The sequence below is a fragment of the Fundulus heteroclitus genome, unplaced genomic scaffold (genome assembly GCF_011125445.2).
Source record: "Fundulus heteroclitus isolate FHET01 unplaced genomic scaffold, MU-UCD_Fhet_4.1 scaffold_44, whole genome shotgun sequence".
NCBI classification, from domain to species: Eukaryota; Metazoa; Chordata; class Actinopteri; order Cyprinodontiformes; family Fundulidae; genus Fundulus; species Fundulus heteroclitus.
The window spans coordinates 2,095,075-2,165,497 of NW_023396857.1; the positions used below are offsets into that span (position 1 = coordinate 2,095,075).

The following is a 70,423-nucleotide window of genomic DNA, read 5'->3' on the forward strand; positions in this document are numbered from 1 at the left end:
ATGACTAAATCAGACTAAATCAGAATTAAGGGACTGTGTTCCCAAAGCGCTGCAGAGTCAAAGAAAACCCAGCAGGGTGGCAACAACTAAAGCATCTAAGGAATGATTACATGATGCTAAATTTAATTTAAACCAAAGAATCTTTCTTCTGAGAAGCAAAATAAGAAAAATGTTGGAATACTCCACATTGCACAGGTAGGGGCAATAACATTGACACTGATCAATTAAGTTAGAGTTTTTTAAATTTACAATTTAGAAAGAATTTTAGTTTTTTTAGGCAATTTACGAACTCTGTGTGAGGGATGTGAATGAAGCAGAAAATATTTGCATTAATAGACATCCGTGAATCTCTAATAAAACTATATGTCAGGAAACTACATGTTTGACCACTAGGTGGTGCCGGTCCAACATGACAAAGGCTGATCGTACAAATATTCGTCCAACCTTTAAGAAACTGAGAGCTACTTTTAGCGTTGTGTCATACCAATGGCTACCAGTACTGATCTTTGAACTACAACAGTCAGATTTCTTCTTAACTTTCTGTAAAAATAACATATTTTTCATGCTTTGTTATAGATATTGTTGTTTTTTAATCTATATAAATGCAGGTGTTAATAAACAGGAAGAGTAACATAATAAAATAAAGTTTTAGATGCAGCTTACTGGAGGTTCTGTGTTTTTAGGACAGGCTCGTCGGCCCCACATGTGGTCCTGGGGGGCCACCTGGTGCCCGCGGGCCACATGTTGGTGACCCCTGGTGCAGAAGTTTTATCAGAAAACACAGCAGAACCAAAGATGTGTTGTATCTGTTGTATCTGCAGGATTTATCAGGTTTGTTTTCATGGCTGTCAGCTGTGCTAACATTGGGTTAGCATGCTAGCCGTGTGCGCAGCCTGTTTGTTGAGTCACTGCAGGGGATGCTCGCTAGCAGCCCAGCTCTAATCCTGCACCTGCATCCATAACCTTAATGCTCGCTCTGTTTGTGGAGATCCAGGCCTGTAAGCCACTTTGAATTATAGGCCAATCCCTGCGCTCACACCCTGGGCAGCTTTAAGAGGATTACTCAGGTCCAGCCTGTGCGAGGCTGAACCTGTGAGCCAGCAGAATATCAGCTTTCACTTTCGTGGAACAAGCAGCGCTGCTTAAATCTCGGCACACATCCCAGCAAACACGCAACGCTTCACCGTTCCTCCAATAAGTCTTTTTGGCTCCAAAACTGTTGTATGAAGAAAAGAAGTATCGATCCATGTGTTATAAGACGAGTGATGTCCTTCTGTTCACAGTTAAAAACTGGTTCTGAGATTCCTGGAGTCGAACGCTGAAAAGATCCGATCAACGAAACATTTGATGAAACGACGCAGGTGTAGAGAGAGAACCCACACATTCCCCGGGGTGCAAACTGCATGCAGAACCAAGGGTTTGAACCCAGGACCTTCTTGCTGCAAGGCAGCAGTGCCACTGGCAGCTGTGCAGCCCCAGCATGGACGATAAAAAGCAGAAAAACGAGTCCACAGTCAGTTAGAATCCATATTAGAAACTGGTCTAGAAAGTCTTTAAGCATCATGTTGTCAGGTTGGATTTGTTGACATGAGCCAGAACCCAGAGGGAACCCAGTATTTAGGATTCTTTTTCTTAAAGGAACGGTGTGACTATGAGGTGAAACATGATGCTTCCAAGCAGTTTTAGTCAGAGGAGGCAAGATTAAAAAAAAACATTTTACTAAAGAGCAGCACTACTTCAACATGCTTACTCAGGTAAAAGTAAAATGTAGTCAGCACTTTTTTACTCTTACTTGAGTAACTTCTTACTCAAATCAGAGTAAAAACGTATTCAGTAAGAAGGCGACTCAAGTACTGCGTAACTAATCATAACAGCTGATGAAGTAATATTTAAAAATTATGAAATCAGACGGACAAAAACATAAGGTTATGTGCAAATTCTGGTATATTCAGGACAAAAACATTTTCTAACCCCTTTTTTTCAACATTAAACTTCAAAGCAAAACTTCCAGCAATTAATGTATATCCAGTATGTTAGAACTGTGCAAAGTAACAATATCTACTGTTTACTGAACGTTCATCTAAACTCCAGATGTCTCAATAATCTCAGCCGATAGAAAATAACATTAAAATAACATCCATCCATCCATCCATCCATCCATCCATCCATCCATTCATCCATCCATCCATTCATCCATTCATCCATCCATCCATCCATTAAAGTCTAAAGACTAATGTGTTCATCCTCTCCACCCACCAGGCCACCACTCCCACAACGACGGCCTGCTTTAGGGAAATGCTCTAAATCAGGTTCAACACTAACATGTTTCCAAATCTTTTAAGAAAACAGGGTTCCAGCAGCGGGCCCCTGAGACTGAGCCTGGTTCTGCTGCAGGTTTCTTCCCACTGTCGCCACATGTGAGGGATTGCTGCAAAGTCAAGCATCTGGGTTTCCTGCACAGAATCAGCGTAATAAGATGAAACTGACTGCAGGGTTTGATGAGTAGAACCAATCTGGAATAGAAGACGTTTAGTTTGAATCTATATGATTAGATTAATTTAATTTTTATATTTTTTGTTTGCGTCACAATAAACAAATTCACAGCTTCAAAGTTTTAGAAATGTTCTGTAAATCAAATGGTGCTAAATGTCTACCGCTTCATTTAATTCCAGGTTGGGAGGAAAACAAAACATGAAACATAGCAGGGGCTGAATAGTTTTGCAGGCCACCGTCTCTTTGAGCTCTAAGTGTTTAAGGTTGGAAGCCCTCCTGACCATCACCCTAATCTGTAGCTGCTCCCACAGATTCTCTGGCTGGGCCGCTCCAGAACTTCCTGTTTGGAGAAGATGTTCAGCAGATGAGTTTAGACCTAAATCTGCCGGGGGGTGAATAGTTCTGGCCTGCAGGGTTCTGATCAGTTTGGACCTGTTCTGGTTAACCTCCAGGTGATGCGGCTCCATCTCACCAAGAACCTGTGATGTTCTGAAGTACCAGGCTGTCTTGACGGTCCAAACTGCTTGGTTCTGGTGTCACTTCATGTTTTCATTGATTAGAACGGTTCTTCTCACCTAAACGTTCTGTTTGCAGGTTCATCGGCACCGATCCAGTGACCTGTGCAGGTAACATTTCTCTGATCCTCCACAGAAACTGGACCAGATGGTACCGAAGGACTCCAAGCTGGTTCTCTCGCTGTGGACAACAGAACCCGTCCTGGACTCACTAGAACCTTTTCAGTGCAAAAACAGTTATTTTGTTACGATGACTGACCGAACATATGTTGTTCTGTACAGAACTTTGGTTCTTAGCGGTATTTCCTGCAAACCCAAAGCCGGTTCCAACAGGACTGGGAGCAGAACCTTTGGGCCGTGGCAGCGATGGAAGATAAGCCCTGCGGGGATCTGGGTGAGGGTGAGCTGACGGACAGGGCTGACTCAGAACCCACTGACCCAGTTCTGGTGAAGATGAGTGGGTCAGGTGAGCAGCAGCTGCCGGGATCACAGTCGGATCTGCGGGTCCAGGACAGCTCCCTTCATCCCAGGATATTTTTGCTTAGATTAATCTGCGGCTCAGAGTTTAATTCAAACCCAGGAAGCAAAACAAACGTGTAGACATCTTCTTGGAGCGTCTCAGACATTTTCACCTTTTTTATATCACCTCCAGAACCGCAGCGGATCTAAACCGACCTCAGGGTTAGAACCTGGACCGCTCTGAGCTGAGGGACGGATGTTTGTGTTCTAATTAGGAAACAGTTTGGTTCCTTTTATAATTATCTTCAAGCTTCTTCTTTAAAGCTAAAGTAATTTCAAAATTATTTCCAAAATACATTAAATAATAGGCCAGTAAACGATGATGTAATTCCAAAAAAATCAACAATGTGGTTTAAGAATGGATTGAATGAAGCTGATTGGACTAAATGTTTTTCTACAGATGATTTAGATGTGATGTGAGATATCTGGGGAATTTGTTAATTTAATACTCAGCGGTTAGTCCAATGTTCAAAGCTGGCAGCTGGTGGTGAGGTGAGAGATGTTCTTGTTGTGTTGGCTGGATAAAAGGTGAGCATAGTTTCTGTTTGGTAATCTGGCATAAACAAAAAACTGCTGGTCCTGCTTGTTGAACTTGAAATCTAAATCCAGGTTTCCACCAAGATTTATTACCTGTTGCTTAACACCTGGTCCCAGATTAATTATTTATTTACCCGTGTTTGAAACTTGTGGTGATTTTCTCCTTATCTTTGATTTAATATTAATCAGTTTCAGCTCTTTTTTGATATATAATAGATGAGTAAGTCGTGACAAACTGTCTAATTCATGGGGGCACAGGTAGCTGCTGCTGACGTCCTGTAAGCCGGGCAGCAAACAGGTTCTGAGGGTCAGCAGTTCTGGGTTTAACGGGTTCTCTCAGGTGTTTTGGGCTCTGCTGGCTGAGTTTCAGAGGAAGCTGTGGGAACCAGGACGATCTGCCGCTCCAGCAGGGCCCAGGTGTGCAGCTCTTATGAAACAGCAGATGTAGGTGAGACAGATCTGAGCTGCCCGTCCGTCTGAGCCAAAGATTAAGAGCGACTGTTTGTTTCTCTCCTGCAGCACAAAGCGCAGCCTCAGCAGTTCACACCGGGTCACCGTCCAGAGAACCGGCACAACTCTGGTGCTCAGCTGGTTCTGGTGGGTGGTGGCCTCTGGGAGCCGAGGCCTGAGACGGGTCCTTCCTGTGATCCTGAGTAACGGCAGTTTTACTTTCACAGATAAAACATTTAATTTAAATAAAACTCTTAGATCCAGGTCCGTTCTTCTCCTTCCTGAAGGAAACGTCTCTCTGCAGCTCACAGGCGACCCGTCTTCAGGTCCTCTGCTCTGGTTCATGGATGAATCTGGGTCAGACCAAACATCAACACAGACAATTAAAGGTCTGCTGAACTAGGAGCAGCTGAGATCAAAGCTGAGATGCTCTTCAGTCAGGCTGACCTCACAGAGAAGCTGGAGTCCAGAACTAAACCTGTTCAATACCCACAATATTCTGGTTCTGCTCAGCCCGTCCATCCACTAATCACTGCAATGCTCCAGGGTGAACACTAGAGGGCAGACTGAACCGGTCCATGTCTGGTTCCGACTGGATTTAAACTGGGCCGAACTGGACCTGACCCGGAAGTAACGGGTTTAGATTTAGACTTCTTGTTCTGTGCAAAAATTCTCCAAATTTACAAGCATTCCAAAATGATGTAAAAAACTTTCATGCTTCGATCAAATTACTGGAATATAACAAAGCCGTAAAGTTTTCAGATTTGATAACAGTATACTTTAGCTAAACCCCTGTGTTATTTTTTTATTTTTATTTTTTAACTTTAATGTGACTGTTTAAGTTTATATAATTTTTTTGTCTTTTAAAGAAAATCTGTTATGGTTGGCATATGTTTAATTGTACTTCTCTGCTATTTTGAAAATTGTATTTTGAATTTGCTTGAATAAAAAAACAAACAGAACAAAAAAACGTATTATTCTGTGCAGGTGATGCATCAACTTCCTGCTTCATGACAGAATAACTCAAATATTAAACAAGGTAACTTTCAGGTAATTAAAAGTAGATTCTATATTCATGTAATAAAATGTCATTAAAATATAACTATGCACATTTTTACTTTTTATGCCTAATCACTTTTAGTTTTAATTATTTTCTCATCGCCTGTGTATCTAAGCCCTCCTCAGATTAATCCTACATTTATTTAATTTATTAGAGAGAAAAGCCAGACTTTGATCAAAGTTTCTGCGTCCAGGCTGATTTGGTTTTTAAATATTCAAACTGTAATTCTGAATATTTTTGTCTAAATGCAGCTGACTGGTCATCTGTGTCTTCACAGCTGCTTCAGGTTCGGCCGTTAATGTCTCATTTTGCCCTCACAGGTTCATTTTTAGATGTTCGTTCCAAAGATTCTCATCCTGAAGACCAGAAACGGGACGGAGCTCCAGGCGGCCGTGGCCTACATCTGTCACCGTCCCAATCAATAGAGATGATCGCAGAAGAAGTCAATCCCCCTGCTTCTGGGCTCCGATTGGCCGAGGCTGCAGGCCCCGCCCCGCTGTCGCCTCCTGTGTGATGAGAGGACCAGCAGATAAATAACAGTCCAGGCTCCAGGGAGCTGCACATGTGTCTGTGGACGCTGCAGAGATCTGGACCAGGCTCAGGATGGAGCTGACCGACTTTGGTCTGAGGAACGACTATCACTTCCTCAGTCCTCGACGGTGAGTTAGACTCTCATCTGGAGCTTTTACGGGTTGAAGCTTTGACGATTTAAACAGCTCAGACTCAGAGCATCAGGCCGTCTGGACCAGCGTCGCTGTGGCCTGCAGCCAGCAGGGAAACTTAGAGATTTCACAGAGATTCTTTTGATTTTGCTCTTTTTCACACGGTGATGACGACTGCAGGTCAGTTTGTTGTGCCGCTCTGACAGAAACACAACCATAAAATAATGATTGTAATTAAACGATAACCACAAATGCTGATCTTCCTGTATTTATGGCAAACGATCCAAAAACAAAAACAGTTGGTTAAAGTCAGAAAACACCTGACATGTTATCAGATCAGTAAATCTAAAAATGCAATAAGAGTCAAGATAAAATGTGTGAAATAAAAAGATGGAAATATAAATGTATGCGGTTGTAAATATCTACACAAAAAGGCAAAAAGGACATTGGTGATTGGTTTATCTTTTGTAATTTTTATTTTTTAATTTTTGTCAAGTATTTTCCTTTGTTTTTATTGGTTCTGACGATCTTCTCCTTAACAGAAATAAAATAAAATAATGAAAAGAAATGGATAAGAAAAGTTATGTTTAAAAATGCACAACCATGTGATTATAAGGGCAGGTAAACACAGAAGGAGAAATGTATAAACATGCGGCCTCCTGTTTTTTGGCCCTCCTGGGCTTCCGTACCGGCAGCAGCTGAACCCTAATCAGCTGGAATTAAAAAACTTTCTGACTCAGACAGGAAATCCAAATAGATTCATGTTTTTATTATTTTCTTCTCCTCTCACACTTCCTGTTTCATCCCTAACTTTCCTCCTCAGCCTCCTGCACTCTTCCTCATCCTCCTCCTCCTCCTCTTCCTCTCCGGCTGATGAAGCTCAGTCTCCCTCCTCCTTCTTCCAGTGCTCCCCCCTCAGTCCCTCCTTCTCCCTGGACGCCGCTCCGCTCAGCCCCTCACAGCAGGCCTTCCTCCTGTCCAGCCCAGCCTCCTCCTCCTCCTCCTCCTCCTCCAGCCTCCTCTGTGGAGACCCGGCTCCTTGCTCTCCAGGAGGATGCAGCTCCAGGAGAGGAGGCGCCGTGGCGGCGGACAGCTCGCTGGCTTTCTCAGACTCCCAGTCTGGCTCCTTTTCAGCAAAGGTAAAATCTTCCTCCTGTCGCTCCACTTTGTGTTCCACCGTCTCCAGTTTCCTGTCTGGTCCACTTTCCTTTGATTTTCACCGTCATGGCGAGCAAACATCTCACATCGGCTCAGGTGGCGCCCTAACGAGCTCCGAGGTTTAAGATCCAGGTTGCTTTCAGCAGATCTGAAGAATAGAACCTCATGTTCTGGAATTGTGTGAGGAGCTGCTTCCAGGGTTTGGGTTGATGTTGGCTCCATCCTCTGCTCCTCAGGTGGACTCCATCCTCCGAGGCGACTACCGGAGCCCGATGGGCGGCGTGGGGCCCAAACGTCTGTGTCTGGTCTGCGGAGACTTTGCGTCTGGTTTCCACTACGGCGTGGCGTCCTGCGAGGCCTGCAAGGCCTTCTTCAAGAGGACCATCCAAGGTGATCATCTTCATCACTAAGTTCATATAAGTTCAGTCCGTTTACCGTTTCTCCAGACAGGAACTAAAGCAGGAAGATACTAAACGTTTAGAGTCATTAGACACATTGTTTTCTAATTATCTATAGCGACAAGAGCAACAAAAAGAGATTAGCCCAAATTAATCTCAGGTTTAAATTCAATAAAATCTTTTTGAAATTTTTATTTACAAGAGTTTATTTTATTTTCGTTGTTTATGGGCAAAAAGGGAGAAAAAGCTGAAATATAAGCACAATTACAAGCTTGAAAAATGTAAATGCTTTATATTTTTGTGGTTGTTTCAATATATGTATGGCTATATTATTATTATTTTTTAATTTAGCAGCACTTCTGTTATCCCAGAAATTTGGAGATTTTGGAGAAAAAAACAAGAACACTGCAAAAATTGATCTAGAAATAAGTAAAATGTTCTTAAAATGAGTGTTTTTGTCCTAGATTTGAGCAGGTAAATAAGAATATCTGCCGATGGAATGAGTATTCTGACCCCTAAAATAAGATAATTAGACATCTTGCACTTTAAATAAGATGATTGAGATGAATTGTTCCTATTTTAAGTGCAAAAATCTCATTCTATTGGCAGATAATCTTATTTACCTGCTCGTTTTAAGAAATATTACTTAATTTTAGTTTCCGTTTTTGCAGTGTGAAACAGAAACATTGGTAGATTCAGATAAATTTTTCTCTCTTTCTTTAGCTGATTAATCACTTCATCTGTGTAAAAAGTGACAGAAAACCAACATTCCTCATTAAAACAAAAAAATTAAACAGTACTTCAAATCCTCTCTGTTCTGAATAAAGGCAGAATTCAACTTTTTCAGAAATATATTGATGGATGTTAGAAATTAATAAAAAAAATTAGCTTTAAAGCATTTAAATAAAATCCTTCTATCAGATAAATGTAGTAAAACTCTGGCAGAACCAAAGCCTGTGGTTCCCTGTGAAACCATCAGGGAGGTAAAGGCCATTTATCATTATTATTATTATTATATTATTATTATTAAAACGGACGGTCCTGGTCCAATCAGACGCCGCCCTCAGGAGGCAGACCAATCAATACGGCGGCGCTCTGAGCATCGATCGGTGTGTGAAGCCTTCAGCTCCGCCATCAGCTGCTGGCTGCCGTCCTCCCGCCACGCCTCGCCAGCCTGGACCGGATCAATACCGTCTGATCCGCATCTGGTGTGAAGACTCCAGATCGGACCCAGAACCGCAGCGGCAGGACTTACATGGTGCTGAGAGACGGTCTGACGTGTTTCCTGTTTATTTCCTGTTTTCTGGTTAAGGCAACATAGAGTACAGCTGCCCGGTGACCAACGACTGCGAGATCACCAAGCGGAGGAGGAAGGCCTGCCAGGCCTGCCGCTTCCAGAAGTGTCTGCAGGCGGGAATGATGCGGGAAGGTACGATGAAGCCCGGCTCGGTCCGTGTTGGTCCAGAAGCATCAGAACCAAGGCTGGACGATAATCCGATAACGATAAATATCGACCGATACACGTATATCAATGGTAGAATAAAGGGTCAATTAATAGATCAATAGAATAACAGTTTCCCTTTATTTTGCATTCTAACCATGCAGGTTAATATTACATCATTACATTCTCCCAGCCAATCACAACGCAGACCCAGGAACCAAGCTCCGCCCCCATCAGAGAGTTAATTTTTGAAAACTTGCAGTTTTGGTAAAAAGTTGGTTGAACAAAGGTTTGAGTTTGAATTCAGTGTTTGCGTCTGTGTCTAAAAATAGGTTGCTAAGCAACAGCATAAAATGGTCAGAAATGCACTTAAGATATATATTTAGAATTTGTTAATAATTATCGATTATGATCAATATGATTTCTATTTTATCGATACACTTTTTTCCTGTATGGTCCAGCCCTAATCAGAACCCTTTCAGAGACGTACTGGTCCGGTCCAAATGTCTTCAGGTTCTGTTGCAGGAGCAGCTTTTAGGGATGGAAACATTTATTCTGCACCTCGGCAGAAAAACACATCAAAAAAAAAAAAAAAAATTATCAGAAAAAGCTGCTCAGAGCTGTTCTGCATGAAGTGCAGCAGCTTTTGACCACAGTTAGCAGAGAGGTGAAGGTATCAGTCAGGAGAAGCCAGAGAACATCTACACCAGGAGGCCCGACTCCGGTCCTCCAGAACCACCGTCCTGCAGCTGGACCTCCTGCTGGCGGGTCAGCCGCCTGATCCGGGCGGGCTGGTGGGCGATGGGACACGAGGCTGCAGGACAACGGGCCTGGAGACGGTTACCTGTGGTCAGGGAGGCCTAGAACAGCACCGGAGAAGCTGCAGGAAGAACCGGCGGGTTCTGGTTGTGTTCTGCGTGACAACCTCCTGGATTCCCCACACCTTTAAAGTGGAGAAAGAACTAAAACATCCAGGCCAGAACCTGCCAGAACCAGGTGGGCTTAGTGTGTTCTGGAGCCCCAGAATAAAACCAGCCAGAGCACCGTGGAGACGCACGGTGGTGGCAGCACCATGCTGGGGGACTGCTCCTCTCTGGAGGGAGCTGAGGAGGAGGTTAGTGTGCAGGTCCAGAGAACCAGACCCCAGCCGGTTCTGACCCAAAACACTGAGGATGAAGAGCAGGTTTATACTTCAGCACCAACCAGAGATCCAAGACTGCATGAGGGGAAAAAGGTCCAGAACTAAATGTGCTGGTGGTCTGGAGAAGGTTGAACACAACCTCAGTCTGGGAGCTTTGGAAAACGTTTGCAGAACAGATTTAACCGTTGGCATGGCAACAGGCTCGGCCCGGAGAAACCTGGACCTGAGACAAGGTCCGACCTGCAGATAAACGTCCCCTTAGAGACGAGAAAGGATTTTATTTCCAGCAGCTGAAGCACCAGAGCCGCTGATCTCTTTGAAATGCTCACTGTGTGTTTTCAGGGGTGCGTTTGGACCGGGTCAGAGGGGGCCGGCAGAAATACAAGAGGCGGGCGGAGACGGGAGGCAAGGCTCTGTACAGCCTGCCGCTCAGCTCCAGTGAGTCCCCCCCCCCCCCCCCCCCAGGTTCCACCCCCAGGTTCCCACTCCGGCCACACTTCCTGGTTCTGACGGCCCGCCTGTCCGTTTCAGGGAACAAGCTGATCTCCCATTTGCTGCTGACAGAGCCCGCCCCCCTGGCAGCCAATCAGGACGACTCAACCGAGGACAGCAGCCTGCAGACGCTCCTGACCCTCTTTGACCTTCTGAACCGGGAGCTGCTGGTTCTGATCGGCTGGGCCAAGCAGATCCCAGGTAGGCCCGTATTTATCTAAAGTGAGTAAGTGACCTACATGAGGCAGCTGCAGAAAACGCTTATGGGAAAAAAGATGGCAGCAAGTGGAGGTGATTTAACTGGAGAAAGTCTAGATGTCATGAGCAGAACTTTAAGTCCTCCACACTCAGAGGCTGAACTGACCGCTAATTAACGAGCTGAGCAGAGCCTCTCCTACCTGTCCAGGTTTCTCTGAGCTCTCCCTGCTGGACCAGATGTCGCTGCTGCAGAGCGGCTGGATGGAGGCGCTGCTGGTGGGCGTGGCCTGGCGCTCGCAGGCCAGGGCGGGGGAGGAGCTTGTTTTTGCCGGGAACCTGCGCCTGGACGCGGCTCAGTGCCGGGCCGCCGGATTGGCTGACGTGTACGAGGAGGTGCGCCACCTGGCGGCCAGGTACCGGGCGATGAACATGAGCCCCGAGGAGGCGGTGACCCTGAAGGCCGTGGCGCTGGCCAACTCAGGTACGAACGCGCCTCCTGATTGGCTGATTGCCTGGTGTGTCCCTCTTCCCTCCAGCAGGTGGCAGCAGCGGCTCTATGTAGCTTTAAGCTGATCTCTATTTATTGCCTGGATGCTGATTGGCCGTTGGTAGAACACGTCACCGTGAAGCCACCAGCCGCCATATTGGTACTCCCTATTTCCCCCCAGTAACTAGGGAATATATGCACTACAGCATCGAATAACGAGGATTTTCTCATGTTCAGGGGGGCTTAAGACTTTTAAAATGTCAGATGCTATTTACTTTTATGCTGTCTGTGCATTAATCTTTAAATCTGACAGATTTACAATAGAGCTAAATTAATGAACCAATTAAACTCCACAGAGCTTCAGTTTCTACAGAAAAATCACAGAAATCTGCAAAATACACACTGCAGTGTACATATATAACTATACATTACATACAGAGTGTGTATGCACACACATTTCTGCATTATTATAATACTAATAATAATAAAAGTAATAAAAGTAACAGTAAACAAATGACCAAAAATATAATCAATGATGTAATGATATACAGAGTTGGGAGAGTTGAGAATTTGCCTTTACTATACATACAAGTATGTATGCAGATATCATACTAGCACCCATTGAACCTTCTTACATCTGTGCAGCATCACTGTGTGGAAATCTGCAATCAACCAAATCAATATATATAATAAACATGCAAAATATTTCAGCACATGACTTTCTCAGTACTTCATACTGTTAGTAAATCCACTAACAGTGAATAAATCCAGTGAATAAATAGAGATCAGTGTTCAACATGAAATGTATTGATTTAAATGCAGACAGAGGGAACGCTGTGAGTCTGCCTGCATCGATCAGAGGCTGGGAGCTGCAGCAGAGGAACCCACAGCTCTATTGATTAACCCGTCTGACTGCTTTATATCGTAATTAGTGCGGGACACAGGCTCTGAGCCTCGGATCAATAAACTCACTGATTAGCGGCGGCCAGCGGTGCTTTTGGGGGTTTCCCATCAATGCAGCCACAGAAGACGGTGGATCTTCTGTTTCTGACCTTAATCTGCTGCTTCATTTCATCTCTGCACCCCAGTAACCCCCTCTGTGTCTCCACCACCAGATGCCGACCCGCTGGACTGTCCCGACTCCCTGCAGAGGTTCCAGGACGGGCTCCACGAGGCCCTGCAGGACTACGAGTCCTCCCGCGGGGAGCAGCACCGGGCGGGCCGCCTGCTGATGAGCCTCCCGCTGCTCAGACAGACGGCTGGGCGGGCCGTGCAGGCCTTCCTGCGGCTGCACCGGCAGCGCCGCGTCCCCGTCCACAAGCTGCTGCTGGAGATGCTGGAGGCCAAAGCCTGAGGAGCAATTCCTCTGCCTTCACTGCTGCAGCCGCTTTCCTCAGGGACACGGACAGAACACAGCTTTCCAAAAAAAAAAACAGGAAACATCTGGGATCAGGAGATCATACATGAACCAAACTTTTATGTTCCACGCCTGAAGAGTCCTGCTGTTCTCCAGGTCAGAGAAACGGGCCAATGAGAGGAAAAATGGCCGAATATCTGTGACCCAGCAGGAGGAAATCCACTGGAGCATCAACGGCAGACGGTCCCAACCAGGAGTTCTAGTTGAAACTGAGGAGGGAGTGTCATCATGTGTTTTAGTTTTTATCTATTTTTCTAACAGATATTTTTGTGTAAAGTTTTTCTAAGCAGGCGCGACTGAACCGGAGACCTCAGCTGCTCGTCAGGAGACGGTTTCATTTTCTCAGGGTGAAATAAATCCAAACCTTTTACAACAAAGAGTCTGTTCAGTGTTTTAATGGGAACCGCTTCACAGTTAGGAGGAAAGAAAATCCTGATTTCAGCTTGGCTAAAGGAACCAAAGCGAAAAGCAGAAAGTTTCAAACAGACACAAAAATGATGCGTTTAGAGGTTTAAGGAAACGGGAGGAGAGAAAACATTCAAGCTGATAATGTCTGATCTTCCATAGAGAAAACCGCCACTCTGGGGTTTAATGTACGTAAAGAGCCTGAAAATGACTTGTTGTGTTTTAAATGAAGGAAACAGACTTGGCTTCATCACATCTGGGGAGAAAAACATATTTTTAACAGTTCTTTAAACTTTCTTTTGAAGCTTCACCAGACTTCATACAACACTAATTCCTTTTCTTTAGCAGTCAGACACGCAGCTCTGGCTGAAATTATCTGTATCACTGGTTCTCTGAAAGGTTTTCTATGATTTTAACACCTGAACCCCAATAAAGAAGCAGAAGATGAACAAATCAGAGAAATTTACAGAAATAGACGGTTTGGCTGAGCCATTTAAATGCAGCTTACAGCCAAACCACCAGGTGGCAGCAAAGGCAACACATTGAGCTTTTAATGAAAGCATGGGAGGAAGAAGGGACCAAGGAAGAATTATTTTAAATTTACTTCATCATTTTTAAATAAAAAACTGCAAAATAAAGTTAATAAACATAATCAACGTTAACCAGACCAACTTCGTGACGCCTAGTTTTACTGGAAACCTGAAGTCCAAGCAGCTGTTCCAGCGGTTTACCACCTGCTGAAACAGGAAGGCACTACCATATATGGAGCTGACCCACATGCGCTGCTCTTACAGTCATTTTCCTTTTAGAGGAATAAACTGAATGAGGGCGTTCAGAAAACGAACAAAGTGAGCACTCGCCACAAAGATCCTCTCTGCAGGAACTGCTGGCGGCTCGGTTGAAGCACGGCAGATGTTTCCTAGTCCTACAAAAACAGTTTGTCGTTTGGGGACGCAAGTGTTTATGGGGAAGGAAAGACCGAAACCTGAGCGAAGAAGAACCAGCATGGTCCACCGCTAGCAGAGGCTAGCAGAGGCTAACAGCAGCTAGCCGCAACTAACAGCAGCAGCTAGCTGTTCTTAGCTGCAGCTAACAGCAGCTTGTAGCAGCGGATAACTGCAGCTAGTTGAAGCTAACAGCGGATAGCTGAAGCGAGCTGAAGCTAACAGCGGCTAATAGTAGCTAGCAGTGGCTAGCTCAAGCTGACAGCCAGCTGGCAACAATCAAGGGGACAGCGTGTGTTTGTGAGCACAAAGTTTAACAGTTCAGTGCTTTCTTTAACTGATACGTAGCAGGACTATCATGATTTTTTCCTGTGTCTGAACCAAATGAAGGAGAGTAACGGCAGCGGCTAGCTGAAGCTAGCAGCGGCTAACCAGGTATTCTGACTTCCTCTCCATCACCTTGTTTAGCATTAGCTGCTCCTCGTTTTTTTTCAAACAAGGTCTTTCTCCACAGTAGCAAGTCACCGGCAGACTGGGAGCTCCTCCAACTCTTCCATACGGTGCTAGTTTGTTAGATCTCCAAAGTACTGCTGTTAAGCAGCTTGTCTAACGGCCTCCAAAGCAACATCTTCCCTGTTTGGCATCATAATTTCCGTTCTCTGTTGCATTTTACTCACTTCCTTTCTCTCCTGGTTCTTTCCCATTCCTTTATAAACACAGTTCTTGATTTCAGACGTGGAAAGGAATGATGCATCTGACCTACAAGCCATAATTGAAAAGAAATTATCTATAAAACGACGACAAACATGTTTTCTGGATCCATCCACAGCGCCAAACAACAAAGCCTTTCACATGATCCTGTTGATTAATCAGTTATTGGACTAAACTGAGAGCATTTAGATAAATATACCAGAGGGAGGTTAAAACGGCAGGAAAACAAAGATTTAGTCTGTATAAAGACCGTAGAACCTGGAGGTCCTTCACATAAACTGCAGACAGAACAAACATTCAAATCAAGATAAGATTTAGCTTTGTAGAAAACTTTAACAATAAATACTTTGATGTTTAAACGATGTTAAATTAGTTTCCCCAGGAAGTTCTCAGGGAACTGACGACGGGACCCGGTGCTGCCCCCTTCAGGTTCTAAATAAAACTCCAGATAGAAAAGATAAAAATAAATCTTCTGTTCTGTAGAAATCAGAGCGGATCAGAAACGATCCTGAAACGTCGGATAGAAACGTTAGAAAAACAAACCGAACACAGCAGCCTCAGTCCGCTCCGGTTCTGGTTTAACGCAGAGAACTGTCCAGCTGCTTAGTGTTTATTCTCGGCTCTCTGGCGCCACCAGCTGGAAGTCTGGAGAAACGCAGCAGTTCACCCAGAGGCTGACGCTGGGCCCCGGCAGCCAATCAGAAGCCAGTTTGGGCCGCTCCGTCAGAAGCTGGTCTCGTTCATGTGCGGTTTGGGGCTGGGTGGCGTCCCGGCACCATCCGGACTCGACGGACCCTCTGGCGACGCCGGGGGGTCAGCGGGCGACGCCGCGGCGCCACGGTGAGGCGACACAGGTGTCAACGGGCGGTTTGGACTGGGGGTGGTGGAGGCGGGGCTTGTCGGCGAGGTGGGCGTGGCCCTGCGCTGGGATGAGGATAGCGGCGAGGAGGACATGGAGGAAGGCGTTCCGGGCGGGTGCCGGGGTCCGGGGGACACGGTGAAGCTGGTGGGGGTCCTGAGGTTGAACCTGGCCTCCAGCTCGCTGCAGACCGCCACGCTTCGCCGCACGCCCTCCGACCAGGGCGGCATCCCGAAAGCTGAGCTGGCGGCGCCGTCGGGGCCCTTGGCGAGCTCCTGGCAGCGCTCCACGAAGCTGCCCCTGCGCACCGCCTCCCTGTCCCGGTCCGGGTGGTGCCGGGGAGGATGGGGGCTCTGATTGCGGGCGGGACCGTAGAACCCCTGGAAGCCGGCGGAGAGCGCGGCCTCCCGTGGCGTTCTGGTCAGGGCGCCCGGGGGCGGAGCCTGCCGAGGGAGGCTGCCGCACAGCGAGGCCGAGGAACCCGACGCCCCGGCCGGCCCTCGCCCTCCGGCCGGGTGGAGCCGCTCCGCCCGGAGACCGTCGCTGAGCTGAGAGTGTAGGCTGCAGGGACAGGAAGTGACATCAGCGCCCGCCCTGACGGGTTCTGTGAGGTTCTGTGAGGCTCTGAGCGTGGCGTACCTGCAGGTGGACGCCCGCGGCGTGCTGTCAGGCGTCCGCGTCAGAGCCAGGTCGCACTGGTCCAGCAGCTCCAGCAGCTCCTCCTCCGTCGGCCCGCCCAGCGCTGCGGGAGCAAAAACCCACCAGGTTACCCACCGACCAATCACAGAGCTCCCATCAGCCAGGGCGCCGCTGACCTCTGATGTCCACCTTCCCGGCGATCTCCATGGCCGTGGTCAGGTCCCACATCTGGATGCTGCCGTTGGCGTGGCCGCTGAACAGGTAGCGGCGCGGCCGCGAGCCGATGCGGCTCGATCCCTCGCACTCGTGGACCATGAAGGCGGTGATGGCGGTGCCGTCCACCGAGCGCACCTCGCACACCCTGGAAGGCACGATCAGTCACCACGGCGACCATGACAGGAAATTATCATTTTATTCTGATGACTTAATAATCATTATCACAGGCAGTATTCAGTATTTACAGTCCGCTTTTAGTGTAGCTCAAACACGTTTAAGTTGGTTTTGAATGTGGATAAAACTAAAGCGATGGTTTTCTCACACTAAACTACCCAGAATCCCTCTATTCCTCACACCTGCAGCAGGTGCACAAATTAAGTTTGTTAGTAATTATACATATCTTGGTTTTATTCTAGATAATGAACTTTCTTTTAAAAATCACATAGCAAATCTATTAGGAGCATTGAAAATGAAGATTGTTTTTTTTTTATTAAATGAACCGTGTTTCTCACTCAAAGCTAGAAATAAACTGGTTGCAGCAACATTCCTACCATTTCTGGATTAATGGAGATGTTTTAAATATGAACGCTTCAACAAAATGTCTGAAATCTTTGAATACTGTTTATCATTGTGCTTTAAGGTTTATAACTGGGAGTAGACGTTTGATAAATCATTGTGATTTGTATGAAAAAGCTGATTGGCCTCCGTTCAGAGAAACAATCATTAGATGATCCTGATATATAAATCTCTACTTGGACTAAAACCAACTTACTGAAACTCTCTCCTGCATAGATTTAGTAGTTCACATTATTTACGCTTAAATGTCTTTATCCTTCTACATGTTCCTCGTTTTGGAACTGATGAAGGAAAGAAAGCATTCAGTGTGTCGGCTCCTAAAGACTTCTATGAAACAGTGTCACTGCTTTTAAATTGTTTTTATTGTTTTATAATTGTGCATAATGTATTAATTGGTTTTATTTTTGTAACCAGGTTGTAGTGTTTTGCAGATTTCTGCCCAGGTAAGGGGTTTACCTGCTTAAATAAAGCAAATAAAAATAAATAAACCCGCTAACGTCAGGAAGAGACGCTCAGACGCTCATAAAGACCCAGAACGTTTGGTCCAAATGCGCCGGTTCTGGTTCCTAGGGGTTCTGACTTAATCTGCATGTGATCTACGAGGGTTCTGTGCTTAAACACGACCCGCATCAGGGGAACAGAACCACCAGGGGAACAGAACCACCAGGGAACCAGAACCATCAGGGGAACCAGAACCACGGCCCGCATCAGGGAACCAGAACCACCAGAACCACGGCCCGCATCAGGGAACCAGAACCACCAGAACCACCAGAACCATAACCCGTACCTCTTCCCGTTGGACGACAGCCTGACGTAGAGCTTATCCGTGTCCGGTACCACTCTCTGGATGAACACCTGCTGGTCGTCCCGCTCGCCGTACGGACCTGGAAGCACAGAACCCGGGCTGAAGCGTCTGAGGAGCAGAACCGAGGCGGCGCCGTGAGGCCGGGCCGGGTCGGACCCGTTACCGATCTCGGTGCCGGCGCTGCAGCCGGCGTGGCCGTCCACGTCGTCCAGGCTGAGGATCTTAAAGGAGGTGAGCGGCGTGGAGCCGGGCTGCGTGGAGATCATCCCTCTGAACCGGGTCACCGTCCAGGTCCGAACGTGGTTGTTGTCCGCGCAGACTGAAGAACCAGAGGGACAGCGTCAGAACCAGCCGTTGGCCCGGTCCGGTCCCTGGAACCCCCCCCCCCCCTGAGACCCGTACCTGAGATGAGGTGCTTCTCAGACAGCATGATCTTGGTGACGGGGCTGCGATGGACGGAGAACGTCTGGAAGAGCTGCGGACCGGAACCGACCGTCTCCGGATGCTGAACGATGACCCGGACCGTGCCGGAGCTGGTTCCGTACGCGATCTCGATCCAGTTCCCGCTGTCACCTGAACACACGCAGCTGGACGTCATGTTCTGAGCCCAGATCCAGACCATCTAAGCCCAGATCCAGAACATCAGAACCCAGATCCAGAACATCAGAACCCAGATCCAGAACATCAGAGCCCAGATCCAGAACATCTGAGCCCAGATCCAGAACATCTGAGCCCAGATCCAGAACATCAGAGCCCAGATCCAGAACATCTGAGCCCAGATCCAGAACATCTGAGCCCAGATCCAGAACATCAGAGCCCAGGTCCAGAACATCAGAACCCAGATCCAGAACATCAGAGCCCAGATCCAGAACATCAGAGCCCAGATCCAGAACATCAGAGCCCAGATCCAGAACATCAGAACCTAGCTTTAACCATCAGAACCTCTGTTCTGGTTGTTGGTGTCAGGTTTCTGCTTTAGGACAGAAAGCCCGGCTCAGGCTGCTGGTACCGTCAGAGTTTAACGGCCTTTAGTTGCTCTACAGAACTCTTCTTTCTTTGGGCCCTGATGGCGGTTCTGACATCAAACAGAACCTCTTTATCGGGTTTTAATCGTGTCTCTGTCCTTTAAGCGGATCACAGCTGAGACACATAAAAACATTTTATATGTTTAATCTAAAAAACACTTTGATTTATATCAGAGTTTTAAGAGTAAATTAACTTATTATGATGCATTAATGCATCATTTTGACTCATTTATCTCAGGTTTGGTTTTTACATTTTTGTCTTGTTTAATTAACTATTATTATTCAGACTTTCTTTAAAATTCTCTCCTTTTAACTTAGTCCCAAGAATAACTCGTTTTATCACTTAATTTTAGCGATTTATTGTTATTCTTGTTTAATAATCGAATGTTAAACAGAATATGAGCTTCATTTTCATTCTCTACGCCTTATTTTATTATTTTTTATCTCTCTGAACGTAGACGGACGCGTCTCATTGGTTTAATTAGCGCTAACGAGCAGCGGGTGATTCATTTATCTCCAGCACCAGAACCTGACGGTCCGGTCCGGTTCTGGTCCACTCTTACTGGTTTTGGGGGTGAGGTAGACGCTGAGGGCGGTGATGGCGTCCTCAGTGGGATCTCTGTAGAGCTCCGTCACCAGCAGGTCGTTGTCCTTCATCCTCAGAGGAAACTTCTGGACGTCTGAACGAGAAACACAAACATCAGCGGCTCGTCTCACACGGACCCGAGGAACCGGCGCCTCTAGAACCGAGTCGGACCAGAGAGAACCTGTGATGGCCTCAGGGTCTGCGGCGGCTGAGGTTCTTACCGATGTAGTAGATGGAGCCGTTGTTGCAGCCCAGGATGAGGAAGGAACCGGCCGTGTCGTAGCTGCTGATGGGAACCACGTCCTGGTTCTGCTCGGAGAAACATGCCAGCATGTGAGGTGAGAACGCCAAATACCCCCCCCCCCCCAACGACCCGTAGGTCATGGGGAGACGTCCAGAACCTCAGCAACGCCTCACCGGACCAGGACTCCACCCACCTGCCAGTGTTTGGTGACGGCGTTCCACACCCCGACCTTCCCGGTGTGGCTGGTGGCGATCAGCTGGTTACCAACGAAGAAGAGCGCCTCGGCCGGCACGTTGAGGCTGAAGACGCCTGCAGGAGGAACCGCAGACGTGTTTATGGACTCGCTCTCAGAACCGGGTCTGCAGCTGGGAAACAGCTCGGCTCGGTTCTGATGTTCAGCCTCAGGTTGGTGGGATGTAAACAGCATGAAGGAGGTTATTAAAGTGGTGCCAGCAGCCGACCAATCAGAGGACAGCTCTACTACCATCAGGTTTACATCAGTTTCACTGTCACAAAGTCAAGTTTAAAGTCAATATATAGACACAGATGTGTCTGAATAAACCTGCTGAACCATGTTCACATTTTTTATATTAAAGCCAAAATGCTCAGACATTTTAAGAAAATTAGCTTTTTTTGTTGCATTTTAAAATACAGACAGAAAACTGAATGAAAATAAGACAAAGTAAAGGAATAATGAACACATTAAGATAAAATAAGACAAACTTCGTCTATAAAATAAAACATAAAATTAAAATAAAGAAAAATGGAAAGCTAAAATTATTAAAAAAAAATCATAAAAATGTAACTAAATGTAATAATTGACATAACTCAAATCAGTTTTTCTGATCAGAAAAACAAACCTTGTCCCGTTTAAACAGTAATAACTTTATAGAAGAAGAATAAATCAGCTATAAACGGGTAAATCGTGTTTCTGGCGCGGCTCAGCACGGCGCTGCCTGACGGCGGCCATTAAAAAGCCAGCAGAGTAAATTTATGGCGGTCTGAGGGACGACTGAAGCTTAAATCCTGACTCCGCCTCCTCAGACCGGCGGTCCTACCGATTTCGTTGCCGTTGCCGTCGGGACAGATGGACCAGAGGATGATCTCGGTCACCGAGGCGACGGCCACCATCTTGTCGTTGTCTCCCAGCGAGCCGCCCATCACCTTGGCGTTGAGCGCCACGCGGTCGATCATGCAGTCGAGGCGCGGCGAGGTGAAGACCTGCTGCCAGCCGGTGGACTCCTTCATCCTGGGAGGAGAGCACAGCAGGTTTGGGTCCAGCGCCATCTCCCCTCAGAACCTTCGGATCAGAACTTTCTCTGCAGACACGGCTAACCCGGCCAATCAGAGGGCGAGACACCTTTACCTGTAGCAGACCACAAACTGGGCGTACGCCACGGCGATCCAGTTATGATGTCCGCAGATGATCCGGACCATGCCGGAGTCCGACGCCCCACCTGCAGAACCACCAGTGAGGTTAGTGGAACCGCCCCCCCCTGAGATCGGGCTCAGGCGCCGGGTTCTGGGGTTTACCTGCACACATCCTCTCCTCGGTGCGAGCCAGGATCCCAGAGTTGCCCAGGTTAGGAGGCATCGTGTTGCTGCGTCTGACCGGCGCCCTCTCCACCGGCCCGGTCCGACCCCCCATGAACTGTGATCCGGCCACACTGTGGCGGTTCCGACGCTTCGCCGGGTACACTGAGGGAGACAGAGACGGAGCGGTACCGTCAGAACCTCTCAGACGTGTTCCAGCAGGGTGGATCCAGACCAGGAACCGGGTCGCACATCATTCATTCCTATGACTCTGTGTTTTTAAGCGGGTTCTGCTGGAGGCGGCGCTGTTGGGTCCAGGTACCTGGTGGAGGCAGGTAGCCGTTGAACAGAACGTTTCCACAGGAGGATCGGTCCAGTTCGTCACACAGCTGCAGCTTTCGCACTGAAACGTAGAAACAGACTAAAGTCAGTAAACTGGAAAGTGCTTCGACTGTCCTGCAGACTTCCTGCGGTTCTTTTGGACTCTTCCAGAACCAGAACCAGACCAAACGGCCACCGGTGGAGCTGCTTTCATGGTGTGGGACGGCTTTCCCTTCAGCATCTGGAGCTGCTAACTGGTTAATAACCAAGAAAACTTGGCCTGTAATTTATTTATGTTCTTTCACTTTCTTTTTTCAAATATCACTTTACACATGTCAGCTTAAATAATAATACATATGATTTAGCAATGGCATCTAGGTGTTATTCGATTGTATCTGTTGCTTTATGTCTGTTGGTTGTGCTGTTCTTTTTGTGTCTCTTTCCAGGTGATGGAGCAGACAGAGGACGTTTTATCATTCACTTCCTTTTATCTCCTCTTTCTTTCACCTCTACTCTTTTTTTTCTCTCTTTTCTTGTTCTTCCTTTACTCTCCCATTGTAGTGTTCATATAATTTGAAATTCTCCCTGCAGGAATCACAATAAAGCTATTTACATGCATAAATCAAGTGGAGCACTATGGCGAAAGCTGTTTGCTTCACTTGTAAAAGCAAAATCTGTCGAGCTCTACCTGGCATTAAGACATCAATTACTATTGCCACATTGCTAGACAGGACACTGGGAAAAAAATAAATAAATTAAAAAAAATAATAAAATAATAATAACCAAGAAAACTTGAAGACTTTTAGTTTTTTCCCCTAAACCCGGTTCTAACATGGTTCTGTGAGACCTCAGCAAAGAACGGGAGAGTTCTACGCTCGATGCCTGGAGGTGCCGCGCGTAGCCGCCTCACCCAGCGGCGTGATCCCGTAGAACTCGGCCTCGTGCATCAGCATGTGCACGTTGATGGAGCGGGGGTACAGCTCTTTGCTGCGCAGGAAGTTGAGGATGGGCGCGAACAGGCAGGGGTCTCTGTCGATGAAGATCTGAGGAGAGACACGGCGGCGTCAGAGCGGGGCGACGACACGAGCCGACGTGTGACGGCCAGGTTACTCACGGCTCCGTCGTCATCCTTCAGCGTGGAGATACGGCCGCTCAGCAGGCTGAGGAAGGACAGAGAGGTGAGGATTAATCCAGCGGTTAATGAGATCCTACAGGTACGGGTCGGCAGGCGGCTGCAGGTTCACATCCTGCTGAGGACTCACCTGGAAAAGAAGGAGTCAGGAACCCAGGTGAGCGTCTGTCTGGAGGTGCTGAACCTGCAAACAAACATGTCAGACACGACATCAGTTCTGAGCCCAGATCCTCGGAGGCTCGGCCCTGATCCGCAGGTGTGATGAACAGGTAAGGAACACCTGACAGGTAAACATCAAACAGCGGCTGCAGAACCTCCACAACTCTCCACTTTCACACCTAACGTGGGAAATATCCCGCAGGCAGGAACACGGACCTGTTTGCTTGCTGTAGTTAACATGTTTGTTGCTAAAGTAAACGCCAGTCTCTATTTCCGGTCACAGTTCCGGTTTGCTCTGTGTGGTTTATTGCGGCTCCGCCGTCGGACACGCCGTTATTCACGTCATTTCTAGATTCATGTTGCACCATTTAAATCTACTGTTAGAAACAAACTGTGTTTTATGCAGATCTGGTGTTTCTGCAGCTACAGCGCTAAGCTTTGTGTTCTGCCTATGCTTCTATTATCGGACACGATGTAAAACCAACAGAAAGGAAAATATTGTTTTATACTTGGTGACAATATTACAGATGCGCATAGAACCAGGCTTCATATAAAACCACAGAAATGACCATGCATGTCAGGTAAAAGTGTTTATTTTGAATAAAGAGAGGATTAAACACTGAAAGAATGAGAAGCTGTCCGATGATGGAAGCTGCGGTGTTAGCTTAGCTTAGCATAGTCTGTCCAGCTAGTCGGGTTAGACCGGAAACTCCGGCGCTCCTCACCTCTTCCCGCCAACATTCAGGTGGATAATGTCCCCACTTCTCACTGTGGAAGACATCCTCTACAGACTGAGTGGCTGATATTTCCAGAAAAACGCGAATTTAATCCATTTTCTGAACAGGAATTAGCTCAACAAAGCACTTCCGGCGGCACAGTGAAGGCAGGAGCTAAAACCCGGAAATGAGCCGCGGACGGTGTTTACCGGGCTGAGGTAAACCCCGGAGCGGATTCCACCCCGGATCCGGACTGTTTGTTCATTTAACCTGCTTTTTAGATTTTGAATATATATATATATATATATATATATATATATATATATATATATATATATATATATATATATATATAACTATAAGTGGTTTCTTAAATATTCATGAAATATTAAATTTTTTATACAAAAAACCCTCTTCTGAATTTATTGTTTCAAATTCCGTTGATTATTTTTTGTTGTTGTAGGTGTTCAGGTTAACAAAGAATGAGTTGTCTGAATTCTCTAATATAACCCAGCTTCCATTTGTTTTGGACATTTTCAGTGTATGAAAATAGTTTTTTAGGCAAACAATGAAAACAAGGAGTTGGACTGAGCGAGTTGAGGTGGTTTGGCCATCTAATCAGGAGGAGCCCTGGTCGCCTTCATTTGGAGGTTTCTGCTGATACCCCCATAGACATATATATATATATAAACTCACTTATATTATGTCTATGGGTACCCCAATATACTGTAGCTCAGTTCCCTGACTGCAGACCGCAGATCGGGGCGGGGCTAAACGTTGAGCCCCGCTTGACTCCATTTCGGGCGCCATCTAGTGGCGGAGACCATTCAGCACATTCACAAACAGCCATGCATCACCTATGACCTGTTTTTTTGGGGGGAATTTTAATTTTTTTCTTTCGGATAGACAATTCCACCAACTAAAAGAAAAGTGATCAATAAAATTACAAGAAAATCACAATCAACACACGTAGATGAATAAATGGATGAATGAATAGATGAATGAATAGATAAATAGATGGATGGATGAACAGATGAATGGATGGATAAATAGATGGATGGATGAACAGATGAATGGATGGATAAATAGATGGATGGATGAACAGATGAATGGATGAATGCTAACCGGCGCTAACTGGACCTGCTCCCCCTGATAACTGAAGCTGAGCTGGTGTCTGCGCTGAATAAGCGTGGAAGTGAATCAGTAACTGGGGGAAAGTTACGTCTGTGTTTTCTACGATGAGCCAGATTCCAGCTTCAGATCTTCAGTGTTGTTTCAGCAGAGGTGAGCGGAGATGCTCCACTTCCTTCTCGCGTGTCCGACATCTTCCTCCTCCCTGCTGGGTTCCTCTTCCTCCCATTATCCGGCAGCAGTGTCCACAAACACGCAGCCTGAAAAACATCTCTGCCTTCTGCCTCCACGGTCAATCGACCACGACGCTTCGCCGTCTGCTGACAAGGGCCACGCATGCATCCTCACACGTACTGCCACCACACAGCAAAACTAGGGAAATAGCTTCTTATTGCACAGAAAAAAGAACAATTATCAGTTAAAGAATGTTAAAAAATGTAGTAGAAATTTCTAAACCAAATTACCCAAAATTAAGTTTTATAAAATATGTACCAAAGTAGGAAAAACAGAATAAAACAAGTAGTAAACCTGTAGATAAATGTTGATGTAATTTCGTTTAAGTCAAAGGGTTTATTTAAACAAATTTTTTGTGCTTTTATATAAAATCCTTTATTGTCCCATGGTGGGAAATTCAAGTGTATCATCAGCAAAGAGCAGAGTCTGTACAGTATTAGTTCTTAAAAAGAGCATATTCAAATATTAAAGAAGTGTGCAAGAGAATTAATGTTAGGTTGTATGAAAATCACCAACAGGCTGTTTATAAAAATTATAAAACTGTACAAAACAGCGGGGATGTTAAATTATTGTTTGAGTTTATATTTATGTTCAATGTGCTGCATTTCTGTAAACCTAGTTAGGATTTGATAATTATTTGCTATACAAGTACTTACTTATATTTATCCTTGTTATTTTTACTTGGGGCTTTTAATCACCTCAGTAATGCCCGGACGATGACGTCGCTGAGTTGTGAGCTTCTGGTAAGTTAATTGGTTAATTGACATTTACGTAAATGTTGGCTCACCTGTGGAGGTAATTCAAAGCAACACCTGAAACACACGTTTTCCTCATGTGACGTCATCGAGTTATCTTAAGAAATAAAGCTAATTTTACTGTTAAGCTGTCTTTCCTTAAATTAGTCACAGCCTAAAGTGTAAACTTTAACAAACTCAGAAATAGCGTTGCAATTAGTTTTCACACTCAGAGGTTGGAGGGTGACAGAGGAAGTAGAGGGAGGGGGAGGGGGGGGATTCTGAAGCTAAAAGTGGGGAGATGGGAGCTAAAAACAGGCATCAGTGTGTTTTTATCAGTCTGAACCACTTCCTGTTATCTGCTCAGAGATGCTCTGACACAAACAAGGAAACTTCTTTGTAACATTCAAGTTTAAGTCTGCAGTCACAGCTGGACGCCTTTCCATCAGCATAAAGGGCCCCGTCCTGATGTGTTCCCCGTTTTGTTTAACGCAGAGTCGTTTATTCACTCATTCTATGCTGAACATGTCTGATGTGTGGTTTATCATCAATTAGAACTGTAATTATAATTGTAGAACTGTGACTGTAACTATAACTGTAATAACTAATGTGCAATTCTATTTAATACACTGTGATACAACCTGTGCAATAATCCTGAAAGAAGTGACTTTTGCTGCTATCACCACCTGAATATACGTCAATACATGTATATAAGTCACCGTGAATGTTCATAAGACATCCTCTGCCCTATTTCTATTTCTTTTTGAATTTTTATTCTTATTTTCCTTATTTTCTTTTTTTGATCCACTGTATATATGAGGACACACTGTATATAACCGATGCACCTTTTCCTACTTCTGGCACCTTCTTCTGATTATTTATTACTGAGCCGATGTGTCAATGAATTTCTCCAATGTGAGATTAATAAAGCTTATATTATCTTATCTTATCTTATGACACCTAGTAATTTACTGCAATACTTAGCCTGTTTACCTGTATCTGAATTTCACAATCAGAGTGAAGGAATCTGACTCTGGATTCTAACGCAGGAACGTAGCAGCAACTACGATCTATAGCAGGAAAGACATTATTGAGGTGAGAACAGGTAAACTCAGGATCAGTATGTGTGCAGGACGGTTAATTCCCCTCAGTAGCATAGCTGGCTACCCTGACTGTAGGAAACTCACCAGAATCCCAACCTGCAGGCAGAACCGGGTTCTGCGTCGGCCGGTTCCAGCCGGCCTGGACGTAGAAGCATGAATAACCGCTGACCGGGATGATTTGGGTCCACAGCTGTTAGCGGCCATTTTTCTGGCCGTGGACCTGTAGAGGTCAGGAATGGAGGGTTCTCTCTGCACATCTAATTGTTGGTTACAGTTTGGACTCGTCTAGTTTTGTGGAGGAGCTGAACCACAGAGAGACGGAGGAGCAGGAGGCAGACGGGATGATTGCAGGAGGTGCAGCCTCAGCCGGCCTCCTCTCAGGCGTGTCAGAGTGTGAGGACGTCACAGATCACATTTATCACATTTCTGTGTGGTTCCCATACGACATCATTTTCTCTTTTGTTTGGGTTTAAGAACGACTTTTTCTCATCAAACCGTATTTTAAGTTTGTTCGTGCCAACGGTCACCATCAGTTATCGTCTCCAGCACAGAAAATGCTTGAGTTCCTGTTCAACTTGAATATTTAATTTTATCTGAATAGGCCATCATCAGTAATACTTGTTTTTTATTTTTGCCTTTGTGATCAGTTAATCCAACCTCTCTGTTGCTTAATTTAAGATTAGCTTGCTTTGAATTAATGATCTAGTTTGTAGTTTTGCCACTGTGCGACAATAAAGTTATTTTTTATCTGAATTTTCCTTATTTCAGATATTCTGCGGGTCACTGACACAGTTTAGGTCCCAGCACTCACCCATGAGGAACACCAATGTGCAAACATTCAGAGCATCTCCCAACTTCACACCCGAACCTGGTTCGAACCGAACCTGCTGGTTCTGTGTTGCTCAGGAACCAAAGCACTGCAGGAGCGACGCAGACGGCTCTTTAATAAGACCTGAAAGTTACTAACATACACAACCCCAGCAGACAGCGAGGGAGAAACAGAAACCAGGAACTTAAAATCAAGAGGAAGAAAAAAAAAAGAAAATCTTGTGAGAATCAGGCGAATATCAAACAGCTGATTAATTTATTATTTATTTATGATTTATGTTAATTGGTGACGAGGTGGTAGAATAGGGTCTGATTCTGCCAGGTCTGTAATTCTGCAAAAAGCGTTAAACTTTGCATGATGTTGATAAGATCCTCTGTGAGGCGATGATTATTAATATTGAACAAATAACGGGGCATATAATGATTTTTAATGCCTTCCTTTTCACGTGTAAATCATTCAGCTGGGCTCTCTGCCCCACAGCTCCTCTTTTAGCCCTGCCTGCTCTGAACTGAGAGCAAACCGTTCTGGTGCCGTCTCTTTAAATCTACAGGAGGCTCTTCACACACATTATTCAGCTTTAAAGCATATTAGAAATAAACGAACAAACGAACGACAGATAAAGGCAGGAGGAGAATGGAGGGCTAACGGTAACAGAAACCTGCCGGTAAAGCCAGAATTAGACCCAAAACACCTAAAAACATCTGGAAACATGTGGCTGAATTAAACCACTGTCCTCCCGTTAAGGCGAGCCTTTGGGTTAATGAGGAATCAGCGTTCCCTCCTGATGACGAGGATGCTGCTCGTTGTCTTCGTTGATGAGTCAGTCTGATAAAATGTTGGGGCGACATTAATAAATTTCAACGCTCTGCACGTGTTTAAGGAAACGCTCGGCTTGAATCCGTCGTCTGACGAGTTCTAACATGATTCTTTGGTGGCTGGGTGGCCGTGCTGCTACATGTTGTCTTTGCTGCTTCATGTTGTGTCCAACCCTGTTTATAAAGCCTCTGCTGCTTAATTTAAACGAGGACGGAGTTTCAGGACTAAACGACCAACAAGGATTTTAACCGCTGGACAATAAAAGGAAATGTTTCCTTTATCGTTTAAACTCCAGAGTCTGTGTGAGCTGGAGGAAGAGAATTTAAGAGTTTTGTTTCCTGGCTGCTGCTGTGATTACAACAAGCATTTATCATTTAAACTTGATTTAAATAAGAAGTTGTTCCCTGATCAAACAGGACTTTATGATTTTAAAGTTCTCCCGAGCTCACTACTCGCTTGTTGGTGTCTCTGTCTGCACACCAACACATGTAGCACCCCGTGACAAATATATATATATATATATATATATATATATATATATATATGCTCCTCTGGCGTCAGCTGAATCATGTGAAGAGCAGATAAGAGCTGAATTGTGGTTGAACCTTCTCTGTTTCTGGATGATGTTCCATCCTCTGTTTATCTTCACATCTCTCCACTGAATGCTCTGTAAACCAAGGTTTGCATGCCAGCACCTCTCAGTAGCTATAAATAGATGACCCTGATGATGAAACTGGATGAATTTAGTGAAAAAGCAACACAGAGGACTGTCTCCAGTCCATCGCAGGCCTGCTCTGGACTATGGAGGGATGTCCACCTGCTCTGCTTTGCAGAACTGTTCTAATTCAGACACGTTGCTGGGTTCTCCAGCTTTAAAACCAAGCCAGACCATCCCAATCAGATTTAATTCCAGACTTTGATTCCGGCGGTCCACAGCCTTAGAAGCAGATCTGGAACCCTGTCCAGACTGATGGATGTCAAAGACTTTTCTCAGCTTAGATCGGGTCTGATGTGGTACTTTTTAAGTTCTTTCATCTTTCCTCGTGTTCTTAGACTGCTGTTGGTTAAATGTCAAACAGAAAATGATGATTTTACAGACGGTGGCCGCTCTGTTGCCCAGTTGGTAGCAGCAATTGGGTCCTGGGTTCAAATCCTGGCCTGTGGTCTTTTTGCACTGAGCCTCCATGATCTCCTCATGCACACACGGGTTCTTTCTGGGTTCCCTCCTTCCTGAGTCCAGAAACACGAGTCTTAGCTCGGCTGATCTCTCTCGTATCTCTCTAATTTCCCCCTGGGATTATTAAAGTATTTCTGATTCTGAATTGCCTGCAGGAATGAGTGTGTGTGCATCGCTGTCTGAGCCAAGCCTCTCGCCCAGCACTGATTCAAAAAAGCTTTTAGTTTTCTCTCAGGTTTTGTAATCGATTATCAAGTTTGATGATCTGAAAGAGTTAAACGTGACAGAAAAGCCAAAACTGAAGAATTCTGGGTAGCCACTGTGTTGTTTTCTCAGAGTCTGGAGATTCACGGCTACTGAGAGATACTGGCATGCAAAGCTGCCACTTCCATGCGGTTTGCAGCGTGATCAGAGCAGAGAAGGCGTGAGGATAAACAGAGGATGCAACGTCATCCAGAAAGAGAGGAAGTTTAACTCCAGTGCAGCTCTTATCAGCCCCTCATATGACTCAGTTCGCTTCAGAGGAGCTCCGACTGCAGGAACAGGCAACATCTGCATGGACCGCTGCTGCACAGCTGGCTCTGCATGAGGTGAGCGCGCACACGATGCAGGACGTTTTTACCCACTGGGCAGAACATGATGCAGGAGATCAGACCGCTCAGATATCCGTCACCTAAATGTCTCCGTTTGCATCATGTGCGCTGATGATTGCAATATTACAGATGGAGGAAAAAAACTCAGATGCAACATGAAAACTGCTGCATGAAAGGTATAAGCTCAGATAAGTTTAAAAAAGCTCAATAAAAAAACAAAATGAGCAACAATGTGGATTCAGCAAAAAAAGAAAACGGGAGAATATGCAAAGCCGATCCTGGGATAGGAGTCTTAGTGTGATCTGGTAGCAAAGTCCAGGAATTTAAATAACAGTATGCAAAAAAGAGATTATGACAACATGTTTACAAAGCTAAGAATGCTGCCAACATCTGCAGGGTTGGCCGCTCTTCCAGGAATTCATGAGAAACGTTTTTTCTAGTTGATTAATCGCCTTCCGAATAACTGATAAAGTTTCATCATCATATTTCATAACCTCGTTTATCTGTGTTCAGGCACGTCGTCTTACAGACGCTTTCCAAGTTGTTGTTTTCTCATTAAGTGTCCCTGGATGAAGAACCTGAGATCTGGCTTGTGACAAAAGACGCACAAATAATGAATTAAATAAGCAGAAAAGGGTTGAAACTGGTCTAAAATGGGACAAAACCGATTATTTAACGAGGTATTAATGAAAGACAAGTTTCATGGTTTTATTTCAACTCTGACAACATGGTTCATAAAGTTAAACCCAGTCATAATAAAAACCAAAATACATGTAATTATATGTTAAATAAGGTCCTGAGCATATTTACCAAATATATACTTGATATTCTGATGCGATCTGAAATAATTCTTCTTCTGTCTCTGAAACACGTCTGTTAAAGTTTCTGTTATCGTCCCAGTTAGTCTGTCCTTCACGTCGCCTCATGACAACATAAACTAGTTTATGAAAATAATGCAAACTGTGGGTTTAGTTTTTCCTAATGAGATATCTGGGCTGTGATCCACATTTCCTTCAGGAGGCGACTTGCCTTGTTTGCTGCTAGCAGCTTTGATATGTTTAGCACAGACTAGTTCTGCTTTAGTGGACTTCAGTTTTCAATTCTGCAACACTTTCTCACATTATGAGCAACCGCAGCCTGAAAAGGCAACTGGTTCAGAGAGGGATGTAAATGACTTCATTAAAAAGGAGCTGGCCCATCGCTGGTGTTATACCGCAGTTATCTGAGCACCTGACGGTAAATTAAAACAATGAGTGAGTGTCAGCAGACCTGCTGCGTGCCTGTCAGACCACACAGACAGAATAAAAGGCACCCAATGAGGGTTGATGGTGAGTTGGCATGCAGCTGCGTGGTTAACTTGTGAAACAGACGTCTGACTTGCATGACATTGAAACCAGAGGGCAGTCACACATGCAGCGTCCCCCAAAAAAACAGTTTTTTGGCGTGAGCACAAAAATGACCAAATACCGACCCAGTTTTCCAATTTAGACCCTGACAAGGTTAGATTGTGTGTGATGCAACTTCAATGTCCAAGATCTGGTTCCAAAGGCAGTGAATGCACTATATGCTATAACCTATATGCTGATAACATTTATACAGCAACTCCGTCTAAAGACGGTTCCCAGCTCTCTGTGACGTCTGTGACCCCCTCATGCTGGACGATTGGATCATCTAAACCCGTGATGGGACCTCCGTCCAGTTCTAACCAGTGCTGGTAACGTTCTCTGCTGGTTTGACTCAGGGTGTTCACATATATAAATCCTAAAGGATGTAGCCGACCACATCACCAATGATGGAAAAATGGGCCTCAAATACTTAAGTTACTTAATACAGTTTAAGTAACTAATACTTAATACTAGTGTTGCGCCGATGCCATTTTTTTGGCCCCAATACCGATACCCGATACCTGGCTGGGCAGTATCGGCCGATACCGATACCATACCGATACCATTACTTTGAAATTTATGTGTGTGTGTATAAAGAACAGCATACTACTTGGATGTAAAATAATTGCTATCATGGCATTGTCACGCTTCTACCTTATTAAAAGCAGGAAAAAGACTAATACAAAGTGAATCCAGTAGAACTAGTGAGTGTCAGGAGAGAGAAGGCTGCGTTCAAGTGACATAGAAACATCAAAATGGTATCTGTGACCTATTTGTTGGTACTCGCCGATACCGATACCAACATTTTAGAGCTGTATCGGCACCCCGGCCGATACTGGTATCGGTGCAACACTATTAATACAGTTTATTATTTTCCCTTTGATGCTGTCACAAGCTTCTAGTCACATTCAGTCATCAGACTGATGTCACCACAGTTTAAACCTGCTTCTCCTCGTTGACTTTTAATGCTTTTCGTTAACTGATTAAAGTTTAGCCATCAGAACAACTCGGATCAGTTCAATATATCCAGCTGCCAATCCCATCCAACTTTATTTGTTGAGCCCTATAAGATCGAGTTAAAATGAAAAACATTGTAAGGTGCATAAAATCAGATAAACTGTCAAGACATGAAAGAAAATAAAACTGAATAGATAGGTTTAAGAACCCATCCAGAGCAGTAACCCCCCCACTATGGAGAAGTGGCTCCAACAAACACCTGGAGGAACATCAGACATCTCAGTTCATAAGATCTGAGGAACAGCTGAGATCCTAAGAAGAACCATCGGGCCTCTGGTAGCAGAACCCAGACCTGAGAGATGGAGAGCCCCCACCCTGCTCAGGAGTAAGACCACAGAGTTTCACACAACCTAAACAAGGATCACACAATTTGCCACCATGATGCTTGACCTACTGTCTAATTCTGTCTTTGAAGACCACCAGCGTGAGAAACAGACGCAGTCAGACACGACAGATAGAAAGCATCATGCACGGTGGTGGAGGGTTGATGGTTTGGGCTTTTTTTTTTTTTTTTTTTGACTAGCTCATAATCTCTGGTTTATGTTCTCCAGTGAACCCCTCCTCATCCCCAACACTTCATACTCTACCAATCCAATCCACTTTATTTATAGAGCACATTTAACAACAGTAAAAGTTTCCAATATGCTGTGCATAACAAAAAATAAAATAAAATAAAATAAATACACTAAAGAGACACAGAGGACCACACAACTACACGGTGTTAAAAGCCAAAGAGTGAAAGTGGGTCTTAAGACGGGACTTAAAACCCTCCACCGTAGAGGCAGTCGTACATGGAGGGGCAAAGCATTCCAAAGTCTGGGGCCAACAGAAAAAGCTCTGTCCTCTCTGGTTTACCAATAAACAAAGAGACTCACACAAAAAGGACTGTGGCTGAAAAATGACTCAAACATGAGATCTTCAGCTGCATCACAGCTGAGGTAGCAGAGAAGTTGAGGGCAGCTGTTTCCGGGACTAAAAGCAGAACTCAGACCTTCTCTGGAAATGGAGCTCTTGGTGTAATTCATCATTCAATTCTCTGTGTTAGTAGCAGTCAGTGTGTGTGTATGAACAGGGTGAGAGGTTCCTGGAACAGTGTTTATGTGTGGTTTGCAGAAGTGCATCAGAATAGATTGTCAACCACTAACCCAGAAAAAGAATATTAATTACTTTGCGTTCGGATTACTTAAATGCCACCAACTCAGAATGAAACCACCTCCAGCCAGTGGTCAGGAACTAAGAAACGACCCAAAATGTCCTCCTGATCTCACTCTTTGGTTTCTGTTTCAGAGAATCCTGATTTTCAGATTGCTGCTTTTCCAAAAGTTGCTGGTCCATTTCTGCTTTTTCAGAATTAAAATTCTGTTCATCTCACAGACTAGCACAGTTTAGTGAGTGTATACAGCTTCCGTGTATATATCCTTTTACTTCTTATTTTACTGTCTGCACCATCAACACCAAGTCCAATACCTTGTAAATGCAAACCTACTTGGCGATTAAACTTGATTGTGATTCTGATGTAACTTCATATCACATTTATTTGGTGCTTTTGGAGGTTCAGGTCTGAGTCCATCACTACACCCAGGTTTCAGGCCTGATTAGTGGTTTTTAGCTGAAGCGACTGAAGCTGTGTGCTAACTTTTGATCTCTCCTCTATTGGTCCAAAAATTATTACTTCTGTTTTGTTTTTATTCAACTGAAGAAAATTTTGGCACATCCATGCATTGATTTCTTCTAGGCATTTACTCAGTGCCTGAACTGGTTCATAGTCACCTGGTGACATGGTGATGTAGAGATGTGTGTCGTCTGCATAGTTATGGTAGCTGATGATGTTATTTTTTATTATCTGAGCTAGAGGGAGCATGTAGATCTAGAACAGGAGGAACCCAGGATGGACCCTTGGGGAACCCCACATGTGATTTTTGTCGTCTGGGTTGTAAAGTTACCTACCGACACAAAAAAGTCCTTTAAGTAGGATTTAAACCAGTGACTGACTACACTATTGCTATTTGTTTGTTCGTTACAGTAGTCACTGAGCCACTGTTCACCGTGAGCATATATATATATATATATATATATATATATATATATATATATATATATATATATATATATATATATATAATTTTTTTTTTTTTTTAAGTGTGCCCCCCTAAAAAAATGGAATGCCCCCCCCTGTAATTTGTTTCTGCAGCCGGGTCTGGTCTGGAGCTAAAGCTAAGGCCCATCTGGGTCAGTCTGCAGGGTCGTTTTTTGCTCGGTGTGTGGGTCCCATCAGGGAGGGATACGCAGGACCTCCTACTGCGGTTCTCTGGAGTCCTGAAGCCTTAGAAGTGGATCTAGAACCCTTTCTGGACTCAGTCGTCATGACACGCTGCTGTTTGAGACCTTTGCGCCTGCTTCATGTTGTCAGACTGGTGCTGCTTTAGGATCGAGCCGCTCCGAGTGTGACTGGTGAGACTGAACTAAAAAAATATGGTTAATCTCAATGAATTTGGGATTTAACAAAGAGGTGTGATTACTTTATCCCAGAGTTCCGGTTTGGTGTGCAGCTGCTTCACCAGATGACATCCGGACTTGTTCCCTGGTCGGTAAACGCTGCGGATGAAACCTGAGGAAATAAAAACCCAGAGGGGAAACTGCTCTGATACTTCTGAATATCACGGTTTCCTCCTGTGAACATGATCGCTGCGTTAGGCGGGGACCGTCTGCTGGCACGCTGAAGGCCTGTGAGCCTCAGCGCCTGATTTATTCCCTCTGTTGACTCCTCTTCATTCCTGCAGCCGTTTGACTCAGTTTTCATGTGAATTTACTGCAGACTCCAGGATATCTGTTTATATTTACCGTCAATGACGAAATAATTCACTGATTTAAACGTTGTTTAAAGTGCAGCGTGAAACCTCCACAGGGAAACTGCTTTTTGACCTAATTTTTATCCCCTGTCAGCTGTGTTTACAGAATAAAGATGCTGAGAAAATGTTCTCACAGCAATGAGTTTGACCTTATTTGCAGAAGCAATCTGACTTTTTAAATCAGATTGATCAGATCAGTGTTTTTTATTGCCTTCATTAGAACGATGAGAGCAGCGTCTGTGTGGCGATGAGACGAAGACGTCGCACCGACGCCTTGGGCCTGCATGGAAACCCAGCTGTAGAGGCGCTTTATCTCTACCTTCTTTCTCTGTGCTTCTGCTAATCTGATTTCTGTGATTTTGAATGAGATGTTTGTGGGTTTGTTCCGCTTAGCGCTGATGCTGATTTAGAAAAATAAAAAGGCGTTGCCTGTTTTATGACCTTATGCATGTTTCTGTTGACCGGGAACCTAAAGTGGAGGACAGAAGCGGTCTCTGCTGCCACGTTGTTGCTTTTTCTAACAACAAAAGAGAAAAACAATCTTCAGACGAGCAGCAGAAGTCAAGATTTAAACCTAAAATAGCCGACAGGAAAACAGAAGGCAGCCACGCGTCGTCCTGTTTTTATAGGCGTGGATGAAGGAGCAGTGAAGCCGGGCCTCGGTGTGGGTTGGATCGGGATCAGAGCGGAGCAGGAAGTGAGAACCCAGACAAACACAGGAGCCAAAGATGCTCTTTATTTGTTCACGTGGCCGGAGCAAACAGAGCTGCAGGCTCACGGACATAAAAGGAGAAGCTCAGAAGGAAGCGGCTTTGCTCATTTATCTGTTTACATGTGCAGAAAGCTGATCTGTAGCAGGATCTGCAGACCGAGTCACCGACGGAGGAGCAGAGCGACAACCTGCTGATGTCGCTCTAACAGAGCGTTACCGTCATTTCTGAGACTATCGAGGGATTTATTCCCCTCTGCTGAGATCAGCGCTCAGCAACCTTTACAACCTTAGGAGCCGTTTCTGCCCTCGCTCCAGCTAAACATATTCTGTTTAGAGCCGCAAATGTTACACCTCTCTGAAACAAGGGCTTGTCTTTATAGTATACTATAGGAAATATGTTTACATTTTTTTAATTAAAGATCAACAGTTTTTATTATTTAAACCAACAGTATTCTTATGTTTAGGTTTAATACATTTTCTTCAACTGGAGATTAGATTTTTATAGCAAATGGCATCAAAATGATGAAAAAGCAACTCGTTTGCAACCTATTGACAAAAAGATACTTCATTTATTTAAAGTAAAATATTCTAAACACCATTAGTTTCTTTCTTTCTGGAAATGTTAACTAAATGCATCCCAAAGCTAGCAATTTTAAATTACGTTTACATTTAGAAACATTGACCGATTCCCCCCCCCCTAAGTTTTAGCCAATCAGATTACGCTCATCTGATCATGTGACGAGGCAGTGCATTGAGCAGAGGTGGGTCTCTTTACAGTTAGCTGGTCAGTGGCTAACTACTGAGAGACTGCTGGCCTAAACGCCGCCAACACACTGCTGTGTCACATGATCAAATGAGTGTAATCTGATTGGCTAAAAGCAGCTGGACTCAATCTAATTGATGATCGCTTTGGCTGGAGTCACCAGAAGGTCAACACATTTGCAGGCGAAGTTCTGCAGATGAATGTTTGCGGGTAAAACATTTTTTGGGTGAATTTTAGGTAAAAAATAATCACATGCATACATGCACTTGAGACAATAAAGAAATTTGATTCTATTGAGACTATATTTCTTCCATACAACCCTTGCTCATGCTAGGGATAAACCCAATCCTCTTACATTTCTGTGCAGAGCTATGCTCACTATGGCATTTTCCATATTTAAAAGAAATCATATTTAGAATCATATTTAAATGAAATCTCTATTGACACCACATGGATGCTACCAACAGTAGCATTCTTGCTATGATATATTGGCATGTATTAACTGGTCATCTTTTAGCCTTTTTTTGGCTCTGGCTGGTTCCCTGAACACGATTCTGACACAAACCGTGCAGCACAGCAGCGCCTCTCCCACCAGACGCTGATGGTGCGTTTAAATAGTAATATCATCTTTATTGTCATTGAAACATATGTTACAATGAAATTAGTACTCTGCTTTTAACCCATCCCCTTGGGGAGCAGTGGGCTGCCATGTGCGGCGCCCGGGGAGCAATCTGGGGTTAAGGGTCTTGCTCAGGGACCCAGAGTGCAGGCGCTGGGGATCGAACCGGGTACTTGCATCCTTCTTTGAGTGCAAGCACGCTGCTCTAATCACTCGGCCAGCACCCCTCCGGTGGCTCAGAAACACACATTAACGCATGTTAATAACAGATTAAACCACGTCCTCGAGGGCTGGAGTCCTGCAACTTTTGGACGTCTCCCTTGCCCTACACGCCTGAATCAAATGGCTGAACTAGCTCGCCAACCTGCAGTCCAGCTCTGCTAATGAGCTCCGTTGAAGTCAGGGGTGTTGAAGCAGAGACGCATCTAAAAGTTGCAGGACATCGGCCCCGGAGGTGCTGTGGTGCAGACCCTCATGGAGCACCACTCCTATTTTCCATTCCTAATCTCTGTGACCTGTCAACTGACCAGGAGACGCCTTCTGACGACCCTCCCATGTCTGATTCTTGCTCAGATTTGAATCTGGTTTTGTTGAACTAATTCAGACTCTTTTCTCCCTGTTTTACCAGGACTGGAGGACCCTGACTCTACCGACACCATGAACAGCACAGACCATAACAGCGTCTTCACCAAGCAGGTCCTTCCTCCTCTCTACATCGTCGTCTTCGTTCTGGGCCTGTGTCTAAATGTCGTGGCCGCCTGGATCTTCTTCAGAGTCCCTGCAGATTCAGCTCTGGTCGTCTACCTGAAGAACATGGTGGTGGCTGACCTCCTCATGCTCTTCTCCTTCCCCTTCAGGTTGGCCAGCTACTTGGGCTTTAAGAGCCAGTATCTGGATGCGATCATGTGCCGCTACACCGCCGTGCTCTTCTACTTCTCCATGTATGTCGGAATCCTCTTCATCGGCTTCATTAGCCTTGAGCGCTACGTGAAGATCGTTTGCCTCAGCCCGTCCTCCTCCACCACCCCCTCCTCCAGACGCAGGTTTAGTGCAGCGTCTGCGCTACACCTTTTCCAGAGCGCCACCTTCGCTCGGGCTCTGGCCGTCCTAACCTGGGGCTTCCTCTTCTTGTGCAGCGCACCCAATTGCATACTGACAAACAGCCTGTCTGAGAATCAGAACTACACAAATTGCATGGATTTGAAAACGGTTCTGGGCAAGGAGTGGCATCAAGCGTCTATCCACGTCTGCGTGACCCTGTTCTGGGTGACGCTCCTGATCGTGACCTTCTCCTACACCTCAATTGCTCGCCAGGTGTGCAAGACGTACCGCCGCATGCGACGCGACACCAGCGACATCTGCCGCAAGTCCAACCGCAGCATCTTCAGCATCCTGGCCGTCTTCTTCATCTGCTTCGTGCCGTACCACGCCTGCCGTGTGCCGTTCACCCTCAGCCAGAAGAACACGTCTATCTTCAGCAGCCAGACCAGCTTTTGGCTTTACCAGATCAAGGAGGGATCTCTGTTCTTGGCGGGAATGAACGTCTGCCTGGACCCGGTGATCTACTTCCTGATGTGTGGGACCTTCAGAAAGTCGCTACTCAGGAAGCTGTCAAGGAGAGAGAGGAGGAGGTCGCTGACAACCGCTCAGAGCCTTAGCAACATCTAGGAGACAAGGAGTAAGGAGACAAGGAGAGAAGGGACAGAGAAATGTGAAGGAAGGAGAGAAAGGAAGAACTGTGTAAGAAGAGATCCTGTATGAGAAGCCATGCTGGACTACATGGTGACCAAAGTCCGTCTTCAGGGGCTGGTATCTTGCACGTTTTAGATCTTTCCTTGCTCCAGCACACCTGAATCAGACGATGGTTCCTCACCAGAGCCCTGCAGGACAGGAGGACATGCTGAGAAGACATGCTGGAGCAGGGACATCTAAAACACCAGCTCCCAGGGACTGCAGTCAGATATCTCTCCTGTAGGAGGCAAGGAAACATGACGTAATGAGAGAGGAGGCAGCATTCTAATCAAAAACTGGATAAAGACCTAAAGTTATGGACAACAACCAGAACTCTGTTTCATTTGTCATTGTGAGCTGATTATTCAGAGCAGCTGCCATGGATACGCACCATCATCCTTACATCACCATCAGTAAAGTGAAAGTTAAGATAAGCAGACTTTTCGTTTGCTCCACTGCTCCATTTAAAGCCAGAGTATCTGTGTTAACAAGTAAAGCTGAACGTAGTGCAGATTCATCCCTGAGGAGGTTCTCCCGGTTCTCCACATGACAAAGATGCTCTGCTGGACGGAGATCCATGTTCCAGAAACCAACCGCAGATGATCGCAGCTTTATGACATTTTATATGACGCTCAGTTGTTACTATGAGGCCCAAAATCTGACCAGGACGATACTGACCACACCGTGACCCCAGCAGCAGCAGCAGCAGGTGGAGCAGCAGCCTGAACCTCTGGTCCAAGGCAGGATGGATTTATTTAACTTAGATTCTGACCCGACCATCTGAATGTTGCGGCTGAAACTCACCGGACCGTCCTATCAGTTTTTGTCTAGTTAAGGTTAGTATGTGTCAACCTTAGCTTTAGTTTCCTGTTCTTAACTGACAGGAGCGGCCCGGCACCTCAACAATACAAGCAAGATTGACATTGACATGTTAAGACATGTTAGTAGCGCTCAAAAGGAGTCAAGAACTTATAAGAACCTCCCCCACTGCAAAAACGCAACTAAAAATAAGCTAAACTTTCTTAAAATGAGTGTATCTGTCCTTGATTTGAGCAGGTAAATAAGACTACCTGCCAATGGAATAAGATTTTTGCACTTAAAATAGGAACAACTCATCTCCATCATCTTATTTCAAGTGGAGGATGTCTAATTATCTTTTTTTAGGGGTCAAAATACTTGTTCCATTGGCAGATAATATTATTTACCTGCTCAAATCAAGGAGAAAAACCCAAATTTTAAGAACATTTTACATATTTTTAGGTCGGTTTTTGCAGTGCCCCAATTACAATATTCATGTGACGTTTAACATATAAGGTCTTTTGATAAAAGGAGGCATTACAAATCAAAGCACAGTTACATGAATACAGAGTGTCTTATTTTGAAGGCAATTGTACAGAAAGAAGAAAATATCTAGTTGTTGCATATTGTCCCGTTTAAATGTTTGGGTTACATGCATTTTTTTTTAAAGATAACATATTTATATAATGCTTTTAAATTGTCTTAGCGTGGTACTCCTTTTTATTTCTGTATCTGACCCATTCCACAACATAACTCCTGCTTGGCTGAGCCCCAGACTTTTAACGCCACATCTTATTCTCCTCTGAAATTATAATTCTCTTCTTTACTGTTAAACATTTTTTGTATATTGCCAGGAAGTAGATCACGGCTTGCTTTGTATACTACAGCAAGAGCTTTAAATTTGATTAAGTCTTCCATTTTCATCATGTGAGATTTTAGGAAAAGTGCATTAGTATGATCTCTGAATCCAACATTATGAATGAATCGTAAGTCTTTTTTCTGAAGTCTGATAAGTACATCTAGATTATCTAGATTATGTTTTCAAACCATTCTCTGTGGGTTTAGTCATGTAAAGCTTCTTCCATCTGATGCTCAGCCTAAACTTCATCAGGTCATCTTCAGCCTGTCTAGATGATGCATTGAGCCACTGTCATGTGATTGGCTGATGTGCTACCTGCGCTAACCAGTGACTGGGCAGGTGCTCCTGATGAAGTGACCAGTGAATGTACAGTAGATGTTCTGAATACAGCAGCAGCGTATTTAGCTTTGGTTCTAAGTGTTTACAGTGACGGGAAACTGGAGCGTGACGACGGAGCTTCACGCTGCAGCGCCATCGCGGTTTGAGGGTTAGCTACTCGGGACGTTCGGCTGAGTTTCAGGCAGAATGAGGCAGAAAACATGCCTTTTATTTAACCATGTGGCTTCTGTATTCAATAAAGCATCGACTTGTTTTGATCTGCTTTGTTTCCATTCCTGCGTCTTTTATTTCACATCATGTCTCTGTAGAGCTGCTGCTTTGTTTCCAGAAGGTTCCGGGTTCAAATCCCAGCCTGGGGTCTCTGTGTGTTGTCCCTGTGGAACCTGTCGGTTCTCTCTGGGTACTCTGGCTTCCTCGGTCCGAAAACCTATTCTTGCAAATTTTTGACTCAGCAACGTCGGAAAATATCTTGGTGTAAATGTTGAAATTATCTGCCTTTAATTGTGAAAATCTTTGAGTTTTTTTTTTTTTTTTTACAAATTTGTGACGGGTCAGAAAATAGATGGATGGAAATTTGTGACCTTTCAACGTCCGAGGTTTTCCCTTGAAAATGTGAAATTGTGAAAATGATCTCAAAACTTCTGAGTTTTTAGACAGAAATTTACGCTCTTTTTTCCCTTTTATTTACAACAGCCCTAATAAGACGTCGTCACAGATTTCTGTATTCAAGGCATTTTAGGATTTTTTTGTTTCTATCTTGTTAGACATTTTTCTCTAGGGCACGATGGAGACCTAATGATCAGCACCTGCCTTGCAGAACCAGGTCCGGGGTGGACATGTCAGCCCGGGTCTCTCTTTGTGGAGTTCTGTGGATCTAGGGCTCCCTCCATGGAGTACCTGAGGTCCTCCAGGGTTGTGTCCTGACTGACTGTAATGGACTGGAGACATCTCCATGGTGGAGCTCTCCTCTCAATCCTTCATCTCTTTGACAAAACATTTCTGTCGTTCGTCTACAGACGAGCTGAGCCCTGAGCTCTCTCTGGGATCCATGAATCCCAGGCGTAGCATCGATGTCTGCTGTCCTAGCATCTCTCTCAGTGCCTTTGTTTACAGAACAATAAGGCGTAAGAACTCGGTGCAGTGATACTGTTTTCTGCAGAGCAAATGCTTCAGATTAAATAGATCTATCTCACTTTTGTAATCTGACAACTTTTGGGTCCTGTTAATTTTTTGCATTTGGGCTTCTACAGCCCAAACTCACACCCTCCCCACAGCTGTGTACAGCATGCCCAGAGCTAGCTTCCCAAACCATGGCAGCTTTCCCCTTTGGAGCTAGCCGCCTGCTCGCTGCCCAGATAACCTGCTTTCCCTTGGAGTAATTCACTGCAACCGGACGTCCGTCGCCACAACCAGAAATAACGGGAGAGGTTTGGCAGAGAAATCAACAGGAGAAGTTTGGAAATTTTATTTAATGTGCTTTCACTGTTTTTAAAGCTTGACTGAGCTAACATGCTAGCGCCGCTAGCATTATGGAAACCAAGCTTTGCTGATGTGTTTTTATGGTTATAACAAACTTTATTTCCAAAAGGGTTTTAGACATTGATGAGATAATAATGGTTGTGTTTTCCGCTCCGCTCATTACAACAAAATTAAGCTTAAGGTCTTTTTAAATTAGCGCTGAATGTCCGCTAGCATAGCACAATTAGCTTCTCGGATATCATTAGCACTACCACCGAGTTGGCGCAACCCCGATTAATTTTAAACCTGTTGGCGCCCAAGAGCAAATTATCTTTTGGTTCACGAAGGACTATCAAAACACTATCAAGATGGAGTCTTGGTGTATAACCTTATTTTATTGCGATTAAACGGTTTTTGTTTACTTTTACGTTGGTATGCAGGCCAGCTGACAGCTTTGCTAGGGCCTGGGACAACGCAGTCTTTTTGGGCCCCCCCTCTACACCTGCCTCCACCACACACACACACACACACGCACACACACACACACACACACGCACACACACACACACACACACACACCAAAAAACTGTATACTTCATGCCCTGGAAATCTCTGTATTTTATACTTTTACACTTATGGTGACCTGCTGTCGATCAGCGAGTCCCTAAGCTTGATGTACCATGAAACTGTTGACCTTTTGGGTTTTGTGATTTTTATTTTATTATAATTAAATAATAATGTTATGTTCAGAATGTTTTTTTCCTAATCCACCTCTTATATCTTTCAATCCTTATGTAATTTTGTCTGTGTTGTGTGCACCTGCCTGTTGTTTTAATCCTATAAATTTCCCGTCCTGGGATAAATAAAGGATTAGCTAATGTTATCTTATCTTAAATAACAGTTTTTAATATATGTACTGTGTTCTTTCAAGGTCTTAACTACATTTTCTGTGTGGGCTCCAGTAACATATGATAGATAATATCTACTTTGAAAGTTAACATGAACTGCTGCTGAAGATGACCACTCTTATATACCTGGATGTTCTCTGGAGGACTGAAACGCCTCAGTCAGAGACGTCTGTGGGTCTGTCGGGGCAATCAGAGAAGTTTCGTCTCCTCTCTCTGTCGCTTGATGTTTTCTTTCCCATGGTTTTTCACGTGCTTAGATAAATTTGTTGTGTTTCCACTGAATTTAACCGGCTTTTTACAAAACATACAGCTTGTGTGGTTTCATTTACGGTATTGAAATAGGGCCAAACAGCGCTTCTTTCTCTCCATGTTTTTCCGCTTCTGCGCTCTCTCTCTCTCTCTCTCCGAGTCTGATCAGCAGCAGCACGGTTGTTTGTGTGTGGATCTGAGTGGGCGGGCCAGGCTGAGCCTGCGTGCTGATTGGCTGGCGCCGCTGAGCCACGTACGAGAGGGAAGGGGAGCAGCAACATGCCGTGACACAGACTGGTCCTGCAGTCAACGCGCGCACACTGACTGACACTCTGACTGACCATTAAAATGGTCAGAGGGTCAGTTTTGGGACCCCCCTCTGTCCTGGGCCCGGGACAACTGACCCGTTTGTCTCCCCCTGTCGGCGGGCGTGTTGGTATGTACCGTTAAAGTCTTAAAAATCATGAGAATCAATGCAAAGAAATTTTCTTCACAGATGAAATGTTGCCTCTAAAACCAGATAGTTTTCCCTTCTGAGAACCGAGATCTGCAGGTTTTTTTATCTACAACCTTCACACAAATGTGACTGATGAGAGGAAAATAATTAGATTATTTTATGCTTATAAAAAAAATTAACGTTGGGAAGAAGCTGCTTTAACAGGACTGGTTTGCTTCATATCTGACCTTCTCACGCAGTAAAGACAAGTGATCCATACTCCTCACAGACTTACAGGTTTAAACTAATCTTTTCATTTTACTAATATAATTCTTTTAAATTAAAATGAAAAGAATGTTTTGGTGCAGCCCAGCAAGAGTCCTGACTTGGTTCTGATGGAGGAAGCTAAAGATTAAGGTGATGTTTGGAGGCCTTCCAACCGTAAAGACTTGGTGCTCGTCACAATAGACAAATGATCCAAATACCAGAGGAAACATGCATGAAAGGAAGCAGAGAAACCAACCTGACCACAGAGAACACGGTCAAGATAAACAGAAACTGCCTCAGAGTTGCCTTTATGTTCTCATGATTGTTTGTCTAATTCTCTGAATCATGCAGCATCTTCTTCTCCTTCATCATTCAGTCTGTGTTCCTCCATCACTGAGAGGTTTGGATCATCAGAACAGAACCGGTCCACAGAACAGAACCAGTCCACAGAACAGAACCGGTCCACAGAACAGAACCAGTCCACAGAGCAGAACTGGTCCAAACTGCATCGACCAACCAGGTCTGCAGAGAGGACCATCAGGCTGACCTTCCCTCCATCCAGAACCTGAACAGGTCCAGGACCAGGAGAAGGTCCGCTAACATCTTTGCAGAGCCACACATCCTGGACACCACCTGGTTAGACTTTCACCTCCAGGTGGCGCTGCAGAGAGACCAGCCTCCATGGAGACAGGTTCTGGTTCTGATGACCCAGATTGATACCAGGCTTATTGACAATAATTCAACCATTTCTTCTTCTCTGGTAAAACAAAACTGTAAATATACAAATTTACATGTAAAAAAAACTTTTGTTTTATTTCCCACCAATTTCACATTTTTTATTTAAAACATTTCTATAATGGAAGCAGACTAGAACCAAAGTCAACTTCTTTGTCGGCGTGCACAAACCTGGTGTTGTTACTGATGGCTCCACAGCAGACTAACCGCATGGTTTCATGGATCCTGGGGTTTCCTGCCATACGTCTAACCTCAGACACACGCCACACGCTCACATGGTGAAACTGATGAAACAGATCCGTCTGCAAGCATCAGCAATGTTGATGAAGTTTAGCACCAAAGATTTCCCACATTGTTCACACTAAAGCCTGTTTCCTTGGTTTCCTTCCTTCCTGCACTCACGCTGCTCCTCTAAACTCTTGAAGTTTGCATCTAGAGTAATTCTCAGCATCATTTATCGGTAAATAGGTCATCAGACGGAAACTGGCCAACCTCCATCATGGAAATATGTGCTGCTGTCAGGTGGGTGGGGTTTGAGGTCACACCGACAATGACACGCTGCAGGTGGACAGAACCAGCAGCTCTGAGCACATGTTCTGCAGCAACAGAGAGAATCAAGGGCGCCCAGTGGAGCCGAGCAGAACCAGAACCCTGAGACCCTGAGAGAGCACGACCCGGCAGGTAAAAGGTGAGTTTTTACCTGTCCTGTACAGCTGGTGGGAAGTGGCTCCTTCAGGCTCTTAATGGTGGACCAGAACCAAAACATCAATAAATCAAATGGAGGGTGTGGGATCCTGACGGTTCTGAGATGCTTTTAAAATCCAGTAAAGCAGCTGGAAGAGGCTGGTGGGTTTGCTATCTAATTTTGGAGCTTTATAGCTTGTGATTTCAGGTGTTTATTTGGGAACCCAGGCTTTAGTTTCATCTGCAGCAGAGAGACACCGGTAGAGGAACTCATGGTGCAGACGTTGGGACTACTCTGGAGTTTTGGTTTCTGAAAACGACTTTTTCCTCGTAGCTTTTGGACCATTTTAAGGTGTTGCATCACATTTGGCTGTTAGCTTGTTTTTCTACGGAGGGTTTTTGTATTTTCATCAGAACCGTCCGTCCGGTCATTGTCCCCAGACAGACGCAGTCCTGTAACTGCAAAGTCCTACGATCCTGTACCGAGTAACCTCATCCTCACACTCTACATTTAGAGATAGAGGTCTCTGGATACCACAACACCCTGTTCTCTCCCCCCCCCCTCCTCCAGGTAACTCAGTCACTGTCCACACTGACATTTATGTGGTTTAGGAAAACGTGTGAATCCACAGATTCATGCTCCAGGACAGCTTCAGCTTTAATGAATCAACGTCTGGCTTCTCACTTACAGCCAGAGGTTTACAACCTGTGGCTCCAGAGTCGCATGTGACTCTTTACACCTTCAGCTTTGGCTTTTAAGAACTGTTAATCCAAAAATGGCGGGGGGTGGGGGATTGGTCAATGTTCCTAAATGAAAAGGTAGTTTAAAATTGCTAGTTTTGAGATGCATTTAGTTCTGCAATATATGCATAACATTTCCAGGAAGAAAGAAACTAATGGGGTTTAGAATATTTTACTATAGATAAATCAAGTATCTTTTTGTCAATAGGTGGCAAATTACTTGCTTTCTAATAATTTTGATGCCATTTGCTATAAAAATCAAATGTCCAATTGAAGAAAATGCATTAAACCTAAACATAAAAATACTTTTGGTTTAAATAAATACTGTTGATCTTTAATTAAAAAAAATGTAAACAAATTTAATATAGTATACTATAAAAAACTTGTTTCAAAGAGAAGTGTAACATTTGCTTTTGTGGCTCTAACCAACATTTGTTTAGCCGGAGCGAGGCCAACAATGGCTCCTATGGTTGTAAAGGCGGCTGAGCGCTGCTTTAGGTGAAGGGACGGACATTGTTGGGACAAACCTGCGCGGGACAACAAAGCTTCTGGGGTCGTCAACCATTTCCAGGAGCGCTACCTCTGTCCTGCACCGTAGACGCAGATTTAGTATTATAGCGGATACATTTGTTTTTCACGCTGCCCCAGCCCCACAGGGCATCTCCTCCACTCTCTCCCAGCGAGACACAAAGTGCTCCACACAGAGGCAGCTTTGCCTAACAAATGACCCGAGCAAATATTCTCACTCTGCGCACAACGATCACTGTCACAAGACTTTTCCTCCAGAGCTGAAACAGCTGAGAAGATCGCCGTCCTGTTTTAGTTGGCTGCCAAAAGCAGAAGCTGTGGCTTTTCATCCTGACTGGGTGGAATTGGAGATTTGCATACGATGCATGAAACGAGTCTGATGATGTCCGTTTTCCCACCGAGTAGTTTTAATATCTGACCACAGCCACAGCTACCCAGATGAAGCTGGACTTAATCATCATATATATTTATTTGCTTGATTCCCTCCTTCATTCCCAGAGAGCCGTAGTACCGCAGATCGTCACTAGGAGGCGAGGAACTGTGCTAGCCTGATGTGTAAACGGTCATCAGAACCAAGCTCGGCACGGTTAACTGATCCAAGCTCGGCACGGTTAACTGATCCAAGCTCGGCACGGTTAACTGATCCAAGCTCGGACCGAGCTCAGCATGGATCGGTTTAACAGGGCTAGTGGAAATGGGGCTTTAGAGCAACGAGTCTGGGTCATAATCTGACTGAAACACAGCCAGCAACTCTGAAGTAGAAGAAGAAACGGTTACAGCATGTTTTCAGTAGCGAGCAGAGTGATTAAGTTCAGTCTTCTATCAAAGTTTTCCCACTTTTCATCAGAACACACAAAGCATGAAACACAAAACCAGAGTTCATAGAGCAACTTCCCAACGTTCGCTGTTACAGCCGATGATCTCGTCTCGGTGGAGCCCAGCGGCACAACGTGGTGAAACAATCATTTAAAAGCTGAACTGACTCCGTTTAAACCTTTTCTACCCCTTTATTGAACACTTTGTTTCATCTCTTTCAGGTATGGACCTCCTTGACTCCGCCGAGCTCCCTGGCAACAGGACAGACTTCAGCACCGTCTTCACCAGGCAGGTCCTGCCTTGGCTCTACATCGTCATCTTCGTCGTGGGCGTCGGCCTAAACGGCACCGCCGCCTGGATCTTCTTCAGAGTCCCCGCGGATTCTGCTCTGGTCGTCTACCTGAAGAACATGGTGGTGGCTGACCTCCTCATGCTGTTCTCCTTCCCCTTCAGGGCGGCGGCCAACATGGACGCCGACAGCCGCCACATGTGGATGATCAACTGTCGCTTCACCTCCGTGCTCTTCTACTTCTCCATGTACGTAGGAATGCTCTTCATTGGCTATATCAGCCTTGAGCGCTACGTCAAGATTTGCCAACACGTCCCTTCCTCCACCGCCTCCTCCTTCAGGTGTAGTGGGGCGTCTGCTCTACGCTTCATGCAGAGTGTCACCTTTGCCAGGGTCCTGGCCGTCCTCACCTGGGTTCTCCTCTTCCTAAGCTCTGCTCCCAACGTCGTGCTGACGACTTGGCCGGCCGGTGGGCGCAACGTCACAACGTGCATCCAGCTGAAGACCAAACTGGGTGTTCGGTGGCACCAGCTGTCCATCCTCTTCACCATGGTCCTGTTTTGGGTCACCCTGCTCATCGTGGCTTTCTCCTACACCTTCATTGCTCATCGGGTGTACAAGACGTACCGCTGCATGCGGCGCGACAGCAGGGAGGTCTACCGCAAGTCCAACCGCAGCATCTTCAGCATCCTGGCAGTGTTCTTCGTGTGCTTCGTGCCGTACCACGTCTGCCGGGTGCCGTACACCATGAGCCAGCTGTCACCGACGGGCTTCAGCCAGGAGGGCATTTTCCTGCTCCGCCAGATCAAAGACGGGACTCTCTTCCTGTCAGCGACCAACGTCTGCCTCGACCCCCTGGTGTACTTCCTGATGTGCCGCACCTTCAGAAAGTCGCTTATCAGGAAACTGTCGGGTAGAAGGAAGAAGAGGACGCTGTCGACCAATCAGAGTGTTTCGTCTCCTCTAGCGAGGCAAGAGGAGACAAGGGCTGGATAGATAAAAAGGAATAAATAGATGAAAGAGGATGCAGCAAACATCCAGGATTAGAGGGAAGGAGATCCTTGTTGACCACAAAGAGTCCAGACAACATCTAGGCCAGAAGGAGACAACCTGGACCAGGAGGGAGGATGAGGGGGGACAGGAGGCCAGGAACGTTTCGCACCTATAGGAACCGACGAGGAATCCTTAAACCCAGAACTTTAGGACCATCTGCTCCATACTCCGACCCGTAGTCTGAGGTCACTGGGCCAATCATTGTTAGTGGTCCCACGCACTTATTTTAAAACTAGAGGGGATCGCTCATTCCAGGCAGTGGCTCCGAGGCTGTGGAATGTTTTGCCTCTTTCTTTACGTTGTTTGAACTCTGTTGCTTCTTTTAAAAAGCAACTAAAGACGCTGCTATTCAAGCAGGCTTTTTATTAGACATGTGGGTTTTATGGTTTCGTTTGTATGTTTTTCCATTTTGTTTTAAAATGCTGTTTAGTATTGCTGTATACTGTTTTTGTTTTTTTGTTTTGTTTTTTGTATTTGTATTTTACTGTGAAGCACTTTGTGATTTTTATCTGAGAAAAGTGCTATATAAATACATTTTACTTACTTATCTAGCAGGAGAGGACAGAGACGAAAAGACTGAACTGTGGCCTCCAGTTAGAGAGACGATACCAACCAGATCTGGACACGCAGATCTGGACACGCAGATCTGGACACGCAGAGCGGCGCTGTAGAGCATCAGTGTGAGAAGTTATGAGCCACTGTGGCCTCTGGCTGGCTGTCAGGAATATAGTGTCCTGTATTTCCAATAATACGCTGGTATTAAAACATCACATGCTACCTTCAGAGGCTTCTATATATTTTGTCATTTTTTTGGGGGAAAAAGCTTTTTAGCGTCTTGATTAAAAGGAATGGAACATTTCATAAAGACTTTATCTGTATTTTTCATGGATTGTGGTATCTGCACTGGACATCTATTTAAAAGCTAGTTTTTATATATGTAAAATTTAATTTTATTGCAATAGATGTTTTGGGGAAAATAAATATGAAATTAGTAAAGGAATCTACTAAATTATCTTCAGTTTTAAAATTGTATTTGATTTAGTTATACTTTTAATTTTACTTGTATTTTAATCTGTCTTGGTTTTGTTGTTTTTATTTTACAGTTTTACTTTTTATTTTTCTGTTTTCCTTATTTTTAATCTATATTTCACTCCAGAATTGAATTAAACTTATTAGTATTTTTGTAATCCTTTTTTAAATTTTGATATTTTTTTTCCTCTACATATTTTTTATTTTCTATATATATTTATACCACTAGAGGGCAGCACAGACACATGGCCGGTAAAGTTTCCTGCTCCTTGCTCTCTTTTCTTTTAAAAGAAAACCATCCAACACTAATTTCCCTTTAAACAATCTAACCAACGATTTATTTATTTATCTAACCTTTGTTTAACCAGAAACTCCAGGTAGAAACAAAACATTAAACATAAAAACACCCACAAAGACTATTTGAAGGTGAAAAAGAGTTTGTGAAATGCTACATCTAAAAATTTTTTTAAATACGTGTGAAGCAGTTGGGACAGAGAGCAAGAACTGATCATTTAAACACTAAGAGTATTTCTTGGTGTGCTTTTGTGTGTTTATTTCCCACAGATATATTAGAAAAAGTCCAGTAATTGCCTTCTATGTGAACATGTACCTGCAGACACCTAAAGAAGGCCATCCCACCTGATGATGGGTCAGCATGCTGCGGTTTGCCACAACGATGAGCAATCATGTGACGACGCTGGGCATGAAAAGGTCACTATGGTCCAGCACAGACCAAGCTGAGGTTTCACTTTCAACTTCAGTCTCAGTAATTGGAGTGCATGTGCTTTAAAAGTGAGGCACTGTCTGTTATAGGCACTAACTGTGAGTCTCATGTCAGTTCGTCTTCATAAGCGTTTCAACAAGCTTCAGCTGAAAGACATTAAAGTAACTCCTCAGTCAGTGTTGTAGTACTCGAGTCCGAGTCATTAGCTAAATTTAGAGACTCGTGACTTGACTTGGACTTGAGCACTGATGACTCGAACTTGGACTCGGACTCCTACATTCAGATCATTCTGACTCGGAAATTGAGAAAAAGACTCGACTTTTTTTTATATCATTAGGCTATAATTTTAATATGTCATTATTATAATATATATTTGGTGTATGATTTTAATATCTAAATTATTAGTGCAATGTGGTGGAGTGTGGATTTTTTTTTTAGTTTAAAAACATGTAGGCTATGCTTACATTAGTGCGGAACTTGGACTCGACTTGATCAATAAGGACTCGACTTGGACTCGACTCAGATTTTTTTTTAATGACTTGGACTTGAACACTGGAGACTCGAACCTGGACTCGGACTCGAGGCATAGTGACTTGACTACAACACTGTCCTCAGTGCTTCAAGGCCACTTCAGCAGAGGGTGCAAAGCCATAAATGACCGTGTCATCAGCATGAAAATCCAAATTTGCATCAGCTACATCATAACTCACATTATTTATACAAAGAGTGGGTAAAAGTGGAGCTAAAATAGAAACTGATATAAGTTTAGAGCACTGCGACATTTCACTGAGGCAGCTACGTCCTCTCAGAGTCCAGAAAGTCAAAAATGTTTAAATCATGTCCAAAGCTTCACACTGAGCTATAAAAAGTGATGCTTCTTACTAAGTGCAGCCAAAGTGTCAGCCACAACGTTTTTTAGGTAATTGCTCGCTGAGCAGCACTGGAGGTTTGTTATTGACCTGTACTTGTCTAAACGTGCTGAATCCGCGCCTTCCAGTAACGGGAAAACAGAAACACGTTTCTGGGATGGCGGGGGGTGGCGGGGGGGTGGGGGGGTTCTGCTGAATGACTGGAAATATGGGCTGACAGTTTCAGGATGTAAGGTTCAACACGGTCAGGCTCTGCTGCTTCTCTTAAATCTATTTTCTTTAGAGCTGGTTGTGAACTTTCTGTGCAGGAAAAGGTGCCAAATTAAAAACTGGACCAGTGTGGTTTGGAGCACCAGAACCAGGTTCCCCAGATGTAGAACAGAATCAAACATAGATCAAATTAAATCGTCATTAAAACGGTTTACGACCTCGACGTTGGGTCGGGCATTCAGGCAGGAAGAGCATCAGATGATTGGCTCAGAAAGTGACTTCTTGTCTCTCCAGAACTTCCTGGGATCCTTTAAGTTCTGATTTTCTTTGTGTCTGTTTCTCCGCTGCCTGAAAACCAGCCAGTCCAGGTAGAACCTGCTGTCTGGACCTTTGCTCAGGCAGAATTTCACTCATGAATAAGTTCTGATGGGTCAGAGCAGAACCGGGGCTGATCACGGCCCTTTGCTCTAAAGATCATGATTTCTAATGATTTCTGCTCTGATTTAAGCCACATTTGAACCTTTGTGACAACAGGCTGCACACTTTACGGTGTGAAACACTCAAACCAGACATGTTTAAAGTCAGTTAGCGTTTAAAGGTTTGAAGCTCAGGACCAGAGGTAGGCGGCGCGTCACCCAACATCAGAAGTAACACAACTACCAGCTGCTTCTGTTTAGCCGTAATAGGATATTTACATGAATTCAAACGAGGGCCTTGATGGGTCATAAAACAATATTTCTAAAGCAGCAAACTCTGAAGGCGAGGTGTAGTTCAGCCGGAGGAAGCTAGCTGAACTCACCTAAACCCCACAAAGGAAACGCACGGAGACTTCTGGGAAGGCAATGGAGAAGACGGACGCATGAACCTGCTGCTCCACCAGACCCACAATAAATCAATAAATAGCCTACAGAGTAATGAAAAGCGATAAATGAGTACCAAATTAAATCCAAAGGGCTCTGGTCAAAATACGGAGAAGAGGGACATGAAGGCGAGCAGAAAAGACGACATTACGGCAGGCTCCAAGCAGCTAACGTTAGCCAAAGCTTCACCGCTGAAGGCTACAGGAGACGTTAGCGGAGAAACGGTGATGCTAATGGAATTACGAAAGAAAATACGGACTCACTCAGGGACCTGAAGAACTCTCTACACCGGGTAGAATCGTCCATGGAGGACTTAAAGAAACGAATAGATGCCTCCAAAAAGCTAAAACCCTGTGCAGTTTGATTAAAGAAATTGGGCTAATAGATATATAGCGTCAAAGCCACCGTAAAGAGCGTGATTATACCTTATTTTCAAAGGTCCACGGAAGCTATTCCAGAATAAATCTCTTTTTTGTCCTAAGAAGGGACACACACATCAAGTTTTTAAATGAAAAAAGACTGGATTGAGTATATGGAACACAACGACAATGAGGAAGTATCTGTGTCAACTCTCTGTGAAGCTGGAAAGGCGGTGATGAGGGGGAAGTTAATCTCTCTATCATCCCAAATCAAAAGTGAACATGATAAAAAACAAGTAGAGTTAGAAAATTGTATAAGACAACTGGAGGAGGAACATAAAAAGACTATTTTAAAATCTCTGAAGGAACACAGACAAACACCGGGTACCGTGTGGACGCACAAGGCGGAGGGGGTGTTACGGTTCGCTAATTAAAAATATTCTGAATCAGGGAACAGGGCCAGCAGGTTACCAGAATTTCAGTTACGCAAGAACCAGGCAGACCGTGCAGTGGAAAATATAACAAACCCTTTAACAAAGAAAGTACCGTTCCACCCCAAGGACATTGCAGAAGCTTTCTTAATGTATTACGAGACACTGTATGACTCAGAAGAAATAGATGGTAAAATAGAGAAAATGAAGAACGTATTGGTTAAAATTGAGTTACTAAAATTAACTGAAGAAGATGCCAGGACAATGAGACCCAATACAAAACAAGAAATCAAAGAGGCTATAAAAAACTTAAAGAATAAAGTGGCAGGAGTTGATGGATTCCTCGTGGACTTTTATAAGCAGATATCCTGCTAGTGAGAGTATTTAATTATGCCCTCAGAAATAAGGACCCCCCAAATCCTGGACGGAAGCAGTAATATCTATAATTCTCAAGGAAGGCAAGGACCCCATAAAATGTTCATCCTACAGACCAATAAGTTTGCTCTGCTGTGATTTAAAAATTTTAACTACAATACTGGCAAAAAATGTATCCGCACAAAAATGAAACCAGCCAAACAGGATTCATAACGGAACGCCTAGGGACGGATAATATTAGGAGAAACCTTAATGTGAAATAGTTGGCGAGACAAAAACTGGACCCTTCAATGCTCCTCAGCCTGAGAAGGCCTTTGATAGGTTGGACTGGCAGTACCTGGAACACACACTGGAAAAAATGAGATTTCACAGAGACTTTATTAAATGGATACACAGCAGAGAAGTTTAGTCTAAAAAAAGGAAGCAGGCAGGGTTGTTCCCTCTCATCTTTACTATTTGCCATTAGCATGGAGTCCCTGGTGGAATGACTACGGACTATTTCATGGGGTAGTAGCAGGTGGGGTCACCTACAAAATTTCATTATATGCGGACGACATTATTTTATATGTTTCTAACCCCCTAAACTCAATCCCCAGGATTATGACTAATTTAAAAGACTTTGGAGAAATTTCAGGCTATAAAGTTAATTAAACTAAGTCAGAAGCTATGATGCTGGAGGGAAAATGGCCCACAAGCTTAGATAAAGAGGTCACATTCAATTGGTCCAGGAGGGGATTCAAATATTTAGGTGTAATGATTACACCACAGCCTTCACAACTATTTGATGGAAATTATAATAGATTAATCACACAGATAAAATCAGAGACGTCCACATGGGAGATTCTCCCTCTGTCCCTCCTGGGCAGAATAGAAGCAGTGAGAATGAATGTACTCCCTCGAGTACATTTTTTTTTTTGGTATTCTTTCTGATCCATTGTATATATGAAGATTCACTGTATATAACTGAATGCACCTTCCCTACTCTGCACCTTCTTGTATGAGCCGATGTGACGAGTGAATTTCTCCATTGTGAGATCAATAAAGCCTATCTTATCTTATCTTAATGTACCTATTACGGGCATTACCTATTTGTATACACGCCTCCACTACAGTTGCTTTGCAGCAAGAAGGTTCTGGGTTCAAATCCAACCCTGGGTCTTTCTGCATGGAGTCTGCATGTTCTCCCTGTGCATGTGTGGGTTCTCTCTGGGTACTCCGGCTTCCTCCCACAGTCCAGAAACATGACTGTTAGGTTAATTGGCTTCTCTAAATTCTCCTTAGGTGTGAATGGTTGTTTGTCCTGTCTGTCTCTGTGTTGCCCTGCGACAGACTGGTGACCTGTCCAGGTGTACCCCGCCTCTCACCTGGTGAACGCTGGAGATACCAGCATCCTTCAGGACCCCATGAGGGATTAAGTGGATCAGAAAATGAACGGATGGATGGATATTAATAACTTTATCTGGCAAAGGAGTTAACCGAGAATCAGACAGAAATGATTGTTGAGCCCAAGAGGAAAAGGTGGCCTCGGGCTTCCAAATGTGAAATTGTCCTACTGGGCAGCACAACTCCACGGCGTGGTCGAGTGGCTGGTACAGGATGAGGAAATAAACTGGATTGGGTTGGAGAACAATGGATGCCCGCAGGAACCTCTTGATTGATGCCGTTTATGGAAGGGGAACATTCAAAGGACCTAAAGATTAAAATGATTGGATTACCTGTACACACAGAGTTTGGTCTCTAATGAGGAAGTAGGAAATAGGAGCTCCTCTAACAACTTCACGTATAATAAAATTACCCAAGATCACTGACTTCTATAAGTACTTAGAATTAAGGGATTACCTCTTATCACACAAAGAATGGCCCACTTTGAATCAAAATATACTATTTTTGGAACTATTTCTGATAAAATGTGTAGAGGAAAACAATAAAGAGAAGATTATATCTAATGTATTTAAACATTTACAGAGAGACTTCTCCAACAACTCTATAGATATAAAGCAAAAATGGGAACTAGAAATTAACATTGTTCATCATGGCAGATTTCGGAAAAAGGTTTTAAGATTACCCACAGCCCAGGATGGAAAGAATCCAACTGGAAATTAAGATTTTTTAAGACACCTTCCAGTATTTCCAAATATAACAGAAATGCCTCAAAGTTATGCTGGAGGATCTGTAATCAGCTTGGGGACTAGACTCACATCTTTTGGGCCTGTCCAGCACTGATCCCATTTTGGCAAGAGATCCAGACAGAAATTAAAAGAATACTCGATTTTACGTTACCACTGAACCCACTGTACTGTATATTAGGTTTGACCGCACAAGAAAATACTGGGAAAATGGAAGCCCAGTTACTACAGATTCTGCTATTAGTAGCAGTACATTTCAAAAAAATGTACAAAGAAATTATTTTCAGAAGGTATAGATAAGTATGGTGGAAAGTTTTGTTGGTGTTTTTGTTTTGTTATTTGTATATATGTATGAGGGTATATGTGTATATATAATTATGTATGTATATGTGTAGGTAGGTGTTTATATATATATATATATATATATATATATATATATATATATATATATATATATATATATATATATATATATATATATATAGCAACATAATTATAAATATTGTAAATTGAAGAAAAAAAGAATTAAAGGTGTAGGAGTACATAAGTTTTACTTCTTCCTACTCCTTTTCGCACATGTAATAGAGGTATATTAACTCAGGAAAGAACGGTACCTTGTTTATTGTTTTCTCGTCAATGTTTTTAAACATTGTTTTATTGTTTTTTTTGTTTGTTTGTTTGTTCTGTTTGTATATACTTTCTCCTGCATGTTCGAAATAAAGATATCAATTCAAAATTTAATGAAAATGAAAATGATAACTCTGTCTTGGCTTAAGCCTTTGCCTTCAACAATGGCAGGAAAGGTTGAAGAATGTGTATAAAATGGAGAAGATAACAGCAAAACTTCATGTGAAAATGGACACATTCTTGGGAGTGTAGGCTATTGCCTACTTTGGATGGCCACACGGATAAATAACGCCAAAGGCTAAATAAACCCTGGTGTCAGCCCTTATTGTTTGTATCTCTCCCCTTTATGGTAAATACCAGACATGCACGTCCCGTCTATGTGAGCCTTCTAAGAACTGTCAGCTGCCCAAACAGATCTGAATGTTTGCTGAGCCACACCTTTTCTTTTTCTTCTTGGGTTTGATGTTCTTTGTAGTTGCATAAATAAAGATACACATGTATATATGTTGGATTTATGATACTCTTAAATAAAGAATGTTAAAAAGACAAACAAAAAATAGGAAATGCACAAAGTATCCGGGTCATAAATCTATTTATGTCCTCAGATACTGGATGTTTTTCAGCGGAACGTCCAAAGAACAGCCTGGGGCCGTTTGTGGGCAGAACATTCCCAGACGATTAGAAATATTAACGTAAATGTTAGGTTACGCTGAAAGCAACAGGAGCTGTGAGAAACGTCCGGAGCAGCTCCTCAGAGGCCGGGCTTTACACTGAATGTGAATGCTTCATGCTTTTTTATCGTTCTGCGTGTGGAATGATATTATAACACGTTTAATATAACAACGTTTTAGTCCTGAAAGCACAATCAAGCTTTGAGCATGTTCAGTATCATTTATTTCTGTCATAACATGAAACGCTGTCGATCACACAAAGAAAACTTTGTGCATGAAATGTAAGTAACTCTAAAATGTAAATGTGCAGCTGCAGATGGCTACATTTATTCTTGCTGCACCACAAGCTTGAAAAAAGAAATAAGAATGACGTTCAGAGTCGCTGCTGTGCTTCAGCACACGTGGTCAGTGCTCATGTTGCCATGTTTGCAATAACACAAAGTAAATAAAGATTTTATTTGCATTCCAGTTGTTAATGATGCGTCACACACAAATAGAGAAGGACTGCAGCAGTTCCTCCATGGTGGAGCCTCTTTTTGTCAATGAAATAATTCACCTGTCTGTGTAGGAGACCCTGGGAGCCAATCAGACGTTCAGCATTTGTTCCCCTCGTACTGATCTGGTAACGGTAAACATGGTAAACACGGTAAACACGCTACACACGCTAAACACTGGTAAACACGCTAAACAGGTAAACACGGTATCTGTGCTTCATACCGTCTTACGGACACATCGTCTGACGTGTCGCTGTAACGCGCTCCAGCTGCTGAGGAAGCCGTCGCACACGGGGGAAAAACACAATAAAAGCCTCAGTAATGCTGCTTGTAATGCGGTTCCTAACAATGTTTACTGGTGTCTTGTTCTTCCTTTACCGCTGCCTTCCGGTCCAGGCTTGTGGGAACTGAGGCTGCATCTGAAAAAGTCTAAATGGGTCAGGACTCTTCAGCCGAAGCAGAAGTGGGTCAGCGGTCTGAACAGAGCAGTCAGTGAGGAAGGAGGCAGGAAAGGATCCTAGATGCTTCCTCACATGGCTAGTTTAGCCTAGGAACCACGATGTCTCTCACTGGTGCTAAGAAGCCTTTAGCTATCCCACAATCCTTAGCGTGACATGACGTCGTCTCTCTGTAGCTCATGTCCAGAAGGCTGTAGGATCTGACTCCATCCTCCGTGTCTCTGACTCCGTCCTCCACGTCTCTGACTCCGTCCTCCGTGTCTCTGACTCCGTCCTCCGTGTTTCTGACTCCATCCTCCATGTCTCTGACTCCATGTCTCTGACTCCATCCTCCATGTCTCTGACTCCACGTCTCTGACTCCATCCTCCATGTCTCTGACTCCACGTCTCTGACTCCATCCTCCGTGTCTCTGACTCCATCCTCCGTGTCTCTGACTCCGTGTCTCTGACTCCATCCTCCGTGTCTCTGACTCCATCCTCCGTGTCTCTGACTCCATCCTCCACGTCTCTGACTCCGTCCTCCGTGTCTCTGACTCCGTCCTCCACGTCTCTGACTCCGTCCTCCGTGTCTCTGACTCCGTCCTCCGTGTCTCTGACTCCATCCTCCGTGTCTCTGACTCCATCCTCCACGTCTCTGACTCCATGTTTCTGACTCCATCCTCCACGTCTCTGACTCCATCCTCCATGTCTCTGACTCCATCCTCCATGTCTCTGACTCCATGTCTCTGACTCCATGTCTCTGACTCCATCCTCCACGTCTCTGACTCCATCCTCCATGTCTCTGACTCCATCCTCCATGTCTCTGACTCCATCCTCCACGTCTCTGACTCCATCCTCCATGTCTCTGACTCCATCCTCCATGTCTCTGACTCCATCCTCCATGTCTCTGACTCCATCCTCCACGTCTCTGACTCCATCCTCCATGTCTCTGACTCCATCCTCCATGTCTCTGACTCCATCCTCCATGTCTCTGACTCCATCCTCCATGTCTCTGACTCCATCCTCCACGTCTCTGACTCCATCCTCCATGTCTCTGACTCCATCCTCCATGTCTCTGACTCCATCCTCCATGTCTCTGACTCCACGTCTCTGACTCCATCCTCCGTGTCTCTGACTCTATCCTCCGTGTCTCTGACTCCATCCTCCGTGTCTCTGACTCCATCCTCCATGTCTCTGACTCCATGTCTCTGACTCCATCCTCCACGTCTCTGACTCCATCCTCCATGTCTCTGACTCCATCCTCCATGTCTCTGACTCCACGTCTCTGACTCCATCCTCCGTGTCTCTGACTCTATCCTCCGTGTCTCTGACTCCATCCTCCGTGTCTCTGACTCCATCCTCCATGTCTCTGACTCCATCCTCCATGTTTACTGACTCCATCCTCCATGTTTCTGACTCCATCCTCCACGTCTCTGACTCCATCCTCCGTGTCTCTGACTCCATCCTCCATGTCTCTGACTCCATGTCTCTGACTCCATCCTCCGTGTCTCTGACTCCATCCTCCATGTCTCTGACTCCATGTCTCTGACTCCATCCTCCATGTCTCTGACTCCATGTCTCTGACTCCACGTCTCTGACTCCATCCTCGACGTCTCTGACTCCATCCTCCATGTCTCTGACTCCATCCTCCATGTTTCTGACTCCATGTCTCTGACTCCATCCTCCATGTCTCTGACTCCATCCTCCACGTCTCTGACTCCATCCTCCATGTCTCTGACTCCATGTCTCTGACTCCATCCTCCATGTTTCTGACTCCATGTCTCTGACTCCATCCTCCACGTCTCTGACTCCATCCTCCATGTCTCTGACTCCATCCTCCATGTCTCTGACTCCATCCTCCATGTCTCTGACTCCATCCTCCACGTCTCTGACTCCATCCTCCACGTCTCTGACTCCATCCTCCATGTCTCTGACTCCATGTCTCTGACTCCATCCTCCATGTCTCTGACTCCATCCTCCACGTCTCTGACTCCATCCTCCACGTCTCTGACTCCATCCTCCATGTCTCTGACTCCATGTCTCTGACTCCATCCTCCATGTTTCTGACTCCATGTCTCTGACTCCATCCTCCATGTCTCTGACTCCATCCTCCATGTCTCTGACTCCATCCTCCATGTCTCTGACTCCATCCTCCACGTCTCTGACTCCATCCTCCACGTCTCTGACTCCATCCTCCATGTCTCTGACTCCATGTCTCTGACTCCATCCTCCATGTCTCTGACTCCATGTCTCTGACTCCATCCTCCATGTCTCTGACTCCATGTCTCTGACTCCATCCTCCGTGTCTCTGACTCCATCCTCCATGTCTCTGACTCCATGTCTCTGACTCCATCCTCCATGTCTCTGACTCCATGTCTCTGACTCCACGTCTCTGACTCCATCCTCGACGTCTCTGACTCCATCCTCCATGTCTCTGACTCCATCCTCCATGTTTCTGACTCCATGTCTCTGACTCCATCCTCCATGTCTCTGACTCCATCCTCCACGTCTCTGACTCCATCCTCCACGTCTCTGACTCCATCCTCCATGTCTCTGACTCCATGTCTCTGACTCCATCCTCCATGTCTCTGACTCCATGTCTCTGACTCCATGTCTCTGACTCCATCCTCCATGTCTCTGACTCCATGTTTCTGACTCCATCCTCCATGTCTCTGACTCCATGTTTCTGACTCCATCCTCCATGTCTCTGACTCCATCCTCCGTGTCTCTGACTCCATGTTTCTGACTCCATCCTCCATGTCTCTGACTCCATCCTCCATGTCTCTGACTCCATCCTCCGTGTCTCTGACTCCATCCTCCGTGTTTCTGACTCCATCCTCCGTGTTTCTGACTCCATCCTCCGTGTCTCTGACTCCATCCTCCATGTCTCTGACTCCATCCTCCATGTCTCTGACTCCATCCTCCATGTCTTTGACTCCATGTTTCTGACTCCATCCTCCATGTCTCTGACTCCATCCTCCGTGTCTCTGACTCCATCCTCCGTGTTTCTGACTCCATCCTCCATGTCTCTGACTCCATCCTCCACGTCTCTGACTCCATCCTCCACGTCTCTGACTCCATCCTCCATGTCTCTGACTCCATGTCTCTGACTCCATCCTCCATGTCTCTGACTCCATCCTCCATGTTTACTGACTCCATCCTCCATGTTTCTGACTCCATCCTCCACGTCTCTGACTCCATCCTCCGTGTCTCTGACTCCATCCTCCATGTCTCTGACTCCATGTCTCTGACTCCATCCTCCGTGTCTCTGACTCCATCCTCCATGTCTCTGACTCCATGTCTCTGACTCCATCCTCCATGTCTCTGACTCCATGTCTCTGACTCCACGTCTCTGACTCCATCCTCGACGTCTCTGACTCCATCCTCCATGTCTCTGACTCCATCCTCCATGTTTCTGACTCCATGTCTCTGACTCCATCCTCCATGTCTCTGACTCCATCCTCCACGTCTCTGACTCCATCCTCCACGTCTCTGACTCCATCCTCCATGTCTCTGACTCCATGTCTCTGACTCCATCCTCCATGTTTCTGACTCCATGTCTCTGACTCCATCCTCCACGTCTCTGACTCCATCCTCCATGTCTCTGACTCCATCCTCCATGTCTCTGACTCCATCCTCCATGTCTCTGACTCCATCCTCCACGTCTCTGACTCCATCCTCCACGTCTCTGACTCCATCCTCCATGTCTCTGACTCCATGTCTCTGACTCCATCCTCCATGTCTCTGACTCCATGTCTCTGACTCCATCCTCCATGTCTCTGACTCCATGTCTCTGACTCCATCCTCCATGTCTCTGACTCCATCCTCCATGTCTCTGACTCCATCCTCCACGTCTCTGACTCCATCCTCCACGTCTCTGACTCCATCCTCCATGTCTCTGACTCCATGTCTCTGACTCCATCCTCCATGTTTCTGACTCCATGTCTCTGACTCCATCCTCCATGTCTCTGACTCCATCCTCCATGTCTCTGACTCCATCCTCCATGTCTCTGACTCCATCCTCCACGTCTCTGACTCCATCCTCCACGTCTCTGACTCCATCCTCCATGTCTCTGACTCCATGTCTCTGACTCCATCCTCCATGTCTCTGACTCCATGTCTCTGACTCCATCCTCCATGTCTCTGACTCCATGTCTCTGACTCCATCCTCCGTGTCTCTGACTCCATCCTCCATGTCTCTGACTCCATGTCTCTGACTCCATCCTCCATGTCTCTGACTCCATGTCTCTGACTCCACGTCTCTGACTCCATCCTCGACGTCTCTGACTCCATCCTCCATGTCTCTGACTCCATCCTCCATGTTTCTGACTCCATGTCTCTGACTCCATCCTCCATGTCTCTGACTCCATCCTCCACGTCTCTGACTCCATCCTCCACGTCTCTGACTCCATCCTCCACGTCTCTGACTCCATCCTCCATGTCTCTGACTCCATGTCTCTGACTCCATCCTCCATGTCTCTGACTCCATGTCTCTGACTCCATGTCTCTGACTCCATCATCCATGTCTCTGACTCCATGTTTCTGACTCCATCCTCCATGTTTCTGACTCCATCCTCCATGTCTCTGACTCCATCCTCCATGTCTCTGACTCCATCCTCCACGTCTCTGACTCCATCCTCCACGTCTCTGACTCCATCCTCCATGTCTCTGACTCCATGTCTCTGACTCCATCCTCCATGTCTCTGACTCCATGTCTCTGACTCCATGTCTCTGACTCCATCCTCCATGTCTCTGACTCCATGTTTCTGACTCCATCCTCCATGTCTCTGACTCCATGTTTCTGACTCCATCCTCCATGTCTCTGACTCCATCCTCCGTGTCTCTGACTCCATGTTTCTGACTCCATCCTCCATGTCTCTGACTCCATCCTCCATGTCTCTGACTCCATCCTCCGTGTCTCTGACTCCATCCTCCGTGTTTCTGACTCCATCCTCCGTGTTTCTGACTCCATCCTCCGTGTTTCTGACTCCATCCTCCGTGTCTCTGACTCCATCCTCCATGTCTCTGACTCCATCCTCCATGTCTCTGACTCCATCCTCCATGTCTTTGACTCCATGTTTCTGACTCCATCCTCCATGTCTCTGACTCCATCCTCCGTGTCTCTGACTCCATCCTCCGTGTTTCTGACTCCATCCTCCATGTCTCTGACTCCATCCTCCACGTCTCTGACTCCATCCTCCACGTCTCTGACTCCATCCTCCATGTCTCTGACTCCATGTCTCTGACTCCATCCTCCATGTCTCTGACTCCATGTCTCTGACTCCACGTCTCTGACTCCATCCTCCATGTCTCTGACTCCATGTCTCTGACTCCATCCTCCATGTCTCTGACTCCATGTCTCTGACTCCATGTCTCTGACTCCATCCTCCATGTCTCTGACTCCATGTTTCTGACTCCATCCTCCATGTTTCTGACTCCATCCTCCATGTTTCTGACTCCATCCTCCATGTTTCTGACTCCATCCTCCATGTCTCTGACTCCATCCTCCACGTCTCTGACTCCATCCTCCATGTCTCTGACTCCATCCTCCATGTCTCTGACTCCATCCTCCATGTTTCTGACTCCATCCTCCATGTCTCTGACTCCATCCTCCACGTCTCTGACTCCATCCTCCATGTTTCTGACTCCATCCTCCATGTCTCTGACTCCATCCTCCATGTCTCTGACTCCATGTCTCTGACTCCATCCTCCGTGTCTCTGACTCCATCCTCCATGTCTCTGACTCCATCCTCCATGTCTTTGACTCCATGTTTCTGACTCCATCCTCCATGTCTCTGACTCCATCCTCCATGTCTCTGACTCCATCCTCCATGTCTTTGACTCCATGTTTCTGACTCCATCCTCCATGTCTCTGACTCCATCCTCCATGTCTCTGACTCCATCCTCCATGTCTCTGACTCCATCCTCCATGTCTCTGACTCCATCCTCTATGTCTCTGACTCCATCCTCTATGTCTCTGACTCCATCCTCCATGTCTCTGACTCCATCCTCCACGTCTCTGACTCCATCCTCCACGTCTCTGACTCCATCCTCCACGTCTCTGACTCCATGTCTCTGACTCCATCCTCCGTGTCTCTGACTCCATCCTCCATGTCTCTGACTCCATCCTCCATGTCTTTGACTCCATGTTTCTGACTCCATCCTCCATGTCTCTGACTCCATCCTCCATGTCTCTGACTCCATCCTCTATGTCTCTGACTCCATCCTCTATGTCTCTGACTCCATCCTCCATGTCTCTGACTCCATCCTCTATGTCTCTGACTCCATCCTCCGTGTCTCTGACTCCATCCTCCGTGTCTCTGACTCCATCCTCCATGTCTTTGACTCCATGTTTCTGACTCCATCCTCCGTGTCTCTGACTCCATCCTCCGTGTCTCTGACTCCATCCTCCATGTCTCTGACTCCATGTCTCTGACTCCATCCTCCGTGTCTCTGACTCCATCCTCCATGTCTCTGACTCCATCCTCCATGTCTTTGACTCCATTTTTCTGACTCCATCCTCCATGTCTCTGACTCCATCCTCCATGTCTCTGACTCCATCCTCCATGTCTTTGACTCCATGTTTCTGACTCCATCCTCCATGTCTCTGACTCCATCCTCCATGTCTCTGACTCCATCCTCCATGTCTCTGACTCCATCCTCCATGTCTCTGACTCCATCCTCCATGTCTTTGACTCCATGTTTCTGACTCCATCCTCCATGTCTCTGACTCCATCCTCCATGTCTCTGACTCCATCCTCCATGTCTCTGACTCCATCCTCTATGTCTCTGACTCCATCCTCTATGTCTCTGACTCCATCCTCCATGTCTCTGACTCCATCCTCCACGTCTCTGACTCCATCCTCCACGTCTCTGACTCCATCCTCCACGTCTCTGACTCCATGTCTCTGACTCCATCCTCCGTGTCTCTGACTCCATCCTCCATGTCTCTGACTCCATCCTCCATGTCTTTGACTCCATGTTTCTGACTCCATCCTCCGTGTTTCTGACTCCATCCTCCATGTTTCTGACTCCATCCTCCATGTTTCTGACTCCATCCTCCATGTTTCTGACTCCATCCTCCATGTCTCTGACTCCATCCTCCATGTCTCTGACTCCATCCTCCGTGTCTCTGACTCCATCCTCCATGTCTCTGACTCCGTCCTCCGTGTCTCTGACTTCATCCTCCGTGTCTCTGACTCCATCCTCCGTGTCTCTGACTCCATCCTCCGTGTCTCTGACTCCATCCTCCATGTCTCTGACTCCGTCCTCCGTGTCTCTGACTTCATCCTCCGTGTCTCTGACTCCATCCTCCATGTTTCTGACTCCATCCTCCATGTTTCTGACTCCATCCTCCGTGTCTCTGACTCCATCCTCCATGTCTCTGACTCCATCCTCCATGATTCTGACTCCATCCTCCATGTTTCTGACTCCATCCTCCATGTCTCTGACTCCATCCTCCATGTCTCTGACTCCATCCTCCATGTTTCTGACTCCATCCTCCATGTTTCTGACTCCATCATCCATGTTTCTGACTCCATCCTCCATGTCTCTGACTCCATCCTCCATGTTTCTGACTCCATCCTCCATGTTTCTGACTCCATCCTCCATGTCTCTGACTCCATCCTCCATGTCTCTGACTCCATCCTCCATGTCTCTGACTCCATCCTCCATGTCTCTGACTCCATCCTCCATGTCTCTGACTCCATCCTCCATGTTTCTGACTCCATCCTCCATGTTTCTGACTCCATCCTCCATGATTCTGACTCCATCCTCCATGTCTCTGACTCCATCCTCCATGTTTCTGACTCCATCCTCCATGTTTCTGACTCCATCCTCCATGTCTCTGACTCCATCCTCCATGTCTCTGACTCCATCCTCCATGATTCTGACTCCATCCTCCATGATTCTGACTCCATCCTCCATGTTTCCGTCACTAATGACGTCAGAGTTAAAGTCTGGAATCAGCTCAGCAGCTGAAGCTCCTTTCCTCCCTGATGGAGTTCTGATGACCCAGGAAAGGTCAGGGAGCAGGAGATAGGAGGTAGGAGATAGGAAGTAGGAGCTGTTATAGGAACATTTCGGATGCAGCCTAATGTTGCGTTACCTTTGCAGTCAGAACTGGTTTCCTATCAGAAGAATCGACTGTAACGGCCACTAAAGTCGGACTTTCCCTCGTAATGTCTGAGAAACTTTCTAAGGCCGACTGTCGGATCCAATATGGCCGCTCCTCGCGTCACCGGCAGTCAGCTGTGATGAAAACATGATTATTTTATAGGACACAGCTGTAAGATGCGTCTAAAGTCAGTGCTCCATGTAGCGGCTGCAGCTCTGAACCGAATACTTAAAAGTGGTGTTTATATGCGTAAAGTACAGCTTTAAAGGACGTTTATTAGAAATACTGTGAACAAAAACAGCTTTCCTGGCTGTCGCCATTTTGGAATCCTGACTGTTAACTAGAATGTTGTTTAAACTACCACATGTTCAACATTCTCGTTGATTTCATAATAAATACGGCCTCATATACCCCGTGACTTTTACTCACACGCAGATATTTGGTACATGCAAATCTATTTAATTTACAGGAAGCGTTATGAGAACCAAATCCAGTTCTCATAAACAAGACAAGACTAAAACGTTCTTTTTTTACAATCAAGTCCAAACTGTCAGCAAACTGGATGCCTTTTTCTTTTAGTGAGACAGACCTGCAAACCCTACAATTATTTACACATTCAATGCCTAAAAATGTGTTAAAATATGAATATGATTAAAGTGTTGTTAAGGTGGTAAAGATATTTCTGTAATCTTAGTTAAAATAACATTCTTTGCAGCCATCAATTAATTTTGACGTGACACCTTTGGCCCACATAAGGACACGTTTGGACACGTTCAGCATTATAAGCAGGAAGTGATGTGAATAAAGGTGTTTTTTCTCTATTAAATAGGTTCCATGTTCTCAGGTCTGGGTTTTAATGTTTTAATGAATCTCTGTTTATGCACGAGACTCTTAAAGTTTTACCAGGACTCTGAAATAAAAGTCCTGTTGAATTTAGCTTTGAATTAAGTTTGAATTATGAAAACTCTGAACCTCAGAGAATCAGAGAGGTCCAGTTTTATCCCTAACCAGAACCCTGTGGCTTATTCAGCCGGCTGGACCGCTGCCCCTCAGGTTTAATTGATCCGGACCAAAACCTGATCACTAATTAAAACCTGGTTTAGCTGCTAATAAAGCTCCCGTTGACTCTGCGGTTCCGCTTTATTCCTTCCCGCTCTGCAGGGGGAATCCCTGCATACATCAACAGATCCGGACTGCTGCCTGGGAAATCTGCTCCGGCAGGTTTCTAACCGACAACCTTGACGCAGATCTGAGATAAGGAGGAAATGAATCAGTTTAAAAACAAGGAAATATTCAGAGGACGCTGCTTCAAACAGAACAGATTTGCTTGACTGAACCTTTGCATGCAGCGCTTGCCTATTTCAGCTCAGGAAGGCTTTCATTTGAAGGTTGAGACTGCAGGAAACAGCCTGATAGATCCTGTGCACCAGCTGTGAAGCATGGAGGTGGAGGTGTGATGGTCTGCGGAGGATCTGCTGCAGCAGGACCGGGCCATAGAGCCACGATTTACAGGAAAAAGAGAAACTGTTTGTAAAAAAATAAAAGCAGAACTTGGGCCTCACAAACCTGAGCAAAACCCCCCAGGAAATCCCAGGAGCTAACTGAGGGCAAATAAAGGTAGTTTCTGAAGTTTAGTTGCAGTTAAATAACTTTATTTTCCAGAGCTAAATAAAGAAAGATTATAGAACATTATAGACGTAAATCAGTGACGTGCGGTAGGGTTCATAGCTGGTGAGGCTCTGACGTCATCAGAGTCAGATTTACAAATATATAAACTCTACAGAGTAGACTGATTGCAAAGTGCTGAAGGAGACTGATTAAGCCAAATAAATTCACCAAGAGACAAGGAAAAATATTGATTATTTGATGAAAAAAATAAAACTAAATTATTTGTCATTTGATTGGTAACAGTTTATGAGTTATGATGGATTTCTGCATTTGTAACACATTCTAAAACTATAACCCACATTACGCACATTTCATTACAGAAACAAAACATGAATAATTATCGCTGTCTTACCTCTACCTATAATTTAAGTCCATGCGGCGCTCTTTCTGAACAAAAATATCGGTAATTTTCCGGTAAAAGTTCTCTTTATCTTCTTCAGTTTTAAAAGTCTCTCAGTCTCAGTGGAGCTCACTGCCAGGGAGGAAAGCCTTCCTTCATCAGTCCTGTTCCAGCTGCATGTTTAGAGTCTTTTTAGTGCTTTACTTGTTTAGCATAACTCGCTAATAAAACATCCATAACTTGCTGTTACTCTACAGTTTTAGGATCAGGAGCGGTGCTCCTTTAGCGCCCCCTGCCTAGAGGCCAAGGAACTGCAGGCATCACCTACAACCAGTTCTCTGCTGGTTATGATCGCCCAGCAGCACGAAAACATGTTACCTGCACACAGTTTGATGACCAAAATACAATAAGTTATCCACATATATTAAATAGTGGAAAATCAGTTTATAACTGTTTGAACAATTTAATTTATGATCTAGAGACAGGAAGATGCATTTACAGAATGGAAGCCAGCGCAGTTAACATGGGATTGCACAATCCCAGGGGAGGCCAAGCTCGCTGCGGCCTCACCGGCTTCGCTATCAAGCGCCTCCAAGGATTTCAGAATCAGAATCAGAATCAGAATCAGACATACTTTAATAATCCCAAAGGGAAATTGCTGTTTCAGTACCATCACCATTACATAAACATGACGGTTCACTGAGGCCGTGCAGCCAAGGACAATACTGTCCACAAGGCGCTGCCCTTATCTGTAGAAGGAAGATAACAACAACATGGGGGAAAGGGAGGGAGGAAAAAAAAGGCAGATGCTTAACAATTTATGCTCTCACAAATAAAGAGTCAAACAACTGACAAAAAAAACCCCTCATAGCACGAAAAGCACAAATAACACCAGACACATATATGCAGAAGGTAAACATTTGAGACCCGTCGCGTGTGCGTAAGTTCATCAGTTTTATGAGTATCAGTTATGTGTGACTGTTTGGGTGAAAGTGTTTATATCCATGAATTTCCTATTTACATGAAAAATAGCGAAACTTCTGCGATTTTAAAGAAAATATGATCAGAATTGATCAAATTAGATGAAAAATTAACTCTTTATTACAAATGACTGTGTGAATCACAATTGATATTATATTATCATTATTATTTTCTTTCTTTCCTTGATGACTAGTGAGGCCTGGCCTCACTTTTCTCCCCTGACTGCACGTCACTGACCTAAAGAAGAAGTTTTGGCTCGACAGGAATAGTTAGAGCTCTGTGGAACCGAGGAAACGCCACTAAACCACCGCAGCAGGTGCAGGACGATCAGAACCTCAGAAAGAACCGCCCAGAACCACAGAGAACCATCAGTTCAGTTCAGACGGGCATCAGCCAGAAGCCGTGGCGGCGCTC

General features: G+C 45.1%; 4 protein-coding genes across 10 annotated transcripts; 3 read left to right on the plus strand and 1 right to left on the minus strand.

Annotated features, from left to right (window-relative positions):
• Window positions 1-2,221: 2,221 nt before the first annotated feature.
• On the plus strand, window positions 2,222-12,984 carry esrrd (estrogen-related receptor delta). 6 transcript variants are annotated; one of them, XM_036131469.1, is made up of 9 exons: window positions 2,222-2,309; window positions 3,145-5,553; window positions 5,895-6,233; window positions 7,060-7,375; window positions 7,631-7,784; window positions 9,105-9,221; window positions 10,717-11,067; window positions 11,273-11,545; window positions 12,667-12,984. In XM_036131469.1, the coding sequence occupies exons 3-9, from the start codon at window positions 6,178-6,180 to the stop codon at window positions 12,903-12,905; spliced, it is 1,506 nt and encodes a 501-aa protein (XP_035987362.1). In that variant the 5' UTR covers window positions 2,222-2,309; window positions 3,145-5,553; window positions 5,895-6,177; the 3' UTR covers window positions 12,906-12,984. The 6 variants fall into 6 exon arrangements, with proteins under 6 accessions (XP_035987362.1, XP_035987367.1, XP_035987364.1 ...); XM_036131474.1 differs by lacking the exon at window positions 2,222-2,309 and having other exon boundaries at window positions 3,102-5,553; window positions 10,717-10,812; window positions 10,906-11,067; XM_036131471.1 differs by lacking the exon at window positions 2,222-2,309 and having other exon boundaries at window positions 3,102-4,717; window positions 4,802-5,553.
• A 363-nt stretch (window positions 12,985-13,347) lies between these two features.
• shkbp1 (SH3KBP1 binding protein 1) lies at window positions 13,348-24,008 on the minus strand. The gene is made up of 17 exons (XM_036131476.1): window positions 23,849-24,008; window positions 23,095-23,148; window positions 22,947-22,992; window positions 22,743-22,875; window positions 21,834-21,914; window positions 21,512-21,676; window positions 21,345-21,435; window positions 21,037-21,227; window positions 20,172-20,287; window positions 19,956-20,043; window positions 19,712-19,828; window positions 18,526-18,696; window positions 18,287-18,442; window positions 18,106-18,202; window positions 16,703-16,887; window positions 16,527-16,629; window positions 13,348-16,448 (listed from the first exon to the last, which is right to left on the minus strand). Exons 1-17 carry the CDS (start codon window positions 23,902-23,904, stop codon window positions 15,752-15,754), a joined length of 2,547 nt encoding a protein of 848 aa, XP_035987369.1. The 5' UTR covers window positions 23,905-24,008; the 3' UTR covers window positions 13,348-15,751.
• Window positions 24,009-30,375: 6,367 nt separating this feature from the next.
• On the plus strand, window positions 30,376-39,484 carry LOC105915340 (P2Y purinoceptor 14). The gene is made up of 2 exons (XM_012849413.3): window positions 30,376-30,453; window positions 38,430-39,484. Exon 2 carries the CDS (start codon window positions 38,459-38,461, stop codon window positions 39,467-39,469), a length of 1,011 nt encoding a protein of 336 aa, XP_012704867.2. The 5' UTR covers window positions 30,376-30,453; window positions 38,430-38,458; the 3' UTR covers window positions 39,470-39,484.
• Window positions 39,485-46,186: 6,702 nt separating this feature from the next.
• LOC105915325 (P2Y purinoceptor 14) lies at window positions 46,187-49,840 on the plus strand. 2 transcript variants are annotated; one of them, XM_036131543.1, is made up of 2 exons: window positions 46,187-46,269; window positions 48,572-49,840. In XM_036131543.1, the coding sequence occupies exon 2, from the start codon at window positions 48,574-48,576 to the stop codon at window positions 49,633-49,635; it is 1,062 nt and encodes a 353-aa protein (XP_035987436.1). In that variant the 5' UTR covers window positions 46,187-46,269; window positions 48,572-48,573; the 3' UTR covers window positions 49,636-49,840. The 2 variants fall into 2 exon arrangements, with proteins under 2 accessions (XP_035987436.1, XP_012704850.2); XM_012849396.3 differs by having other exon boundaries at window positions 46,187-46,262.
• Window positions 49,841-70,423: the final 20,583 nt, after the last annotated feature.

Excerpts from the sequence above, each read along its gene's own strand:
- shkbp1 (XM_036131476.1), bottom strand. The coding sequence starts at position 23,904 with ATGTCTTCCACAGTGAGAAGTGGGGACATTATCCACCTGAATGTTGGC. Across the intron at positions 21,436-21,511 it reads CGAGGAGAGGATGTGTGCAG|GTGGGGCGTCGGACTCCGGC; the intron begins GTAAACCCCAGA and ends GTGGTTCTGCAG. Across the intron at positions 18,203-18,286 it reads CAGCGCCGGCACCGAGATCG|GTCCGTACGGCGAGCGGGAC; the intron begins GTAACGGGTCCG and ends CTGTGCTTCCAG.
- esrrd (XM_036131469.1), top strand. The coding sequence starts at position 6,178 with ATGGAGCTGACCGACTTTGGTCTGAGGAACGACTATCACTTCCTCAGT. Across the intron at positions 6,234-7,059 it reads CACTTCCTCAGTCCTCGACG|CCTCCTGCACTCTTCCTCAT; the intron begins GTGAGTTAGACT and ends TTTCCTCCTCAG. Across the intron at positions 7,785-9,104 it reads CTTCAAGAGGACCATCCAAG|GCAACATAGAGTACAGCTGC; the intron begins GTGATCATCTTC and ends TTTCTGGTTAAG.
- LOC105915325 (XM_036131543.1), top strand. The coding sequence starts at position 48,574 with ATGGACCTCCTTGACTCCGCCGAGCTCCCTGGCAACAGGACAGACTTC.
- LOC105915340 (XM_012849413.3), top strand. The coding sequence starts at position 38,459 with ATGAACAGCACAGACCATAACAGCGTCTTCACCAAGCAGGTCCTTCCT.